The following is a 72,089-nucleotide window of genomic DNA, read 5'->3' as shown; positions in this document are numbered from 1 at the left end:
ACAAAGAAAATTAAGAGTGATCTGGGTAAGGAGGAAGCCGGAAACCCAACAATAGAGAACCAAATGATGTTGAAGTCTTAAATCCATGATGATGTTGTAACGAAGAGGGTTACAAATGGCCAAGTACCGGTCATAAGCCATGACAGTGAGGAGGTGACATTCTGTGCACCCTATGGCACAATACACATAGGTTTGGGTTATGCATCCAATAATGGAGATGGTAGCTCCTTCAAACCATACGACATGAAGCATTTTAGGGACAATTACAGTCAGGAACATGGATTCAACAAATGATAACTGCTGAAGGAAAAAGTACATGGGAGAATGGAGCTGAGGCTTGATGGACACCAACACAATGACCATAATATTTGTCATGAGTGTGAGGATATAAACAATCAGGATTATGATAAAGAAAGCAATGGCCTTGCAGCCAGTAGCATTTGGGAACCCAAGTAGCAAGAGCTCAGTGACTGATGACCCGTTCCCTTTATCCATAGCCAGGTTTTTGTAATTCTCCAAAAATATAAGATTATAAACTGTTATAGGTTTTGTCTCTGATGATGGATCTATGTACTCCTGTTAAGTCTTTCTTTTCTGTTCTAACAGATTCAGAATATCATTGATATGTTGTAATGCTGATATCATTTTAAAGAATTATAAAAAGTATTCATACATCTCAACATTTTACACATGTTTTATGCTTAAATAGGGTAGACCATAAGCTATTCATAACTCTGAGGTCAGGCAGAAGATATCATAGCTTGACAACAAAAACAGAGAAGTTTCTAAAGATTTTTTTTCCGCAGGTGGTAAGAATGCTTAATGATGCATTACTTAACAATCCATTATTAAGTAAATTGAGGTCCAAATAGCAACATGGCTTAGATTCTCTTTATCCAGAGCCGATAGAATATCCCTAGTTAAGATGATGAGTTTACCCCAGTTCCTACATTCTTAGGAATTCCCCAATATGGATTCAGGATAAAAAAATATAAAAAAATTTACTAATGGAGAGAATTTTTAATGACCTACTCTGTGGCAGGAAGCGTGTAAGTCTCAAAGTGCAACATCTCTATAAGCCCGTAGGGCAGGGAGGGCTGAATCTTCCATATTTTAAGGGCCATTTTATATCTGCACAGTTATGGCTCTACTGCGAATGGAAGAAAAGTCCACAATGTAGCACCTTGGTTAGTAAATCTCCATATGATAGCATGTTTACCTTATTGGAATCTGGGCAATTATCTAATATAAAACAGGATTATAGAGAGGCTGTGAAATTGTTGAGTAAGTCCCGATGTACTATTAGAGGATGGTTGGGAATAAGGGGATCTTTATTTTGTACCCCTCTTTGGCATAATTATTATTTTCAAGTGTTAGATGAACTGGTAGGGGATCAGTATTGGCAAAAAAAGAATATTGTATATGTTGCACCGGTGGTGAGGAATGGAGATGTACTTTAGTTTTTGGAGTTAGCACAGAGAGAGAATATAACTAATCTATCTTGGTTTAGATATCTTCAGGTGCGGTCGGCACTTTCTAGTGTTAAAGAAAAAGATCTACTAGAGGTAGACACTTCTGCACCTTTAAATGAATTAATGGGGAATTTAGGTCACAAATTTAAGATTGCTCAACTTTTATACATTTTTAATTATTCCCCAATATACGCTCCCCTGGACAAAGAGCTTGGGGAGCTGATTGTCCAATGATACAAGTAGATGACTGGGAAAGTATATTGTCTAATTTAAGTTAGTCTCTTACAATTTTAATCATATTTTGGTTCAATTTAAAATTCTACATAGAGTTTATGTCACTCCAGTATGGCTCAATAAATGTGGGTTAAGAAATACTTCTAATTGTCCACAGTGAGCCGCACCTAGGGCTGATTCTTTGCATACGGTATGTTCTGGTTCTGTACAGAACTATAAGAATACTGGGGTGCAGTTGATAACTTTATTACCCAAAAACTGAAAGTAGCGATTCCTTTTAGGGTGGAATATTGGATTTTGGGTCACCTCTCCAAGATAAATTGCCATAAATATAAAAAGATTCTTTTGATAAAAATAATGTTTTTGGGAAGACTCTTGGTTACACAGGTCTAGTTTTAACAAAATATTCCAAATCTGGTTATATGGTTAAACTTGATCAATAAGACTAAAAGATATGAGAAGGTACTATACAAACAAAGAAATATAGAGGAAAAATGGACTAGGATATAGGGTGTGTGGAAATTCTAATATTCCTGGCCTTAACTCCTCCTCTTTAGGGAGACTCATCGCAAAAGGAGAGAGGGAAGGGAGGGTACAACGGGGTTGGGTTTAAATGAAAGAAAAGTAATAATGATTTTGATATGGATTTGTATGGAAAATAATAGTTTGATTCTCAATAAAAATAAATGCCTAATGATGTATAATGAGCTGGATGGGAGAACACTAGAAATTAAAAGGCTGGTACCCCCATAAAATTGATATGTATATTGTATGATCTATATCTGCTCAATATTTCTGCTGGATAAGGGAAATGGTGGGGGGGGGGGGGGGGGGGCAGAAAAACAGTTCACTGCCTTTGTTTATTGTACATTGTCTAGTGTGATGAATAATAACTTGTCTTTAACTTAACAAAACAGTGGTTGTTTGTTGTATGTTGTTTGTTAAAACAGTGAGAAACACACACACTGTTAGTTTGCTACTTGGCATCCTATAATATTTTATGAAATAATTTATAAACTGTGATCCTACAGTACTCGCGGTGTACGGCTTGGTTGGCCTGGACCCATGAGCTTGCAGATAACATGGACATGTTTGGTGGACAGAGGTCTATAAAAAGTACAATACTTGCAATAGAACGTGGGGCTCTCAAAAGCTGTTATACATACAATGAGTCATCAGACCATGATCTGTAACATGATGCCTAAACAATGCCCAGTAGGTAAACAACCTCAATTTTTCATAAGTCCGTGGCCTGCATGCATGTGACGAGTACCACAAGCTGTTATGAACACCAAGCCAAACAACCAGAGACTTTTCAGATTGCAACCAGTTTCAGATTATTGAGATCTTCAAGACAAGACTGAATTTCTGCTGATATGAGGGCAGAGAAAGGAAAAGGAGACATTATAGGACAGGACAGTTTCAGTCATGTACAGTCCAACAATGCCAAACCAACCTTTTTACCCAAACAGTTTGGGAGAGGACAGACTGGCTACCTTCATAAGTATCTTACTGTTGCCTGATCGACTCCAGAAGGAACTGCTGACAATGATCTAACCTTTGTGTTTAGCTAAACTTACATTATCCCTACATTTTTGATGCTGCTAGTGAGAACCATGACACATTTATTTATTCTGGGGTCTCTGCCAATGCACCTATACGCCTATGCGTCTTTCACTCCAGACATAAAGATCAATATCTAGTAGATAGTTTCAAACCTAATGTGGCTGATGCAATCAAATAGATCTCCTTACAATGAAAATAATAGATCAAACCTTAAAGGTTGAGTTTAGAGTTGAGCGGACACCTTGATATTTGGGTTCGACGGGTTCGGCCGAACTTTAGAAAAAAGTTTGAGTTTGGGACCCGAACTTGACCCCAAACCCTATTGAAGTCAATGGGGACCTGAACTTTTGAGCACTAAAATGGCTGTAAAAAGGTAATGGAAAGGGCTAGAGGGCTGCAAATGGCATCAAAATGTGGTTAAGAGCATGGCAAGTGCTCTGCAAACAAATGTGGATAGGGAAATGACTTTATATAACATAAAATATGTTTAAAAAAATAATAATAATAATCTTGATCTACCGTAGGAGGACGAGGTCCATATGGAGTAGGGGGTTGAGGAGGCGGTGGATGTGGTGGTGTAGGTGGAAGCGGCGGTGGAGGAGGAGGAGGTATCCTACACTGCTTTTTTGGTTTTAAATTTTTTTAATTTTTTTTAAATTAAGGTACACCCCAAAATATTGGGAAATATAACCTGTGATAACCCCCTCCAGTCGTGCTTAACACACGTTCAGACAATACACTGGCTGCAGGGCGGGCCAGCACCTCAAAGGGCAAGCTCAGGCCATGAACCCAATTTGGAGACCCAGAAATTGCAGGGGCTGACCCCTGTCAGTCAGTTCCTGTAGGTGTGTGCACACTTACTGCCCCACCATGTCACACGTCCCCGTGATGTTCACAATCAAATTTGATATATGCTCTATCAACTTTCGATGTTCTTTTATGCGCCTACCATGGTGATCACGGGTGGCGGGGAATCAGGGTTCCAGGCCGGAGAGGGAGCCTGGGAAAGGGATACCACATGCAAGGGAGGTGAATGGATGAAATTAAATGTAATCGAGCGGAAATGTGGGCCAAAGTATTGAAACATAAGCTTCAAAGTTAAGGAGGGGGCGAGCGGCAATTACCCACTCCCAACTCGGGTCAGTATTGACGATAAATAACAATACAGGACTCTTAAGATGCCCTGTTATTGGAATGATGATTAAACAATTTCTTGGGAATGTCTCTGTGGTATTTTAGATTTAGATAACCCTGCTGCCGCTTTGTTGACTCTTCTGACCTAACTTCTGCCTGATCACACGTCCACGTGACGTCCACCATCCATTTGGATATCTTCTCTCTTTCAATGTTCTTTTCTGAGCCTACCATGCTGATCACGGTTATCGGCGAATCAGGGTTCCACGCCAGAGAGAGAGCGCAAGAAAGAGAGATCACATCCTAGGGAGGATTATTTATTTTTTTATTTAATATTATAGAGCGGAAATATGGGACAAAGTATTAAAGCGTAAAAGTGGGCCAACTTTTTAAAGTTTAAGCATTGAATAAAAGATTGTGGCGTGCATCAATTAATGAAGAATTTCTTAAATTTTATTCCCTGTCAACTATGCAGAGCAGGGGTTTCTATCCGGCAAAATTTGAAAAATGTCACCTGACAACGTAATTGACGATTTTTTTTCAATTTATGTTCCTGTCACATATGTAGACGTGCCCCAGTGACATCCACCATCCATTTGGATATCCTCTCTAACAACTTTTGATGCTCTTTTCTGAACCTAACATGTTGATCACGGTTATCAGCGAATCAGGGTTCCAAGCCGGAGGGGGAGCTTGAGAAAGAAAGACCACATTTAAGAGAGATAAATTTATTTAAAAAATTCGGGATCAAGCAGAAAAATGGGAAAAGTTATTGAGGCGCAAATGTGGGACAAATTAGTAAAGCACAAATGTGGGACAATTTTTTAAAGTTTAAGCATTGAATGAAAGGAGGTGGCGCGCATCAATTAAATAAAAATTTCTGAAATTTCATTCCCTGTCACCTATGCAGAGCAGGGGTTTATTCATGTCTAAAATTGTAAAATGTCAACCCAAGAATGTAACAGAAAAATTACAGAAATGTATTATCCTGTCTACTTGGTAGAGCAGGGGTCTATGACAGAAAAAAATGTGTTTATTGTCACCGTTGTAAAAGAAAAATTATTGAAATTTATTAAGTTGTCAACTAGGTATAGGAGGGGTATATTACACCCCAAAATTTTTGAATTTCACCCAAAAATGTAACAGACAAATATATATATTTTTTTTTACAGGTCTAATAGGTATAGCACTGGTACATCACACCCAAAAATTGTTGAATTTCACCAGAAAATCTAACTGACAATTTTTTTACCTGTCTACTAGGTACCGTATAGCAGTGGCACTTATAAATAAAATGTAACTGACAAAGTAGTGAAATTACATAAGATGAAATACGTGCAAATAAAAAAATAAAAATTTGATTTATGAGGTGGAGTTCCATATGGAGTAGGAGTTTGAGGAGGCGGTGGACGTAGCGGTGTAGGTGGAAGCGGCGGTGGAGGAGGACGAGGTAGCCAACACTGTTTTTTGGCTTAATTATATTTTTTTTTATTAGGGTACACGCCAAAAGAGTGTGAAATATCCAAAATACATGAATGAGCAATTGCGCTGCAGTATAACAATGGCTGGTTAAGGCCGGTATACATGTCTATTCTGCACAAGGTACGGACTAGTCCTGTGGGATCCATGCCTGGTTCATTTTAATAAACGTGAGCTTGTCCACATTGGCTGTGGACAGGCGGCTGCGCTTGTCTGTGATAACGCCCCCTGCTGTGCTAAACACATGTACAGATAATACACTGGCTGCAGGGCAGGCCAGCACCTCCAAGGCGAAAAGGGCAATGTGCCAAATTTAGACACCCAGAAGTTGAAGGGGCAGACCCCTCATTCAGTACTTGTAGGCATGTGCACACATACTGTTCCACCATGTTGGTGAAATGCTGCCTCCTGCTAAAACGTTCCATATCAGCTGGTGGTGCTGTTTGTTGTGGCGTGCTGACAAAGCTTTTCCACATTTCGGCCGTGCTAACCCAGCCTTCTGAGGTGCTGGCAGTTCCCCAGCTGTGTTCGCGACATCTTCTTCCTCCTCTGCCTTGGCCTTGTACTTCCACTGAGCCCCCGCTGTTAGGTGGGAATGCCACCAGCAGCACTTCTACCAGCGTGCGCTTGTACTTGCGCATCTTACGATCACGCTCCAGTGAGGGAATTAAGGACGGTACGTTGTCCTTGTAACGGGGGGTCAGCAGCGTGGCCACCCAGTAATCAGCACAAGTTAGAATGTGGGCAACTCGGTGGTTTTTGCGGAGACACTGCAGAATGTAATCGCTCATGTGTGCCAGGCAACGAAAAGCTGTCCTCTGTGGGAAGTGTATCATCTGTGTCCTCTGTATCCCCCCAGCCATGCACCAGTGATGGCCATGAGCTGGTCTGGGTGCCACCCTGCTGTGAAAATGGTTTCTCCTCCTCCATCTCCTCCTCCTAATCCTCCACCTCGTCATCCTACAGAACTGTGCCCTGGCTGGACAACTGTGTACCTGGCGTTTGTGGGTGCAAGAACTCACCCTCGGAGCCACTTGTAAATGACTGGCCGGAAACCCTACAAAATGAATCCTCTTCCTCCTCCTCCTCCTGTGCAACATCCTCTTCCATCATTGCCAGCAGTTTTTTTTTTTTTAAGGAGGCATAGAAGTGAGATAGTTACACTGAGAACGCCATTATCGGCACTGGCCATGTTGGTGGAGTACTCAAAACAGTGCAACAAGGACCACAGGTCTCGCATGGAGGCCCAGTCATTGGTGGTGAAGTGGTGCTGTTCCGCAGTGCGACTGACCCGTGCGTGCTGCAGCTGAAACTCCACTATCGCCTGCTGCTGCTCGCACAGTTTGGCCAGCATGTGCAAGGTGAAGTTCCACCTTGTGGGGACGTTGCATATGAGGCGGTGCGCGGGAAGGTTGAAGTTACACTGCAGTGCTGACATGCGAGCAGCAGCAGGGTGAGAACGCCGAAAGCGCGAACAGACGGCCCGCACTTTATGCAGCAGCTCTAACATATCGGGGGAATTTTTAAGGAATCTCTGCACTACCAAATTCAGCACATGCACCAGTCAAGGGATGTGCATCAAACCGGCTAGTCCCAGAGCTCCTACAAGATATCGCCCATTATCGCACACCACCAGGCCGGGCATGAGGCTCACAGGCACCAACCACTCATTGGTCTGTTGTTCAAGGCCCGTCCATAGCTCCTGCACGGTGTGGAGTTTGTCCCCCAAACAGATAAGTTTTAAAACTGCCTGCTGTCGTTTACCCCTGGCTGTGCTGAAGTTGGTGGTGAAGGTGTTAAAACTGAAGCGCCCTGCAATCCTCTGTGGTGGAAGGACATGCGCCAAACTGCTATCCACTTCTGGCCCAGCCGCCATTGCATTTACCCAGTGTGCTGTTATGAAGATATAACGTGTTCACTGGTCCACGTCTCCGTAGTGAGGTGCACCTTGCCACAGATGGCGTTGTGCAGTGCACTCATGATTTTGTCCCCTACTTGGTTGTGCAGGGAACCGATGGCTCGTGTGGAAAAGTAGTGGTTGCTGGGCACAATGTACTGTGGGACAGCCACCGCCATAAGGCTTTTAAAACTCTCCGTCTCTACCAGACGGAATGACAGCATTTCAAAGGCCAGTAAATTAGAATTGCTGGCATTCAGGGCTAGGGATGACGGGTGGGTCGGGGGGTACTTCCTCTTCCTCTCAAGTGTTTGGGAGATAGAGATCTGAATGCTTCCGTGGGACATTGTGGAGATGCTTGGTGACCAGGTGGTGGTGTTGCTGGAAGATCCTCTGTTTGCGGGGTGGCAGGTGGCACTGTCATTCCAGAGGTGGATGAAGAGGCCGAGACTGCAGCAGAAGAGGAAGCAGGAGGAGCCAGAGACCTTTCTTGGTTTTTGAGGTGTCTACTCCACTGCAGCTCGTGCTCAGCACTTAAATGCCTGGTCATACAGGTTGTGCTCAGGTTGAGAATGTTTACGCTTTACTTCAGGCTCTGATTGCACAGCTTGCAAACCACTTGTGTCTTGCCGTCAGCACATTGTCTGAAGAACTGTCACGCCAGGGAACTCCTTGGAGCTGGCTTTGGTGTGCTCGGTCACTTGCTGCGTTGGGCAGTAGCAGGCATACTGTCTAGAGGATGGCCACTCCGCTTTTGCACCCTGCTCCCTCTTCTGCTGTGCTGGTGGCTCTGTGCGACCACCACCTCTTCCTCCAAACTACATAGGTCACTCGCATGACCTTGATTCCATGTGGGGTCGAGGACATCATCGTCCTCCACATCATATTCCACCCAGTCTTCACCCCTGCCCTCCTTGTCGGTCTGCACACTTTCGAAAGCCCCAGCAGTTGACACCTGTTTTTCATCATCATCCGAGACGTGCTGCGATGGTCCTCCCATGTACTCATCTTGAAAGATAAGTGGTTGGGCATCGGTGCACTCAATCTCTTTCACTTCTGGGACATGGCTAGGTGGATGTCCCTGGTAAACTCTGCTAACAGAGTAATTAAAAAGCAGAAGAGACTGCTCCATGACTTGGGGCTCAGACTGCTCGGCTGATTTGCAAGGGGGTGAGGTGAAAGACTGATGGACATCGGCTGCAGGTGCCAACTCTGATCTTTTCAGCAGGAGACTGGGTAGTAGACAATTTGAAGGAACTGGAGACACTGTCAGCTACCCAATCTACTATTGACTGTACTTGTTCAGGCCTCACCATTTTTAGAGCCGCATTAGGCCCGACCAAATACCGCTGCAGGTTCTGTCGCCTACTCGCACCTGAGGAAGGTGTTTCACTTGTGCGTGTAGCTGGCACAGATCGACCACGTCCTCTCCCTGCAACAGGAGCTCCACCAGCAGCACCACAACTAGGGCCACATCTTTTATTTGACGCTCTCCTCATATTTCTCAAATTTAGGATCTTGCCCTAAATGGGTGTTTATTTAATAGCAGAATAGAACAACAGTATGTACAGGGTGAATCTCACACGTACAGATGCAGACAAGGCCTTAATAAAATTTGTTTGCCCAAAATGGCTGCATTTCAAATACCTGAATATAACCCCTGTATATAAAGGCTGTATCTCACAATGACATCTGCAGCAAAGGCTGCTAAATATATATATTTTTTTCCCAAATGGGTGTTTGTTTAACCACTTCAACCCTGCTAGCTAAAACCCACTTCATGACCAGGCCACTTTTTACACTTCTGCACTACACTACTTTCACCGTTTATCGCTCGGTCATGCAACTTACCACCCAAATGAATTTTACCTCCTTTTCTTCTCACTAATAGAGCTTTCATTTGGTAGTATTTTATTGCTGCTGACATTTTTACTTTTTTTGTTATTAATCAAAATGTAACGATTTTTTTGCAAAAAAATGACATTTTTCACCTTCAACTGTAAAATTTTGAAAAACAAAACGACATCCATATATACATTTTTCGCTAAATTTATTGTTCTACATGTCTTTGATAAAAAAAAAATAATTGGGCAAAAAAAAATGGTTTGGGTAAAAGTTATAGCGTTTACAAACTATGGTACAAAAATGTGAATTTCCGCTTTTTGAAGCAGCTCTGACTTTCTGAGCACCTGTCATGTTTCCTGAGGTTCTACAATGCCCAGACAGTAGAAAAACCCCACAAATGACCCCATTTCGGAAAGTAGACACCCAAAGGTATTCACTGATGGGCATAGTGAGTTAATAGAACTTTTTATTTTTTGTCACAAGTTAGCGGAAAATTATGATTTTTATTTTAATTTTTTTTTTTCTTACAAAGTCTCATATTCCACTAACTTGCGACAAAAAATAAAAAATTCTAGGAACTTGCCATGCCCCTCACGGAATACCTTGGGGTGTCTTCTTTCCAAAATGGGGTCACTTGTGGGGTAGTTATACTGCCCTGGCAATTTAGGGGCCCAAATGTGTGAGAAGAACTTTGCAATAAAAATGTGTAAAAAATGGCCTGAGAAATCCGAAAGGTGCACTTTGGAATATGTGCCCCTTTGCCCACCTTGGCTGCAAAAAAGTGTCACACATCTGGTATCGCCGTACTCAGGAGAAGTTGGGGGATGTGTTTTGGGGTGTCATTTTACATATACCCATGCTAGGTGAGAGAAATATCTTGCCAAAAGACAACTTTTCCAATTTATTTTATACAAAGTTGGCATTTGACCAAGATATTTTTCTCACCCAGCATTGGTATATGTAAAATGACACCCAAAAACACATTCCCCAACTTCTCCCGAGTACGGCGATACCAGATGTGTCACACTTTTTTGCAGTCTAGGTGGGCAAAGGGGCACACATTCCAAAGAGCACCTTTCGGATTTCGCAGGCCATTTTTTACACATTTTGATTGCAAAGTTCTTCTCACACATTTGGGCCCCTAAATTGCCAGGGCAGTATAACTACCCCACAAGTGACCCCATTTTGGAAAGAAGACACCCCAAGGTATTCCGTGAGGGGCATGGCGAGTTCCTAGAATTTTTTATTTTTTGTCGCAAGTTAGTGGAATATGAGACTTTGTAAGGAAAAAAGAAAAAAAAAGAAAAATCATCATTTTCCGCTAACTTGTGACAAAAAATAAAAAATTCTAGGGACTTGCCATGCCCCTCACGGAATACCTTGCGGTGTCTTCTTTCCAAAATGGGGTCACTTGTGGGGTAGTTATACTGCCCTGGCAATTTAGGGGCCCAAATGTGTGAGAAGAACTTTGCAATCAAAATGTGTAAAAAATGGCCTGAGAAATCCGAAAGGTGCACTTTGGAATATGTGCCCCTTTGCCCACCTTGGCTGCAAAAAAGTGTCACACATCTGGTATTGCCGTACTCAGGAGAAGTTGGGGAATGTGTTTTGGGGTGTCATTTTACATATACCCATGCTGGGTGAGAGAAATATCTTGGCAAAAGATAACTTTTCCCATTTTTTTATACAAAGTTGGCATTTGACCAAGATATTTATCTCACCCAGCATGGGTATATGTAAAATGACACCCCAAAACACATTCCCCAACTTCTCCTGAGTACGGCGATACCAGATGTGTGACACTTTTTTGCAGCCAAGGTAGGCAAAGGGGCACATATTCCAAAGTGCACTTTTCGGATTTCGCAGGCCATTTTTTACACATTTTGATTGCAAAGTTCTTCTCACACATTTGGGCCCCTAAATTGCCAGGGCAGTATAACTACCCCACAAGTGACCCCATTTTGGAAAGAAGACACCCCAAGGTATTCCGTGAGGGGCACGGCGAGTTCCTAGAATGTTTTATTTTTTGTCACAAGTTAGCGGAAAATGATGATTTTTCTTTTTTTTTCTTTTTTCCTTACAAAGTCTCATATTCCACTCACTTGCGACAAAAAATAAAAAATTCTAGGAACTCGCCATGCCCCTCACGGAATACCTTGGGGTGTCTTCTTTCCAAAATGGGGTCACTTGTGGGGTAGTTATACTGCGCAAAGATGCCCAAATTCCTTTTAGGAGGGCATTTTTAGACATTTGGATCCCAGACTTCTTCTCACACTTTCGGGCCCCTAAAAAGCCAGGGCAGTATAAATACCTCACATGTGACCCCACTTTGGAAAGAAGACACCCCAAGGTATTCAATGAGGGGCCTGGCGAGTTCATAGAAATTTTTTTTTTTTGCATAAGTTAGCGGAAATTGATTTTTTGTTTGTTTTTTTCTCACAAAGTCTCACTTTCCGCTAACTTAGGACAAAAATTTCAATCTTTCATGTTCTCAATATACCCCTCACGGAATACCTTGGGGTGTCTTCTTTCCGAAATGGGGTCACATGTGGGGTATTTATACTGCCCTGGCTTTTTAGGGGCCCTAAAGCGTGAGAAGAAGTCTGGAATATAAATGTCTAAAAATGTTACGCATTTGGATTCCGTGTTGGGGTATGGCGAGTTCATGTGAGATTTTATTTTTTGACACAAGTTAGTGGAATATGAGACTTTGTAAGAAAAAACTAACAAAAATTATATATTTCCGCTAACTTGGGCCAAAAAAATGTCTGAATGGAGCCTTACAGGGGGGTGATCACCCATATAGATTCCCTGATCACCCCCTGTCATTGATCACCCCCCTGTAAGGCTCCATTCAGACGTCCGCATGTGTTTTGCGGATCCGATCCATGCATCCGTAAAAATCATACGGACGTCTGAATGGAGCCTTACAGGGGGGGGTGATCAATGACAGGGGGGTGGTCAATGACAGGGGGGTGATCAATGACAGGGGGTGATCAGGGAATCTATATGGGTGATCACCCCCCTGTCATTGATCACCCCCCTGTAAGGCTCAATTCAGACGTCCGTATGATTTTTACGGATCCATGGATACATGGATCGGATCCGCAAAACACATGCGGACGTCTGAATGGAGCCTTACAGGGGGGTGATCAATGACAGGGGGGTGATCAATAACAGGGGGTGATCAGGGAGTGTATATGGGTGATCACCCCCCTGTCATTGATCACCCCCCCTGTAAGGCTCCATTCAGACGTCCGCATGTGTTTTGCGGAGCCGATCCATGTATCCATGGATCCGTAAAAATCATACGGACGTCTGAATGGAGCCTTACAGGGGGGTGATCAATGACACGGGGGTGATCAATGACAGAGAAGTGATCAGGGAATCTATATGGGTGATCACCCGCCTGTCATTGATCACCCCCCTGTAAGGCTCCATTCAGACGTCCGCATGTGTTTTGCGGATCCGATCCATGTATCCGTGGATCCGTAAAAATCATACGGACGTCTGAACTGAGCCTGACAGTAGGGTGATCAATGACAGGGGGGTGATCAATGACAGGGGGGTGATCAGAGAGTTTATATGGGGTGATCATGGGTGATCAGGGTTTCATAAGGGGTTAATAAGTGACGGGGGGGGTGTAGTGTAGTGTGATGGTGTTTGGTGCTACTTACTGACCTACCTGTGTCCTCTGGTGGTCGATCCAAGCAAAAGGGACCACCAGAGGACCAGGTAGCAGGTATATTAGACGCTGTTATCAAAACAGCGTCTAATATACCTGTTAGGGGTTAAAAAAATCAGATCTCCAGCCTGCCAGCGAACGATCGCCGCTGGCAGGCTGGAGATCCACTCGCTTACCTTCTGTTCCTGTGTGCGCGCGTTCACAGGAAATCTCGGCCCTTGCGAGATGACGCGTATATGCGTCATTCTGCGCAGGGCTGCCGCCTCCGGACCGCACATCTGCGTTAGGCAGTCCGGAGGCGGTTAATAATTGAATATGACTGAAGTATATAACCATGGAATTTCACACGTGCTGTTGCTGCAAGGGCTGTAAAATGGTGTATTTTGCACAAAAAGGGTGTTTTAAAAAACCCAGAAAACAGAATATGAAAGCTGTATACAGGTCCTTCTAAAACAATTAGCATATTGTGATAAAGTTCATTATTTTCTGTAATGTACTGATAAACATTAGACTTTCATATATTTTAGATTCATTACACACCAACTGAAGTAGTTTAAGCCTTTTATTGTTTTAATATTGATGATTTTGGCATACAGCTCATGAAAACCCAAATTTCCTATCTAAAAAAATTAGCATATTTCATCCGACCAATAAAAGAAAAGTGTTTTTAATACAAAAAAAAGTCAACCTTCAAATAATTATGTTCAGTTCTGCACTCAATACTTGGTCGGGAATCCTTTTGCAGAAATGACTGCTTCAATGAGGCGTGGCATGGAGGCAATCAGCCTGTGGCACTGCTGAGGTGTTATGGAGGCCCAGGATGCTTCGATAGCGGCCTTAAGCTCATCCAGAGTGCTGGGTCTTGCGTCTCTCAACTTTCTCTTCCCAATATCCCACAGATTCTCTATGGGGTTCAGGTCAGGAGAGTCGGCAGGCCAATTGAGCACAGTAATACCATGGTCAGTAAACCATTTACCAGTGGTTTTGGCACTGTGAGCAGGTGCCAGGTCGTGCTGAAAAATGAAATCTTCATCTCCATAAAGCTTTTCAGCAGATGGAAGCATGAAGTGCTCCAAAATCTCCTGATTGCTAGCTGCATTGACCCTGCGCTTGATAAAACACAGTGGACCAACACCAGCAGCTGACATGGCACCCCAGACCATCACTGACTGTGGGTACTTGACACTGGACTTCAGGCTTTTTGGCATTTCCCTCTCCCCAGTCTTCCTCCAGACTCTGGCACCTTGATTTCCGAATGACATGCAACAGTCCAGTGCTGCTTCTCTGTAGCCCAGGTCAAGCGCTTCTGCCGCTGTTTCTGGTTCAAAAGTGGCTTGACCTGGGGAATGCGGCACCTGTAGCCCATTTCCTGCACACGCCTGTACACGGTGGCTCTGGATGTTTCTACTCCAGACTCAGTCCACTGCTTCCGCAGGTCCCCAAGGTCTGGAATCAGTCCTTCTCCACAATCTTCCTCAGGGTCCAGTCACCTCTTCTCGTTGTGCAGCATTTTCTGCCACACTTTTTCCTTCCCACAGACTTCCCACTGAGGGGCCTTGATACAGCACTCTGGGAACAGCCTATTCGTTCAGAAATTTCTTTCTGTGTCTTACCCTCTTGCTTGAGGGGTCAATGATGGCCTTCTGGACAGCAGTCAGGTCGGCAGTCTTACCCATGTTTGCGGTTTTGAGTAATGAACCAGGCTGGGAGTTTTTAAAAGCCTCAGGAATCTTTTGCAGTTGTTTAGAGTTAATTAGTTGATTCGGATGATTAGGTTAATAGCTCGTTTAGAGAACCTTTTCATGATATGCTAATTTTTTTAGATAGGAATTTGGGGTTTTCATGAGCTGTATGCCAAAATCATCAATATTAAAACAATAAAAGGCTTGAACTACTTCAGTTGTGTGTAATGAATCTAAAATATATGAAAGTCTAATGTTTATCAGTACATTACAGAAAATAATGAACTTTATCACAATATGCTAATTTTTTTAGAAGGACCTGTATATTAAACTTGAATTTTACACTTGCAGATCTGTAAAATAGTGGATTTTGGCAAAACAAAAGTGTGTTTTTAAAAACCCAGAAAATTATGGTTGTATTTCTAGCTTAAATTGCACACTGACTAATTCAAATGTTGTAAATTGCCAAAAAAAGGTAATTTTTTACAACCAGATTATTAGTGCAGTTTTCCAAGATTGGATTTCAATGTCACAAAAGCTCAGATGCTGTGCTGGTGCACTGAACTTGCATAACATGGCCACCGCCGCCCACCTAACTAACAGATGGATAAAAGTATTTATTTTTTTCGGTCACTGAGCTCAGGGCAGGGTAAAAAGATTGTGCACTGCACCCACACAACTAAATGTATGTTGATCGCTGAGTTAGATTCACGTTCTGAACCAAACTTTCTCTCTTATTCTCTCCCTGAAATCACCAGCTGCAACCTCTCCCTACACTGGTAACAGCAGAGTGACGTGCAGCGCTACGTGACTGCAGCTTATATAGAGCCTGGGTCACATGCTGCACTGGCCAATCACATCCATGCCATTAGTAGGCATGGCTGTGATGGCTTCTAAGGTCAGACAGTTAACCGCTTGTTGATTGGCTGCTCTGCAGACTTTCAAAAAGCTCTAAGAAATCGCCGAACACTGAACCCGAACTTTTACTGAAATGTTCGGGTTCGGGTCCGGAGTCCAAAAATCCTAAAGTTCGTTACGAACCTAAACTTTACAGTCCGGGTCCGCTCAACCCTAGTTGAGTTATTTTGACTTCCAGTTTGGGCACTGAAAGCTCTTTGACTGCAGGATCTTTCATCCCGATGGGTCTTTTCAGTTATAGTGGTATCTGCTTGGGAAGCTAACAGGAAATGAATGGACAACATGAGACCTCTGAGCTTTTTATGTGTTGCAGGTGGTTATCTGGGGACACTTACAATTTCAAATAATTTCTGTGTATGCTAAACATAGAACAGCAAATGACCTCTTGAGAATTGTAATTGTATCTTAATATTCCGGATAATTATTATTTCAGTAAGATAAAAAAACACATGAAAGTGGATTTGCTTTTTTAGATGCTTAAAAGATTGAAGTAGGGAAAAAGAGTATATTAAAACAAAGTTTGATGATAATCAGTTTTTATAAGGGTTCACACAAGGCTGAAATGTGCGAATAGAGCCTAAATAACTGCTCCAGTAAAAAGTTGTATGGACCTCCAGGCCCTGCCATGGCATCTAGTGGAGAACATCACACAAAGATTTAGATGCAACAAGTCAAAACTTCTGTTAAATGTATGTGAAATTGGAAAGAAAATTCCTAAGAAAGGGATGAAATGGATGCAACAGAGATGCTTGGACATGAATGGGTGTGAAGGTGTGTGGGCTGGTGGCATGAGGAAAGCTGTTTGGCTGGGCATAGAAAGGCATGGGGGTTGGGGACATCTGAGTCTTACTTCAGTCCTGGAGGGAAGCTGTTGAGGTGCATAGTATGGCCTGGCTGCATGAACTGCTTCGTCTCCCACTGGTCCTTTTAACTCACCTGCTTGGTGTGGCAGACCTTTGGAGCAGCTTAGCTCAAAATCTGCTAAATAGGTCTTGAGTGGTTGTTGGAGCCATAACATGCACAAAACCTTAGCCGGTATTCGCATGTTGTTGTTTTTTTGCCATTTTATCATACTGAAAATGTATGAAAATAGTGAAAGAATCAATGAACAAAATGCAAAGTGACATATGAACACTTGGCAGGAACAAACGGCAAGACCCAGTGTCTGATCAGACCACACCTGTAATCATTTACCCATCTGCTATTCAATCATTTACAAAATTGCATGACGAGTTTTGCAGAAAAAATAGTCCTGTTGACAGGACTTTTTGTTCTGTCATGTATAACGGAAACAAACAGAACCATTATTTGGCCCCATAGATATGTATTAGAATTGAGCAAAATGGAATGCCTCTTAAAGTCTTCTGTTTTGCTTGCCGTCCTAATATTGAAACGTCCGGGTTCGTTGGGTTTGTCCGAACTTCAGGTCAAAGTTCAGGTTCGGGACCCAAACACCGAATCTGAACCCAGACCCCATTAAAGTCAATGGGGACCTGAACTTTATTATTTTCCATTATAACATGGTTATAATAGGAAAAAAAATACATTCTTAAGATAGAATGCTAAATGAAATGGCCATTGAGGGGTTAAAAATAATTTAAAAAAACTCTCCTCAGCCACTTGAGGTTAAAAATAATTTAAAAAAAACTCTCCTCAGCCACTTGATCGTGCAGACCATATCTTCGTCTTTCTTCAGGACCAGAAAAAAGGACCACGCTCATCGTAGGTCCTTTTTCAGGTCCTAAAGAAAGAAAAGGATACCGGCTGCACAATCAAGTGAATGAGGTGAGAATTTTTTTATTATATTTAACCCCTCAATGGCTATTTCCAATGGCCACGCTCAACCATGGTTACAACTGTTATAATGGAACCTGTAACAGAATTCTGTAACACCAATGCGAACCCACCCTTAGAAATCGAGTTGGGAATAATTGCGGGTAAAACCTGCTTTTACTTTCACTGCATCCTGATTTCTAACAGTGATATCTTCTCATGTAGTGAAGATAATGCTATCATTCTGGAATTGTTTGAAAGCTTGGAATGTCATATCTCTAGCTGCTACCAAACCAGAGATATGAACAGTGGAAGCAACCACCCACCCTCCCTCCCTGCCAGTCTGGAGCAGTTGTAGAGCTGACAGCCTGCAGAAGGAAAGGAAAAATAGTAAAAAATATATAGAAACGTGTCATTTTCATCACTGTACACACCCACATAACTAGGATATGTTATTTTTATCACACAGCGATTGCCATAAATAAATTCCACAAAATGAATGTTAAAATTGCAGTTTTTTTTAAATTTATTTATCTTTCACTCTAAAAATAAAATAATTATAGTTATTTACTACACTATATACAGTTGCAAGAAAAAGTATGTGAACCCTTTGGAATGATATGGATTTCTGCACAAATTGGCCATAAAATGTTATATATTCTTCATCTAAGTCACAACAATAGACAATCACAGTCTGCTTAAACAAATAACACACAAAGAATTAAATATTACCATATTTTTATTGAACACACCATGTAAACAATCACAGTGCAGGTGGAAAAAGTATGTGAACCCCTAGACTAATGACATCTCCAAGAGCTAATTGGAGTGAGGTGTCAGCCAACTGGATTCCAATCAATGAGATGAGATTGGAGGTGTTCTTTACAGATACACTGCCCTATAAAAAAACACACACCAGTTCTGGGTTTGCTTTTCACAAGAAGCATTGCCTGATGTAAATGATGCCTCGCACAAAAGAGTTCTCAGAAGACCTACGATTAAGAATTGTTGACTTGCATAAAGCTGGAAAGGGTTATAAAAGTATCTCTAAAACCTTGCTGTTCATCAGTCCACGGTAAGACAAATTGTCTATAAATGGAGTAAGTTCAGCACTGCTGCTACTCTCCCTAGGAGTGGCCGTCCTGTAAAGATGACTGCAAGAGCACAGCGCAGACTGCTCAATGAGGTGAAGAAGAATCCTAGAGTGTCAGCTAAAGACTTACAAAAGTCTCTGGGATATGCTAACATCCCTGTTAGCGAATCTATGATACGTAAAACACTAAACAAGAATGAATTTCATGGGAGGATACCATAGAGGAAGCCACTGCTGTTGAAAAAAACATTGCTCCATGTTTACAGTTTGCACAAGAGCACCTGAATGTTCCACAGCAGTACTAGCAAAATATTCTGTCGACAGATGAAACCAAAGTTGAGTTGTTTGGAAGAAACACACAACACTATGTGTGGAGAAAAAGAGGCACAGCACACCAACATCAAAACTTCACCCCAACTGTGAAGTATGGTGGTGGGGGCATCATGGTTTGGGGCTGCTTTGCTGCATCAGGGCCTGGACGGATTGCTATCATCGAAGGAAAAATGAATTCCCAAGTTTATCAAGACATTTTGCAGGAAAACTTAAGGCCATCTGTCCACCAGCTGAAGCTCAACAGAAGATGAGTGTTGCAACAGGACAACGATCCAAAACATAGAAGTAAATCAACAACAGAATGGCTTAAAAGAAGAAAATACACCTTCTGGAGTGGCCCAGTCAGAGTCCTGACCTCAACCCGATTAAGATGCTGTGGCATGACCTCAATAAAGCAATTCTCACCAGACATCCCAAGAATATTGCTGAACTGAAACAGTTCTGTAAAGAGGAATGGTCAAGAATTACTCCTGGCCGTTGTGCACGTCTGATCTGCAACTACAGGAAATGTTTGGTTGACGTTATTGCTGCCAAAGAAGGTTCAACCATTTATTAAATCCAAGAGTTCACATACTTTTTCCACCTGCACTGTGAATGTTTACATGATGTGTTCAATAAAAACATGGTAACATTTAGCTCTTTGTGTGTTATTAGTTTAAGCAGACTGTGATTGTCTATTGTTGTGACTTAGATGAAGATCAGATCACATTTTATGACCAATTTGTGCAGAAATCCATATAATTCCAAAGGGTTCACATACTTTTTCTTGCAACTGTATACTCCAGAATGGTTCCCAAAAAAATCTACAACAAATCCTGCAAAAAAATAATAATAATTTAGAAATAAAAATGAAAAAATGTATGACTGCTAGAACACAAAGAGGGGTAAATATTATTGGTCCTTAAGGCTAAAATGTATTATGTCACTAAGGGTTTAAAAATGCAATTGAGTTCCCTGAATCATGCGCCAACAAGATTTACTACAGACACATATTAAAAATCTGCAATAAAAAAGTGATTTGGGTTTTTCCAATTTTAATGTGACTGTTAGAAGGTTAACCACTTCCCGAGCGCCAATTGACTATAAACGTCTGGGTTTATCTCTGATCTGATGTTTTAGAACATCCTTTTATAAATGACAGCTGCACGCTAATCATGCAGCTGTCAAGCGGGGGGCCCACTGTCAGTGACAGCAGGGCACCCCAGGGAGAAGGCAGGGGACAATTCCTGGGTGCCCCTGCCTTCTACGTTGCTGTATACACAGTGCTGAATGAGCACTGTGGATACAGATGAGGAAGCAATGTGCTGCTTCCTGCCCTGGCCCGGTGATCATGTGACTGTCAGGGCCATGGGCGTGCAGGAGCTGCCAGGTCTTCCACAGAGCTTGAATAGCCCTGCACTGAGGCTGTACAGCGCTGTGTTATGCTGTACAGCCTCTCTGTGGGGGGTGTATTTCCCCTGTAACTGGGGCTACTATGTCAGCCCCAGTTACAGGAGAAATCAATAGTGAAAAAAAAAAAAAGTGAAGTTAAATGTCCCCCAGAGGTCTTGTATGCCCTTATGGGGGACACAAGGTGCAAAATAAAAAAAAAATACAAATAAAAAAATGTTTTATAAAAAAAAAAAAGTTTCACATCTAAAAAAAATACACTAATTAAGTAATTTAAAAAATACAAAAAAATTATAAAATAGACATGTTTGCGGTTTATCAATCGAAAAGACATTTGTACCCCAAAATGGTAGCAATAAAAATATCACCTCATCCCGCAAAACATAAGCCCCCACACAAGACCATAGCCAGAAAAATGTAAAAAAAAAATGGCTCTAAGAAAATTACAAGAAAAAAAAAGAACAATGCAGCAGCACTCTGCAAACACAAATAAAGTACAGTAATGCCCTAATTATAGAAACATTGTGGTGTAAAGGCTACGCTTATTTTGCAAAGTAGAGATTCACGGCAAATACATTTTGTACAAAATTATTTGAGCTCATCTGTCAAACAATCAATCCCTCTAAAGGAGATTCCTCTGGGATTACAATTGTGGGTCTCCCTGAAATATTCCGCCACCGGTTTCAACTTCTTAAGTTTCAGTGATCACCTGCTACCCTGATGTCTCGGATATGTTCTAGTACTCTAATTTTGAATACCCTCATGGTCATCCCTATTTATATCAAGCCACAAGGGCACTCCGCATAGTAGACGACCGCCTCTGTTTTGAAGGAGATATGATGTACAATTTTATATTCTCTATCCCTACTAGAATTGGCAAACTTATCTATCTTAAGCAGACAAGTCACGACGCCGGGGTCTCGTGGTCGAAATATATCAATTACGTGTTATTTATCTGGCAGGGCTCAATGTCGCACTTGGAGGCGTTTTTACATGGTCTAAACAATAATAATTATAACATCAAGCTTACTTGGAATTATAATGTGGACCATGTGGAGTTTTTGGATCTTGCGATCGTGGTTGAGGACGGAGGCTTCCTGGGCTTTGACATGCACAGAAAGCCTACCGCCACCAACTCCCTGCTGCATTCCTCCTCCTCTCACCACCCACAGGTTTCTCAGGTGATACCCGTCGGTCAGTTCTGTAGAGCTAGGAGGATCTGCTCCAATGAGGTCAAGTTTGAGCGACAGGCAGCGGACTTATAACGAAGATTTCAAGAGAGGGGTTATAGTAAAAAAAGTGATCAATAAGGGTTATGTTAAGGCCAAAAACCTCTCTAGGGAAAATCTGTCGGGTCATGTTAAACATAAGGAGGAGATTATGGGTTCCCTAGATTCAGAACTAACTTTAATGCTCAATGGAGACAATTGCAGGCTATCCTCCAGAAACATTGGCAAAGAATTTAAGAGACAAGGTGACCAAGAGCCACTATGTGGCCACGATGAGAAGTGGCCTTTTTGGCGACACGGCCCACAATGGGGATTTTTCCCATGTGGTAGATGCACTGCATGTCGCTATATGGTTAAGATAGATACGTTTGCCAGTGGTGAAACATTTCAGGGAGGCCCACAATTATAATCCCAGAGGAATCTCCTTTAGAGGGCTTGATTGCGTAAGATTGGGACTTAGGGGAGGAGACATAAAACGCTGTCTCCTCCAGAAAGAGACAATATGGATGGTTCTGCTCAATACTGTGACTCCTCATGGATTGAATGAGGCTTTGAGTTTCAAATCTTTTCTTTAGGTATTTTTTTAATAGATTTTTAGTGATTGTAATATTTTTTTAATAAATATTTTGTATTATGTATTATTATATTATGGCCTTATGATTATCTGAACCACTATCTTTATGATGTTACGAGAAGGAGGGACTGCATGAAATGGGATGAAGATGGATCATTGCTGCGATACTATAATGGGACATTTTTATAGTTTTGTCAATTTTTTTTATTTATTTTTTTCGATTATTGCACTTTTTCACTTTATATCTATTAGATTATTGGTACTGGTGCCATTGATATGATCACTAGCAATTGGTTGTCGTTGCACAATGTCACTTTAATTATTATGGTGCCAGCATTTTTGACACCATTATTAAGAGTTGTCATCTGTATATGTGTCATTTATTATAACACTCTTTATATGTTTGCTTTATTTATTTTTTACTTTATATATGAATTAGCATTATTACTATTAATTATGTGTGATTTATTGTAGGATATGACACTATGTTATGCACTATGGTCTAATCATGTAATTTTGATATCTGGTTTTCATATCCAATGATGCGTCCCATGCTATGTTGAGACCGCCTGGTAAAATCTAGGTGGATATCATTACTTCTCTTTTTATTTAGAGCATATTTGAGTGGTTTGTATCTCCCATATGTTGGATGTCATATCTTATGGTATATGTGCCGGGTGTATTATTATTTATTTTGGTATCCTAGTTACCTGATCAGCTGCTGCAGCGCTCTGCCATGGTGCGCTGTGCGCCGGGTCACGCGGGGACGCCGCTACGTGTCCTTTGAAGGCGGGCTGGAAAGCATGGCTTGCGTTTCACCCCTCCTTCTGATGAATGTGGCGTCTCCATTGCTGGCTCGGGGTGCATCACCAGGTATGAAGCGCCTTCTACTTAGTTAGAAGTGACATGAGACACCCCCAGCCAGGAGTCGGTTGGTTCCTTTGACACAACCCTTAGTTGGTATGGCCTGGGAAAAAGCTCTGTATCCCCTTTTGTCCTCAACCTGCCTATGTTGTTTTCTGTTCCCTCAGCTCGAGAAGTATTGTATGCCATCGGCTCAGCTCCACTTTTTAATGAGGACAATATTCTAGAGGACAGTCAGCAGCTACTGCCCAGCCAAGATCTAGAGAAGAGATCTGCTGCTTAGTGATGATGAGAGTCACGTGGGAGATGGTGTTGCAAGTATTCACACAAGTGGCTCTGAGATTGGTTAGGGTGACATCAGTGACATGCAGACAGTAGTGGACCATGATATACCTGATTACACGTGGAGCCGGGTGAATGGGGGGCTTCATCATCATCATAAGGAGAAAAGAGTGGTAGCTTGCATGTGAGGCAGTGGCTGAGCAAGCAGGGTGGTAGCGTGGCCATGAGTCAGCAGGGTGGCAGCAGAGGGAGGTTGGGAGCCAAACATGCCCAGGATAGACTGCCCACTATGCTGGAGCCTACCTATCTTGAAAGAAGTAGCAGTGCAGGGGTTCATTACAGAGTAGTGGGGGGAAGATGCCATACTCGGATGCGTGGCAATTTTTGATAAAGCCTCCGTAGGACGTCAGCATGGCCATTTGCAGAATCTGTGGTCAGAAGTTGAAGCGTGGCAAGTGGCTTGGGAAAACCATGGTTCTAATGTATTAGTACAGCCTGAGGCAGCAACCACCCAGTTCTGCAAGTCAAAGCTCCACCACCTCATCAGAAGGGAGCCGTGTTTCCTTACCATCATCTACTGGTCCTGATGCTCCTGCTCCTCCTTCTACTTCTACTCCCCATCACTCATTTCACCAGCAATCAATCAAAGAGGTGATTGCAATAAGACAACAGTATGCATGCACTCAACCAACAGGGCAGAAGCTAAATGTGCTCCTGGCCATGTTGCTGGTGCTGCAGTCCCTTCCTTTGTATGTGGTGGGATCTGAACCTTTCAGAGAACTGATGGATTGTGCTGATCCAAGGTGGAGAGTCCCAAGCCACCATTACTTTTCCAAAAAGGCAGTACCAGACGTACACATATGTCGAACAGAAGGTGGGCCAGTCCTTGAGCCTGTTAGTGTCTGCTAAAGTTAATGGCAGCACCAACTTTTGGAGCTGTAACTACGGTCAGGGACAATACACGTCCTTTACTGCCCACTGGGTAAATGTGGTTCCTTTCCAGCCACACCAGCAACTTGGCCAGGAGACGACACGGTCTCAATCCAATGTCCTCCATGGCCTCCTCATTCTCCATCTTGTCATCAGCCTCCACTGCAGGCACAATTCACAGTGCCCCTCCAGCATACCTCATGTTTAGGGCACAGAGGAGTCACGTTGTTCTGCACATAGGTTGCCTGGGCAAACAGAGTCACGCAGAGGAGGAACTGCTCTGGTCCTTCATCAAGAAATCAAATCTTGTCTGTCTCTTCGCCAACTTAAGATCGGAACCATGGTCACTGACAACGGAAAGAACATTGTGTAGGCGCTGTGTCAAGGAAGGCTGAGCCATGCGCTCTGCATGGTGGATGTCTTTAACCCTTTCAACCCTGGTCCAATTTTCTCCTTCCTGCCCAGGTTATTTTTTCCAAATCTGACATGTGTCACTTTATGTGGCAATAACTTTAAAACCTTTTACTTATCCAGGTCATTCTGAGATTGTTTTCTCGTCACATATTTTACTTCATGACAGTTGTAAATTTAAATCAAAAAATGTTATTTTTATTTATTAAAATTCACAACTTTCCAAATTTCTATTTCTCTGCTTTTAAAACAGATAATAATCAACGAGTGAAGTCGGCGGGATGACGTGAACACAGCACGTCTCGCTCTCCCGCGCCGGCCTCCTCCCCCCAGGCTCCCGGCTTACCCGATCAGCTGACTAGCCGATGCTGTGCAGCTGACGCTGAAGCGTTGATGCGCTGAGCGGCGTCTCTGTGCTGGACGTGGCTCCTGGATCCTGGATCACCTTACCTGCCGCTCATCGGTGCTTGGCTGCTGGACGCGCTGCACGGGACCCTCCGCTGCTCTTCTCTTGCTGTTGGTTCTCCCCCCCCGCTTGTGCTTGACTTCGACTGCTTCACTGCTCCAGGGACTTCCTTTCTCCTTTCCTTGTCAGCTGGCTCTTGTCTCTTGTCTTCTCCCTGTTTTGGATCCGGTGACCTCGCTGTTCTGCCTGCGGCTTCTCCTCTGCTGTCTCCCTGCAACTTGGACTGCTGGCCATCCCTGGACATTCCTGGACACGTGAGAACACAGCCTTGGTTGACCCTGTCTTTGTATAGTGCTGGTTTCTGTGTTGCTGAGTTGCTGGGAGGACGTATATTTAGTGCCTTGCCTCTTTCCGCTTTCCTTTTGCGGTGTCAGGTAGGGGGGGAGGAAGCGGCGGTTAAAAGGGGGAGAAGAAGGCGAGAGAGAAGCTATAAGGAGGTTTTAAAGGAGAGCATAAGCTGGCAAAAAGAAAGAAGCAGTGAGGTGTGAAATCAACAGGGATAAAAGGAAGGAAGAAAAAAGAGAGAAAAAAAGGAAAGAAAGGAAAAAAAAAAAAAAAGGGGGGGGGGATATAAAGAAACTGGAAAATTTATAAAAAAGGGAGAGTACCAGCCAGAAAAAAAAAAAAAAGGGGAAGAGAATGGCCCCAAAGCGACGATCAGTGGACTCCTCGGCAACCAAACTGGGGTCTAAAACACCAGAAAACAAGATTGATAAGTTTTTGAAATCACCCTTCCTTATTGAAAAAAATCCACCTAAAATTAAACCCTCTGCTAACGTGAAGAAAAATGCTAAAACGCCCCAGTTTGAGGAACCCTCTGAGGACGGATCAATGGAGGCAGATCAGGAGACGGTAGAGGAGGGTTTCCCTGTACAAACGCGAACAGAATATGATCCATCGGTATTAGATAAGATCCTTTCTGCCGTGGAAAACAACGGCTCCCTGGTGCAGGGGATGTCCACTCAATTGGGCTCAGTGCAGAGCGATATCACCCTAATCAGGGAAGATTTAGTAAAGATCCGTGACCGAGTTCTCAATGTGGAAAAAACTGTTGTTTCACTGCAAACCGATATAGCCACATTAAAATCTCAAACTTTGCTTCTCGCCTCAGAAAACAAAGTGCTACAACACAAGCTGGAAGACCTTGAGAATAAGTCAAGGCGGAACAATGTCCGTATAATTGGTTTCCCAGAAGGGGCTGAGGGTCGGCAGCTAGAGGAGCAACTCAAAGATGTCGTCACACACAATCTAGGCAGCGAGAATTTTTCTTCTATGTTCCAAATAGAAAGAGCTCATCGAATACCAGGAGGAAAATCTATTCCAGGGAGGCCGCCGCGCACAATTTTAATGAAACTTTTATTGTCCGCTGATAGGGATATGATATTAAGAAGAGCTAGAGAATGTACTCCCATTGAATATCAGGGCTCTAGGTTGCTCTTTTTTCCTGACTTTGCTCGCCAGACTCAGGAAAAGAGACGCAATTTTATAGAGATAAAGAAGCGCTTGGCGCTAAAGGATATTAAATATTCTTTACAGTATCCAGCGAAATTAAGAGTGATCTACAATGGGACTTCCTTGTTTTTTGAGACACCACAACAAGCGTCAGACTGGATCGATCAAACAGGCATTTGAAATTGCGTAATATTATGCTTGAAGGGATGCTGGGGGGCGGGGCTTGGCTGGGGGAGAGTGGCCGGGGGTTAGAGGTTCGCTGAGTAGTTCGGGCGGATCAATGGAGAGGGGGTTGGGAGGGTGGGGGGGGGGCTGGGAACACACCTTGCAGGCTGGGTTTTTTCTTTTTTTTTTTTTTTTGTTTTGATTGATGTCTATCAGAATTGTATCTTGGAATGTTAGAGGGCTTGGGGAAAGGGTTAAAAGGCAAGCTATTATGGATGCAGTAAAAAGATACCTTCCAGCAATTATATGTATAGTAGAAACTCACCTTACTAAAGAAACCCTGCGCCGTCTGACAACGGGATGGCACTCCCAGTCTTATCACTCCACTTTTAGTGGATCCTCCAGGGGCGTTTCAGTCCTGATTCATAATTCTGTAGACTTCATCCTTATAAAATCCTATATAGATGATCAGGGCAGATTCATTTTCCTACATGGCAAGCTGTATGGCCACAGTTACATTCTGGCTTTCTTTTATATACCCCCTCCATTCTCAATGTACCCTCTGACTCAGCTATTGCTTTTTGCTGAAAATAGACCAGAATGCCGGCTAATCCTGATGGGGGACTTCAATGCGGTTATGGACCCCAACAAGGATAGATTTACTTTAGATGCAGATCGGGGGAGGAACCCCTGTAACTCCTTGTTGCCCCAGTTCTGTTTAGAGGTAGGAGTGGTAGATATATGGGAACATCTCGGCGGAGGAAAGAGAGTATACTCCTGCGTTAGCAGGGGGGGGAGAGCAATGTCTCGGATTGATCTAGCACTCACTAATGAGAGCAATTTGAGTAATATCAGCAAGATTCGATACGGAGTACGAACCGTTTCGGACCACTCACCCGTACTAATTGAGGTTCGCACTGGGGAGAATAAGGCCATAAGGGGGCTAGGATTCAAGTTGAACCCATATTGGCTTGCCGTTATGGAGAATCCTCAGTCTATTACATTATTGATATCCTCCTTTTGGGAGGTAAACTTTCCCTCTGCTAATATCAATGTAGTATGGGATGCCTTGAAAGCGTATCTAAGAGGGGTCTTTATCAGTGAGATCGCTGCAGCAAGGAGAATATTTAGGTGTAAAGAGGAGGAATTGGTTAAGATCGCTGTCTCTACCAATGAGTGTTTTACCAGTCAACCCACGGAACACAACAGGGAAGAGATGCAGAAGGCTAGCTGCTGCTTGGAAAGGTATTAGTAGAGAAAGCAAATCATAGAGTATTCTTTAAGGGGCTTAAATATTTTTCGGAGTCCGGACGTCCTGGTAAGCTCCTAGCAAGAATAATTACTCAACAAGATAGGAAAAATCAATCCATCACTTTAATTCGTAATTTAGAGGGGGAAACCATAACAAATTTAGAGGGGATTAGGGATACCTTCTTACAATATTTTGCTCAGATATATAGACCCCCTCCCGATACGACACCCGAACTGGCGATGCGATTCTTGGAGAGGATTCCACTTTCTACCTTGAATGAAGCTCAGGTGGAATTTTTGGAGGAGGAGCTGTCCCTTTCTGAGTTGAAGGAGGCTCTGGGGTCTATCTCGGGGAGCTCATCGCCAGGATTGGATGGCCTCCCATATGAAGTTTACCGTAGGTATGGTGAGACGCTCCTCCCCCAGTTACTTGAGGTGTTTTCCCAAGCGATCCAGGGAGGGGCTTACCATGCTCCATGATGGAGGCTCTTATTGTTTTAATTCCGAAAAAGGATAAAGACCCGGCAGAATTGAGCTCCTATAGACCAATTTCCTTATTAAATACCGATGTTAAGCTACTATCAAAAATTTTGGCTAGGAGGCTCTCGCGGGTTATATCCACTATTATCCATCCAGATCAAAATGGTTTTATGCCAAGAAGGGGCACCCATCATAACTTGCATAGGCTATTTATGAACATCCAGTCCCCGGGGAGCGGCGCCCGCTCCATCCTGTCGTTGGATGCTACTAAAGCCTTCGACAGGGTCGAGTGGACCTTTCTCTGGGAAGTGATGAAGAAAATGGGCTTTGGCCCAAGATTCTTGGCGATGGTACAGCTCCTATATAACTCCCCAGTTGCTAGGATAAGGATCAATGATATGATAACAGAGAGTTTTATATTAGGAAGAGGTACCCGTCAGGGCTGTCCTCTCTCCCCCCTGTTATTTAATATTTACATTGAACCCTTAGCGGCTAGTATTAGGCAGGATCCGAGGGTGGCTGGTTTTGGCACAATGGGGAATCACGATCGAGTATCACTTTATGCAGACGATATCTTGATTTTTATACATCAGACAGACACTACTCTTCCTCGCATAATGGACCTGGTTGGTCTCTTTTCCGGTTCTTCCGGTCTCGAGATCAACTGGGAGAAGACCGTTCTCCTCCCTATAGATGAATTGCGGGGCGAACGGTACAACCAGCTAACGATCTCAGATTCAATAAAGTACCTGGGGATAACAGTTTCTGCCAAACCACAGGAATATCTACAACTTAATCTGCTCCCTCTGTTGACAAAGCTGAGGGTTAAAATAAAGATATGGCAAAAAATCCTGTCGGCAAGAGCCGACAGAATTTCATTAATAAAAATGGTGGTGCTGCCCCAGGTTCTATATATCTTGCGCAACTCGCCTGTATGGATCGTAGATAAGTATTTTAGATTGATAGAGCGGATGCTTAATGATTTAATATGGGGGAGGAAGCGTGTGAGATTGAAGGTACTCTATTTTTCTATGCCCTATAGTCGGGGAGGCCTTAACCTCCCCTACTTTAGGGGGTACTTTGTGGCCTCTCAACTCTGCTTGTTTAATGAATGGGAAAATAGCCAGTTCTGCAGCAGGGTGGTGAAAGACTCAGGCTTCGCAGATTTTTTTACAGTACTTGAGTCTGACTATTTACTAAATGCATTAAATGGGTATACACTCTTCTGCAGAATGGCTATAAAGTCCTGGCGAAATATAAGGAACTGGTGTGGAGCTGGGGCATCACTTATTTGTACTCCACTGTGGCATAACCCAAAGCTCTTGAATTTAAATGACCTTAGTTGCAGCCAGTATTGGAGGACCAAGAATATTCAGTACCTGCATCAAGTTGTCAGTGGTGGACACATTTTGCCCCTTGCGGATTTAAAGCAAGGGGCAAATCTAGGTGAGGTGGCTTGGTATGCATATTTTCAATTAAGGTCAGCACTTTCTAGCACTGCGAATCGCTATCTTCTTATTATAGAAACTCCTGAATTTTTACATGATTTAATTTCCAAGAAAATTGGCACGAGAATTAAAGTATCTCACTGTTATAGACACTTAATGAAAAAGTTTTTTTCTGATGTTCTTTCACCAGGACAGAGAGCCTGGTCATCTTCGCTTTCAGCGACGGGCTCTCCAAACTGGGAGAATATAGGGGAAAGTTTAAAATTGGTTTCGCATAACTTTAATCACATTGTGGTACAATTTAATATTTTGCACAAAATATATGTGACACCCACATGGTTATATAGGAGAGGACTTAGAACCTCCTCTGACTGCCCACGCTGTGGTAAATCCGAGGCAGATTATTTACATCTGTTCTGGGACTGCCCAATGGTGAGCAGGTACTGGAGATCGGTTCAAACCAATCTGGCTCGTAAACTCAACATTGCTGTTCCCTTCACTCCCAGGATATGGGTTCTGGGAGACCTATCGGAGGTCAATTACCAACCCGCAAATGGTCGATTGTTGATTAAGGTGATGTTTCTGGCTAGGCTTCTCATTTCTAGAGTATGGTTTTGCTCCTCCGCTCCAGATTGTAATAATTGGCTGGGTTTGGTTGAGAAGGTGAAAAGCTACGAGAAGATCTTGTATAAACAACGAGGATCATACTTAAAGTGGGATAAATTGTGGAAAGACTGGGATATGACCAACTAATTTAAATATTTTACCTTTTTTTTTTTTTTTTTTGTCTGCAAGGTGGGGGGTGGGGGGGGGTAAGGTGGGGGATTCTTTGGGGAAGATCCAATTTGTCCGGCTTCTTTTTTGTATGCAATGTATTAATGCAGAATGTGAAGCCATAATAGAGCATTGGAGCATCTTTAGAAATGCCGGGGGCTGGCAGGACTCACCGGTATTAGATATTGGTTAATTTTTGATTAATCTAAAATATTGACTAATATTCTGGTGAGGGTTCGGGGCTCGGAATCTTGGGTGGTCCGGGCATCGGGTGCGACCCGGGATGCGGCCCTTCCTCTTGGACGTGAGTTTTTACTACGGGCAGCGATTTGACACGGGTGTGGTCTGGGTCCCGTAATTGTCCCTTCTTAAATGAACTGGAGTTGATGCCGGGCTCTGCTCTCTTAATGAGACAGTGCTGGCTGGCTACGTTTTTTTTTTTTTTTTCTTCCCTCTCCCCAAGTGCTGGAGATTGCTGAGCGACACTGCGATTTGTGTCCCCTCTCCATGACCATGGTGAACCCATGCGAGTTATGTTTAAACAAGCTATTAACATTTAATCCAACTATATGGGGATGAGGCAGGAAATCCTGGGAGTGGGTTTTATACCACTGGGATAGAAGACTGCTGGACCCCCCTCCCCTCTCCTTCGGCTCTACGGAAGGGTGCGATCAAAGATCGCTGTGAGCTTGCCCCATACGGGATAGGTGAGCACCAGAGATTCGCCCCACGGGTGTTGGTCCTGCCCGTGGTGCTTGCTTGCGTCTGAGGGAGGCCGTGGGGGGTGCGTGTTCGCTGCTCGGTGAGCCGCCCGGGCCTCGGGCCTATGCTCCCTCCCAGTATGGAGATAATAATATTAAATAAGATCTCGTTTTCTATCTGTAATGCTAAACCCTTTGATGCCGGGTTGGTCCTGCTTCCCCCCCCAGGCAGTGAGACCTCTATTTGATATTTGATTTGATTTTAGTCAATATCTATATAATTATGGGTATTTGCATGAAATCATATTTAATTATGCTTTAAGGACTAGAACTGACGGACTTTTGGATTTTATAGCATTGTAAATGGTATATTGTTATGTATCTTTTTGTATGATAACTAAAAAATAAAAGTTTATAAAGGAAAAAAAAAAAACAGATAATAATACCTCATATAATAGTTAATACTTTACATTTCCCATATGTCTACTTCATGTTTGGATTATTTTGTGAATGCCATTTTATTTTTTGGAGACATTAGAAGGCTTAGAAGGTTAGAAGCAAATCTTGAAATTTTTCAGAAAATTTCCAAAAACCCACTTTTTGAGAACAAGTTCAGGTCTGAAGTCACTTTGCGAGGCCTACATAATAGAAATAACCCCAAAATGACTCTATTTTAGAAACTACACCCCTCAAGGTATTCAAAACAGATTTTACAAACCCTTTAGTAGTGATGTCCCGAACTATTCGCTGGCGAATAGTTCCCGGCGAACATAGCTTGTTCGCGTTCGCCGCGGCGGGCGAACATATGCGATGTTCGATCCGCTCCCTATACATCATCATTGAGTAAACTTTGACCCTGTACCTCACAGTCAGCAGACACATTCCAGCCAATCAGCAGCAGACCCTTCCTCCCAGACCCTCCCACCTCCTGGACAGCATCCATTTTAGATTCATTCGGAAGCTGCATTCTTAGTGTGAGGAGGGAGAGTGTAGCTGCTGCTGATTCAATAGGGAAAGCGTTTGCTAGGGCAGTGTTCTGTGTCCACAGACTCATCTGCTGTAAGGACAGCGTCCAGACAGCACCCCAAAAAGCCCTTTTCAGGGCTGGTACATCAGTGTGATTTATATATATATATATATATATATATATATTGCTGTTGACTGGTTTCCCGTGTGTGAGAGGCTGCAGGCTCAGTCATAGACAGCACTGTGTGCACACCATTCATACAGGGTGTGACAGAAAATACCTTGCAGATAAAAAAAAAAATCTATTTAATATTTTTCTGTGACATAATCACATTTGCAAGCCTGTGTGTGTCAGGCCCACACAGACTGTATTGTGTCCACTGGCTAGGCCTCCACTCATACCGTTACAGGGTGTCATTCACCCAAATACCTTGCAGATAAAAAAATTCTATTTAATATTTTTCTGTGATATAATCACATTTGCAAATTGCAAGCCTGTGTGTGTGTCAGGCCCACACAGACTGTATTGTGCTCACTGCCCACAACTTATATAGGGTGGCACAGTACCTTGCACGCATAGTACCACTTATCTAAAAAAATATGTCAGGCAGAGGCAGGCCACCCCGCAGGAGCCGTCATGGTCGTGGTGCTGTGATTTCCACTGGCCCTGGAATAATGCCCAGTGTTCAGAGGACACTTACCCTGAACCAAAAAAATTCTGAGAAAATAGTTGACTGGCTTACACAGGACACCCAATCTTCAACAGCTTCCGCTAAGAACCTTGACGCACCATCCTCCTCCAGCTCAGCTTTGGTCACCTGCTCTCAAGTTACCACTCTCCCGCCCGCCGCCACCACCACCACCACTACCACCACAGCCACCACAGCCGCTTCACTTGATCTGTCAGAGGAGTTATTTACACATCAGTTGGATGAAATTAGTGATGCACAACCATTATTGCCAGGGGATGTAGATAACTGGGATATGTCTCAGTCAGGCAGCATTACACACATTGACGTACAGTGTGATGATGATGATGATGATTATGTTGTACCCGCTGCTGCTTCCTTTGCTGAGGTGTCAGATACAAGTGAAGTGGTTGATGATGATGATGTGTCCGTGGATGCCACGTGGGTGCCTGCTTGAAGAGAAGAAGAAGAGGGGGAAAGTTCAGAAGGGGAGACAGAGAGAAGGAGGAGACGAGTTGGAAGCAGGGGGAGGTCGTCGCAAGGAGCTAGTGGCACAGTCAGACAGCATGTATCGGCACACGGGGTCAGCCAGACAGCACGTCAATTAACGCATGCTGTTGCCACCACCAGAATGCCGTCATTGCAAAGCTCAGCAGTGTGGCATTTTTTTTGTGTGTCTGCCTCTGACAACAGCGATGCCATTTGCAACCTGTGCCAAAAGAAACCGAGTCGTGGGAAATCCAACACCCACCTAGGTACAACTGCTTTGCGAAGGTACATGATCGCACATCACAAACGCCTATGGGATCAACACATGATGACGAGTAGAAGCAGCACACAAGCTCAAAGCCACCATCCTCCTCCTGGTCCAGCATCTTTAGCCATGTCAACCACTGCTGTCCTCCTTGCCCCTTCTCAACCACCCGCCGCTCCGCCTCTTACCTTCAGCAATTCCATCTCATCTCCCCACAGTCAGGTGTCTGTAAAGGAAATGTTTGACAGCTGGATTGACGGAACTCTTAGCCCGCCAGATTTTACCATACCAGCTGGTGGAGTCTGAGGCCTTCAAAAAATTTGTCGCTATTGGGACACCACAGTTGAAGGTACCCGAACAATTTTTTTTTTCAAATAACGCAATCCCAAACCTCTACTCAGTGATTGAAAATGAAGTCATGGCATCTCTGGCATACAGTGTTGGGGCAAGGGTCTATCTGACCACTGATACCTGGTCTGCAAAGCACGGTCAGGGCAGGTATATCACCTACACTGCACATTGGGTCAACCTGCTGACGGCTGACAAGCATGGAATGCGTGGCTCTGCAGCGGAGTTGGTGACACCGCCACAACTTGCAGGCAGGCCTACTGCCACCTCCTCTACTCCTCCTACTCCATCCTCTTCCATAACCTCCTCGGCTGAGTCCTCTTCTGCTGCGGCGTCTGGCTGCACATCAACTGAATCCCCCCAGCTCCCCAGGGGCTATTCCACATCCCGGATACAACAGTGTCACGCTGTCTTGGGGTGGACTTGCCTGAAAGCAGAGAGCCACACCGGACCAGCACTCCGGACCGCCCTGAACGGACAAGTGGATCAGTGGCTGACCCCGCACCAACTGGAGATCGGCAAAGTGGTGTGTAACAATGGAAGCAATTTGTTGGCGGCATTGAATTTGGGCAAGTTGTCACATGTGTTGAATCTCATCGTACAACGCTTTGTGTCTAGGTACCCAGGCTTACAGGACGTCCTCAAGCAGGCCAGGAAGGTATGTGGCCATTTCAGGTGTTCCTACATGGCCATGGCGCACTTCTCAGACATTCAGCGCCGAAACAACATGCCAGTGAGGCGCTTGATTTGCGACAGCCCGACACGTTGGAATTCAGCACTCCTAATTTTCGACCGCTTGCTCCAACAAGAAAAAGCCATCAACGAGTATTTGTATAACCGGGGTGCTAGGACAGCCTCTGCGAAGGTGGGAATTTTTTTGCCACGTTACTGGACGCTCATGCGCAATGCATGTAGGCTCATGCGTCCTTTTGAGGAGGTGACAAACCTAGTCAGTTGCACCGAAGGCACCATCAGCGACCTCATCCCATTTGTTTTCTTCCTGGAGCGTGCCCTGCGAAGAGTGCTGGATCAGGCTGTAGATGAGCGTGAAGAGGAAGAGGAAGAGTTGTGGTCACCATCACCACCAGAAACAGCCTTGTCATCATCGCTTGCCGGACCTGCGGCAACGCTGCAAGAGGAGTATGAGGAAGAGGAGTCAGAGGAGGAATGTGGCTTTGAGGAGGAGGAGGAAGACCAACCACAGCAGGCATCCCAGCGTGCTCGTTGTTGTCACCTATCTGGGACCCGTGGTGTTGTACGTGGCTGGGGGGAAGAACAGACCGTCAATGACATCAGTGAGGACGAGGAACGGGACATGAGTAGCTCGGCATCCAACCTTGTGCAAATGGGGTCTTTCATGCTGTCATGTCTGTTGAGGAAAAAAGGATGAAGGAGAACGACCTGTACTGGGTGGCCACGCTACTAGACCCCCGATATAAGCAGAAAGTGGCGGAAATGTTACCGAATTACCGGAAGTCAGAAAGGATGCAGCAGTTCAAAACCAAACTAAAAAATATGCTTTACACAGCTTATAAGGGGAATGTCACAGCACAACGGGAATCTAACAGGGGAAGAGGTGAAAGTAATCCTCCTCCTACCACGACCACGGCGGAAAGGACAGGACGCTTTACAGATGTGTTGTTGATGGAGGACATGCAGAGCTTTTTCAGTCCTACACATCGCCACAGCCCTTCGGGATCCAGCCTTAGAGAACGACTCGACCGACAGGTAGCAGACTACCTCGCCTTAACTGCAGATATCGACACTCTGAGGAGCGATGAACCCCTTGACTACTGGGTGTGCAGGCTTGACCTGTGGCCTGAACTATCCCAGTTTGCGATAGAACTTCAGGCCTGCCCCATTTTGGAAACTATAAGATAAGGTGACAGTTTTTTTTTGCACTATTTTAGGGTACATATGATTTTTGGTTTCTCTATATTACAGTTTTTGTGCGGCAAGGTAACAAAGAATAGCTGTTTTGGCACAGTTTTTAATTTTTGTTATTTGAAATGTTCATCTGACAGGTTAGATCATGTGGTATTTTTAAAGAACAGGTTGTTACGGACACGATGATACCAAATATGACAAAAATAATTGTTTGCGTCTCCATAATCTGAAAACCATATATATTTTTTTCTTTTTTGAGTGACTGTCTTATGTAGGGGCTCATTTATTTCGGCATGAGATGACGGTTTTATTTGTACTATTTTAGGATGCTTATGACTTTTTAATTGCTTGGTATTACACTTTTTGTGACGTAATAGTCATGTGACTTTTTTTTACGGTGTTCACCTGACGTATGGTCATGTGATATTTTTATACAGCAGGTTGTTATGGACGTGGCAATACCTAATATCTATACTTTTTTAAATTAATTTTACACAATGATATCATTTTTGAAACAAAAAAAATTATGTTTTAGTGTCTCCATAGTCTGAGAGCATAGTTTATTTTTATTTTTTGGGCGATTGTCTTAGGTAGGGGCTCATTTTTTTGCAGGATAAGGTAATGGTTAGATTGGTACTATTTTGGGGGGCATACGTCTTTTTGATTGCTTGGTGTTGCACTTTTAGTGATGTAAGGTGAACAAAAAAGGTTTTTTTTGCATAGTTTTTATTTTATTTTTTTGACGGTGTTGACCTGAGGTGTTTGGTCATGTGATATTTTTATAGAATCGGTCGATATTGACGCGGCGATACCTAATATGTCTACTGTTCTTTTTTTCCCTATTTGAAAAAAATAATACTTTATTTTGGGAAAAGGACGCTTTTTTGTTTTTACTTGAAACTTTAAATTTTTTTGTAAAACATATTTTTTTAAACTATTTTTCACTTTATTTTTTGTCCCACTCTGGGATTTCAACTTTTGGGGGTCTGATCCCCTTTACAATGCATCACAATACTTCTATATTGCGATGCATTGGCTGTAAGTGTATTACCAGTGTAACTGTAACTAGGTGCAGAAGGCGCACTCGGTCTCCCATCAGCCACAGACCTGCTGCTTAGCTTCGGGAGCGAGGATCTGTGTTTGACCTCGTTCCCAGGGCGGCTTTGCTAGCTGGTAGGCTCCCTGCTCCTAGGTCTGCCTTGAGCGCCGAGCTGATCACTCGGTGCTCGACTGCTCGGTCTGCCGGTCATGTGACGCTGGCCATGTCACATGACCCTCACTCCCCACTATAAATACAGGCAGCCTGCTGGACGCAGGTTGCCTATTCATTTAGGCTCCTGGCATTTGTTGGATACCTCTATACTTACCTGATCCTGTTCCCTGACGATCCTTTGCCTGCTCCTCCTGTACTGTGCATCCCTCCTGGTATTTTGACTTCGGCTTCCACCTGACTATTCTTGCGGGCTCCTTTGGTACTTCTCGACTCTCCTGGTATTTATGACCCCGGCTTCTCCTGACAATTCATTGCTTATCCCTCTGTACTGCATTGTCCTTTTGGTTTTGACCCGGTCCATTCACTATCCGTTATTTGTCTTGTCTGTCCTTCCCACACGTATCCTAAGTTAGGGACTGCCGTCCAGTTGTCCCCTTTCATCAGGACTCGTGTGGCAGGTAGGCAGGGCCAGGGGTGAGGATGGAGCGCAGTGGTCACTATCCTCCCCCCTGTGTGTGTGTGTACGTGATCATTACAGATTAACAGGCCCAATTACCACTGTATAATGAATCCTCTAGTGACCCTGACTGACCATGTCTCTAATCTGACGCAGATGGTGCAGGAACTAGGGGAAAAAACTCAGTTCTTTTGAGTTAGGGCAAGGTTCTTTCAATCCTCGTGCCTCCAGTCTGCATTTTTAGCCTCAGATTAAGCCCCCAGAAACCTTTTCTGGAGATCTGAAGAAGTCTCTCTCTATTAAAGAGGGTTGCATACTTTACTTCCGTTTGCGCCCCGTGTCCTCTGGCCCCGAGAGTCAACGCGTGGGCATTATCATTTCCCAACTACAGGGTGATCCCCAGAACTGGGCGTTCTCTTTATCTGCTGGCGCCAGTTGTTTAACTTCTGTGGAGGTTTTTTCAGGCCCTGGGTACCCTTTATGATGAACCAGACAGGGCTCTGATAGCTGAGACGGCTCTAAAGGCACTGGTTCAGGGCAATCTACCTGTAGAGGATTATTGCACCCAATTCAGTAGGTGGTGTGTCAGGATGGAACTAACCAGCCCTGAAGAGTCAGTTCAGTTCAGGTCTGTCTGATAATTTAAAGGATCTTCTGGTCAGTTGTCAACTTCCAGAGACCTTAGAGGAGATGATGGCCCTTGTTGTTCGACTTGACCGACGGGTTAAAGAGAGACAATAATGTGGAAAAACCAACCTCGCCACTGGGTTTTGGAGGGGCCTGGCTACCAGCCTCTTGCCCCAGGATTATGGCCCATACTAACTTTGAAGGAGAAGACAGACCGGCCGCACAGCTTAAATCTGTGGAACTGTTTTGGGCAGGAAAGCCATGCTTGCGGCCGGCCAAATGTGACTTCCATGGAATTCAGGAACCCCTGCCCGTATCTGGGTGATTTTTGGATATGTTGTTCACCCAGATCAGAGCTATCCATGGATGTATACATTATGGGGATGTGTGGGGTATTGAGGTGTTTTCTGTGTGTTGGGAAAAATGTGTGGTTTCTGTCTGTGAGTGATTAAGTTAGCCCATTACGTTTGGTAATTGTATTTTGTTGATTGCATCTCAGACAATGCCAGTGTGATAGTTAATTGTGTCTCTGACAATGCTCATTGTATTTTGTTGATTGCATCTCAGACAATGCCAGTGTGATAGTTAATTGTGTCTCTGACAATGCTCATTGTATTTTGTTGATTGCGTTACAGACAGAGGGAAGGGGTTTTTGTGTAGAATTGCTGGGAAGGTGCAAATACTGTAAACTATTTCATAAACAAAAGTCCCTTTTAGAGACCCTCGGGATATTTATATATATATGGCAATGGTCTAATGAGACCTTGAATCCCTGTAGGGGTCCCTAACTGATATTAAAACTTATATCTTTAATGGTTATTAATTAAAAATTTGAAACGAAAAAGAAAAAACACGCTCAGAAGAACAGTTATTTAAAATTATCAGTGTCTGATATTGGCTAGGGTTAATTCGGAGTGGTGTGGTCGCGTTCCCTTTAAATCAACGGGATGTTTTGATGGATGTGAATACGTCCCACCTAGTGTTGTGGGATAATATTGGAACCAGCAATTGGATTGAGGGTGATTTGCTTTATTCAGAGTGATTCTTAGTCACATTACATGTGCTGGCTGAAATGTCACTCCTACTATAGGTTCACTGTGACCTTTAGTAACACTCTGCTAACAATGTTGCCGTTTCCACTCCTGCAGATGTAGGATTCAAGGTCTCATTAGACCATTGCCATATAAATACTGTAAACTGTCACAGTCTTCTACAAGGGCCCCAGGGGGAGTGTCCCTTGCTAGGAGACCTGCATAAAAGGCTGAAAAATAACCCATTAAAGTGTTGCTGTTTTACATTCAACATAGAGCCTCGTCTCATGTGTATGGGGATTGCTATACGTGTATACTCCCCTGGCTATTACTTCTAGCTCTTGTAAAAGCTGTTCCTGTTCCTGGCTCCTGTGGTGGTATTGGTGTAGAGCGGGCAAAATAAACAGTGAGGTCAATGCAAACTTACTGCTGACACCCTCTCCACTCTGTGAGGGGGGCTCTACTTGTCTCAGTGTGTAACAGAACAGGTTCTATAGAAAGCTATGTGGATTCAGCTGATGACGGTGAAAAAGAAGTGCGCTCTTTCACTCTATAATAGAATCTTGGGCCACTGCACAGTTGTTTATTCCTGGCGCTAACATTGACCTATAAGGCTGAGTTCACACTTGAGTTAATTGGTCAGTTTTGGCCCCTTAAATGACCAAATAAGTGAAGTGTGCAGTGATTCTAAGAGCGACGCCTGTCATCTGCGTGTTATACTGACTCACAGTATTATTTCACTACCACAGTGGACTCCCCATGCATGTTTCTGCAATGCACAGTGTTCTACACCAGTATACAGGGTCTCAACAGCCAGGAAATAGCAGTTTTTAACGCGATTTGTTGTGAAAAATTTGGAACAAATCTTTTTGGGAAATTCAGCAAACCGTTCAAATCAAATTTTTGAGAAATTCGCTCATCTCTAGTCAAAACTATAACATCAGAGGCAAAGTCATCAAACATAGGTGAGGTCACAAATATGCAGCAGGTGAATGATCCAGGACCCTGAGCGCCTACAAACACAACTTGTGAGGCAGGAAGACCAAACACAGGCAACCGTGGTCAGCTGTTGCCTGTTTAAAAACCATATAGACAGGAAACACAGGAAGATGTTACTGAGTCTAATTGGCCGGTAGTCCCTGCTCCAGGATAGGCCGATCATCCCCACTGTCTGTTGGACTGGTTAACAAGGTAATGAAGTTATGACGGCAGGGCCACATTATGGAGGCTGGACTCACTGCAGGATTGTGGATGACAGTAAAAAAAAACAAAAAAACAGTAATGGTTTGCTACACGCAGACAGCACATAAAAATCACATATATCTCAAATCAACAAACTTTCTTCCAATTTCTAACCAAACATATTATTCATTGTTTAGTTTTATACTGTCTTATTTTCAGTTATAAGAAGCCTCTCCCAGTGAGCCACTTAACTATCAGTTAATCTAAATGACTGGTCCCATCTGTCTACCTCAGTCACTTGAGTGTGATTATCGTGCCCGGATCCTGTGGGAATCTCTGTTTATATGACAATATAAAATCCATCAGCATGAAAGGATTTTTTTCATTGCCATCAAAAGACCCCACAAGGCTTATACAGTATATCACAGTTATAAATACCCCAGACCCCTTCTCAGCCTCCTCTGAGGGGGATCATTAGTAAGTAGAATATAGTACCTAATATTATTTTTAGGACTATACAATTCAGGTCTTCTCAGATATGTAACGGCTTACATTTTCTCAATTTATAGGAGAAAATATGTGTGAGGAGAATCAGACACAAATCACTCAGATACGTCTTCTTGGATTCCGAGGTCTACACAAGTACAAGACTCTTCTATTCATTGGTCTTTTCCTGACTTATGCATTTATCATTGTTGGAAACCTTCTAATCATCCTTTTAGTGACCACTTTTGACCACCTCAAAACCCCAATGTTCATCTTTCTGAAACACTTATCCATAGCTGATGTTTTAGTAACCACCAGCATTGTGCCCATGATGCTGGGCATAATATTTGACGAGGAGGGAATTTTGCCCTTTTGGGCCTGTCTCATGCAGTTGTATTCCTTTGGTATATGTGGATTTATTCAATGTTTCCTCATTGCTCTCATGTCGTATGATCGATACTTGGCCATTTGCCATCCATTACGTTATTCTTCACTGATGAGTCCAGATCTTTGTCTCCAGCTCATTATTGGGTCATGGTTTTTAGTCACTGTGTTGATATCAAGTGAGTTCTTTATTTTAATACAGTTTAAGTTCTGTGGTTTGAATTACATTGACCATTTTTTCTGTGACATTGGTCCCTTGGTGGAATTGACCACTTCAGACATTTCAATTTTCATTTTACAAGACTTTGTTTTCTGTATCTTTGGGAAACTTTTCCCATTTACGTTTATCATTATGACCTACATTTTTATTTTTTTCACCATCCTTAAAATTTCTTCAGCTTATGGTAGAAGAAAAACCTTCTCCACTTGTAGCTCTCACCTGACCACAGTATGTGTATATTATGGAACCCTAATCACAGTTTACATGGCTCCATCTGAAGAAACCACATCCAATACCAATAAATACAGATCTCTCTTGTACATAGTAGTGACACCAGTGATGAACCCCATCATCTACAGCCTGAGTAACAGTGAGATCAAGAAAGCTATCCAGAAGATGATGAATTACATCTTTCAGAATGGATGGAAAAGATGAAACATTTGCTTCAAATGTGCAGTGCTACATGATGACCCTATTTAATATTGGTTTATAGAAGCACCAGCATTGTCTTGACCTGCAACATGCGCTATGGCCTAGACATAGAACACCTACATTTTTTTCATGGCTGCTTATGTATTTTGTATTACAGTGGCTGCTTTACACAAATTTCACATGACTGTTCATTGTGACGGACAAATATTTGTGGTCACTGGTAAATATATGCCTTAGAAAAATAATTTAGGCATATGCAATTTCCAACTTTTGGCAGTAGGTGATAAAAGCTGGTTTCTGTTCCAGCATGACTGTGCTCCTTTGCACAACTTGAGCTTTATAAAAGGTATGGTTTATATGTCTCATGGCCTAGCCAGTTTACATTGTTTTCATTCTCATTTTTCCTTCCCTTTTTTCCAAGAGTCATAACTTTTAACTTTTTGAATTCTGCAGGACGAGTTCTACTTTTTAATAGTACCATTTAATTTACAATAAAAATAAATAAATCTTTGTGTGACACAGTGAAAGGTTTGGTGTGGAGAGGAAGGTATGTGCTGCTGGACTGATGGACACCCAAGTGAGTTCAAGCACTGGACCGGATCTCATATGCCGGTCCAGGCTTTGCTGACAGCTGACTGTCTTAAAAGGCCAGCGGGATGGCAGTAGGTGGTATGTGAGGCCTGTGGCTGGGTGTTGGCTTGCGGCCTGACGGGGAGGACAGGTCAGCAAACACCTGGACTTGTTCGTCTTCCATGGTACCAGCAGCACAGTGTGAATTAATCACCAGGACTGGACCTTCTTAAGCGGTACCTGCGGCTGTATTGAGCAACATGACTTAAAACCTAAGGTGACTTTTGTTTTTGTTAACCTGCTTCTGTGAATAAACCCTGAACTTTAAGAACTGTTTTGTGCCTCTGTACTGCGTTCATTTACCCTGCCTACCAGATCAAATCCCCACAATTGGTGGTGATGATGTGTGCATACGCAGCGAGGCTGACGTAAAACTGGAATAATTAGTTTTTTTCATTTTTTTCCGGGCACGGTTTTATGTCCTGGATTAAGCCCTTTAAATTGCAACCAGTGTCAGTGGACAAGATGGAGGGTGTAATCAAGGCCCTCTTGGAGGCTAACCAGTGACAGCAAGAAACGAACCAGCTTCTGCTGCAACACGTGATGGCCTTACAGACGGCAGGAGCATCACAGGGGGTCCACAATGCCCGGATAGCCGTCCGCAGGGTGATCCCCAAAATGGCTCTAATGGATGACGTCAAGACCTACCTGGTGGTGTTCAAGAAGGTTGCCGTGAGGGAGAGTCTACCCCGAGACCAGTGGGCTGAGGACATCACTCCGTTCCTGGCATCAGGACCCCAACAGGTTTACTTTGATTTACCAGACGAGCAAGAGCTGGACTACAATAAAGTCAAGGGTGAGATCCAGGCACGACTGGGGGTGAATGTGTTGGTCCAGGCCCAGCGCGTGCATCAGTGGGCGTTTAATCCTGCCGAGCCAGCGAGACCACAATATTATGATTTGCTGCACCTGTTGCAAAAACGGCTTCAGCCCAAGCTTCTAAATCCTACTGCTATGCTAGACCCTATTGTGACTGACAAGTTCTGGGGGGCTTTGCCACACCCTCTTCAGCACTGGTTTGGCCAGGTGTCTCCTGCTAGTGCCCTTGAGATGTTGGACCTGGTAGAGCGGTATGAGGCTACCAAGAACCTACAGGGGGGCTCTCTGTGGAGAAGGTCAATAAAATCCAGAAAATCTCCGCCCCAGACCCGGCAGCCAGAGCCGAGAAAGACCGCTCAGGATGTACCCACTAGGGATCCGGCCCCGATAATCTGTTGGCGGTGTCATGATCCTGTCCATGTAAGGGCTGACTGTCCACACCTTGCTGAGCCCATGCACACAAACTTTGGATACTGACAGTCGCTGTATGCTAGAAAGGTCAGTGTGTCAGGCACCCCAGAGACTCTTGATAACAAACATTTGCGTAGAAGTAGGAGTCACTCCTGCAGTGGCTGTGCTGGACTAGGGGAGTCTGGTGCGACCCACTGAGTTTACTGGCCAGAAAGTCGGCGTGTTATATATACATGGAGACTTAAAAGACTACCCCACCACTCTGGTGTCTCTAAACACAGTTGCCGCCAGGAGTATCTATGAGATGGCAGTGGCCACGAACCTGCACTTTGAGTTATTACTAGGAAGAGACTTCCCATTGTTCCCAGCCCTGTGGCCAGCAGTAATACCTCCCTATCCCCAAGAGTCAGGGACAGCCCCAGTGGATTGGCCTTGCTCAGACAGGGTGCCAGAACCCTGGGAACCTTAAGCAGAAGGGCCAGTGGTAGGGGTGACCGCCACTCTGTGGATGAGGAGGAGACCACCCTGCAAAATGTGATGGTTGGGGAGGTGGAGAACTAGCCCACCAACATGTTCTCAATGGACACCTGGGGCTACAGAAAACCCAGAACTATATACTGCAGCGGTTTTACTGGCCCAGTGTGTTCAGAGAGGTGGAAGAATTTTGTATGTCTTGCCCGACCTGCCAGATAACTAGCCCCAAGCTATACCTCCGTAGTCCCCTAGTACCTCTTCCGATTATCGAGGTACCCTTCGAGAGAATTGCCATGGACCTCAATAGGACCAGTACCTAAGTCCACTGCACATAAAATAGTTCCGGACGTCTGTTTACCATCCGCAAACGGATGGTCTAATGGAGAGATTTACCTAAATGTTAAAAAATATGCTAAAAAGATTGGTATCCAAAGATGGGAGGGACTGGGACCTCTTTCTGTCCTATCTAATGTTTGCAGTGCGAAAAGTGCCCCAGGCCTCTACCGAGTTCTCGCCCTTCGAACTGCTATATGGCAGACACCCCCGAAGGGTGCTGGATGTAGCCAAGGAGGCATGGGAACAACAGCCCACTCCAACCACTCCATTGAATATATCAGCAAAATGCAAGAATGGATAGAGACAGTGTTGCCACTGGTTAGGAAGCATATGGAGGCAGCTCAGCGAGCCCAGAGTTGGGTCTATAATCGAGTGGCTTGGGTCTACAACTTTCTCCCTGGAAATTGGGTCTTGATTCTTGTACTGACCATAGGCATTAAGTTCCTCACTAAGTGACAGGAGCCCTACGAGATACTATAGAAAGTAGGCAACGTAAACTAAGGTACGCCAGCCAGGTCGGCGGAAGCTGGAGCAGGTCTTCCATGTCAATTTACTGAAACCTTGGAAGGATAGGGAGACCTGTACTGAGAACAACCTGCGGCCTGTTTGTCTTGCGGAAGAGGTTCCAGTACCTCTTTCTTTTGCAGTTGAAGCAGCTGCCACATACATATTGCTGACAGCCTTTCCTCTAAGCGGGCTCAGGAGGCCAGGTTGTTTTTTTTGTCAGAACACGGATGTGCTCTCTGACCTCCCTGGACGTACTTCCGTAATCCACTATTATATTGTCATGAAGCCCCAGGCAAAAGTCTGAGTAAAGCTGTGTCGGGTGCCCGAGGCTCGGCGACAAGCCATCTCGAAGGGCAGAAAAAAGGGCAATGCACCAGCACTCTGCAAACCAAATAAAGTACAATAATGCCATAGTCACAAAAAATATTCAAGTGCTAATGCTACGCTTATTTTATAAATTGAGATGCTGGGCAAATGCATTTTGTACAAAACCATTTGGGCCCGTCTGCCATACGTCAAGGCAATCTCTGTAAGACGGGAACCTAACACTAAATACTACCTGTTATGCACAATAATGGCTGCCATAAAGTTCAGGAAGTGTTAGTTCCACATGCATGCTGGGTCCACTCTGCCTTTTATCATTTTTGGTGCCATAATGGCCTCCATTACTTCCAGGGGATGCAGGTACCAACATGCATGCCGAGCCCACTCCATACCTCTCCTGGTGCCAGACGGCTTCTTTTGAATGCAGTGAGAGCAGGCCACAGCTTTATACTGAAACTAATTAAAATCAGCCTATGGGGCAGACAGGCTAGTCTGGAGTGCTCGACTCGCTGGAGTGTCACATCTCCAGTGCTGTAAATCTGCAAAAAAAAAGGGGCCTTGACGTTTGACCGATGAGCCCAAATGGTTTTGTACAAAATGCATTTGCCAAGCATCTCACTTTATAAAATAAGCGTAGCATTAGCACTTGAATATTTTTTGTGACTATGGCATTATTGTACTTTATTTTGTTTGCAGAGTGTTGCTGCATTGCCTTTTTTCTCTGTTTCTAGCCATGGCAGCGTGCACCTGCACATTGGGATGTGCTGACTAACTCCCTTTTTTTGCAGATTCAGACCTGAACCGGTCCTTAAAAATTGGGTTTTGGAAAGTTTCTGAAAAATTTCAAGATTTGCTTCTAAACTTCTATGCCTTATAGCATCCCAAAAAAAGAAAATGTAACTACAAAATGATCCAAACATGAAGTAGACATATGGGAAATGTAAAGTAATAACAATTTTATGAGGTATCACTATCTGTTTTAAAAGCAGAGAAATTGAAATTTTGAAATTGCTAATTCTTCCAAATTGTTGGTAAATTTGGTATTTAAAAAAAAATAAAGAAATATTTTGACTCAAATTTACCACTATCATGTAGTACAATATGTTATGAGAAAACATTCTCAGAATGTCTTGGATAAGTAAAAGTGTTTTAAAGTTATCACCACATAAAGTGACACATAAGATTTGCAAAAAATGGCCTGGTCCTTAAGGTGAAAAATGGCAGGGTCCTGAAGGGGTTACATGTTCAGTGCATGCGCTGTACGTCCCTGCCTCCTGGCCTGCCAGATGACGTCATTACGCCAATGCCACAATGGAGCATACGCAAAGAGAGTAGATGAGGACAGAAAGGGGGGTGTTTGTGGAGAACGATAAAAAGAGTCTCTACCATAGCAACCTAAAAGCGTCATCATGTCAGGTACAGGGGAAGGAGCCTAGCCACAGTGTGTGACACAACATAGAGCTTGCTATATAGTCACAACCTATATCCCCTATAGTTCAACTCATCATGATATCAAGGTATATATAACAAAAGCTGTAACTGTCTATTTTCATACACATACGCTGGGCATATAATAGACATTTCTGGCTGAAAATAAATAAAAAGAGGTACTGAACACAACCAAGGGATAATAAATTACAGAAAGCAACCAAAATGAAATTGTTCATTCAGGCCATGGGGACTTAGTGTGTTTAATAAAAAAAAAACACCATATTTCTCTCTGCAAAATACGCTTCTCCCAGTCACTCCCTCTGGGCGGCCTAAACACGCGTTAAATTCCTTTGTAACTGATGGCAGTTGTCTTTCTGCAACATTCCCCGCGACCTAGGGCTCTGTAATATGCTTGATGTTGGTGGTACCCAGGTGTAGGAATGGCCGAGTGGTATAGGGTGGCCTACAATGTCCCTTGAAGTGTATTTGTGTCATGGTGCTCCTACCTGGATACGCTGGGCTCCAGGCCTCAGCTCTGAAGCAGACAAATAGGGGGTAGTAATTGAGGGATGAAAAAATAACTTGAGTGCAAACCTTGCGGTGAAGTTGAATAGCGGCTTAACTATACATAAACGTTTACAGACTTTATCTTGGCTCCAGCAGGCTTTGGCATTAAAACTCTGCCATGCAAACTAGTCCCTGCTACATCTGTTGCTCTCTGGCTCTGCTGTACTGACAGGCTGACTGGATAACTGAGCTTTTCTCTGTATGCTGCAACTTCTTCTCTGTAGTCTGTTTCTTAAGGTAGGCCAAGGAATTTTTCCTCCTGGCTCCTGAGGCTGTAAGCTTTGGCCTTGATATCCAGCAGAGCTGAAGGTGCTCTAGCTGGCTTGGCTTAGGCATAGGGACATCTAACAGCGACGTGCCCAGCACTTGCTTCCTTCCCCTAGCAGGGGGTAAGCTAGACTGCTCCTAACTAAGACCCACCCTTCCTGTAGGAAGTGGCACTCGCCCACTCCTCCACAGAGGGGGTATAGAATGGAATGGAAGGCTCCATCCTAGATAACTGTAGCTCTGCTGTGTTTGCTGGTGAACCAGGCACATTACATTTAAACGTAACAGTTGCAAAATAGGAAATGCAAAGTGTTTGGACCTGACCAAATACAATACACAATGACATGAGGTTAACCAATAAAGACAGTAGCAAGGCGCAAAGGTGGTATTGCCACTTTGGGGCGTTACACTTCCATCATGCGCCTCCTTCATGTGTATTGCATCATTAAGGTGCTCGCCCATGTGGCGGCGGAGTTCCCTGCGTGTCTTACCTACATATTGTAGCCCACACTCACAGGTGATCTACTTGTATCAGCGTATAACAGGTTCTGTCAAAATGTGTGAAATCGTCTAATGGCGATGTAAAAGGAGTGCGCTCTTTCACGCTACAGTAGGATCTTGGGCCTCTGCATGGTTCTTTATACAGTACCTGGCGCTGACATTGACCTGTAAGGCTGAGTTCACATTTGAGTTATTTGGTCAGTTTGGGCCCGTAACTGCCAAAATAAGTGAAGTGTGCAGTGATTCTAAGAGCGACGCCTGTCATCTGCATGTCATACTGACTCACAGTACTGACCCCAATACAAGAAAGGGCTCCCTAGAAAATGATATAACGCGGTGCTACACAAGTATCAAAATATCTATCATCTTTATTAATTTAAATAAATATTAAACAGTAGATGGCGGTGGCGGACACACACAGATACAAAAAACACACAATCGGCAAATAACTATACGTTATCCGCTGGATCGGTCTTAGAGGTAACTAGACGCTGCATCTAATATGCGTTACCGACCAATGATCAATTACCTCGACGTTTGTTTCCCATCTCGCTTCTTGAGGGGATCCCCTGAAGAAGCGAGATGCGAAACGCGCGTAGAGGAAATTTATCATTGGTCGGTATTCATTCTCATTACTTATTGCTGGTGTTTAGGTCAATGTGTTAACTGTATTACCTTCTTTCTGTGATCCTGTGTCGCCTTGGGGTTAGTAGATCTGGCGCTATGCACTTTACTATTACGTATATTAGATGCAGGGTCTAGTTACCTCTAAAACCAATCCAGTGGATTACGTATAATTATTTGCTGGCTGTGTGTTTTTTGTATCTGTGTGTGTTCGCCAACCGCCATCTACTGTTTTAATATTTATGTAAATGATTAAAGATGATATATATTTTGATACTTGTGTAGCACTGCGTTATATAATTTTATAATATAGGAGTTGTAAGTGACTCACAGTACTGTTTCACTACTGCAGCCGACTTCCTATGCGTGTTTCTGCAAGACACAGTACCCTATACAGGTGTACAGATTGAATCGAATCTTTTTGAAAAATTTGTCGAACTGACCAAATAGAAATTTTTGTGCTGCCGTGAACTGTACCAGACACATGACAGGCTCAACGATTGACCCACCTTCTACTGTACGAATGTATGCAGAGCTGGTACAGCTGTTTTAAAAATGTAGTGACGACATGGGACCCTCCACCTTGACCTGACACAAGTCATAAGTTCTCAGAAATGTGCAGAATCAACCAAATAGAAAGGGAGGGACTGTAGTACCAGCAACTTGGCCAGGATCACATTCATCTTCTGCGCTGTTGGATGAATGCACGCATATTGTTGTCTTTTTTCAATCACCTCAGTGATCGACTGCTGGCAAAAAGCGTGATGAGGAGTAGGAGGAGGAGAAGCATCAGGACCAGTAGATGATGGGAAGAAAACACATCTCCCCTCTGCTGAGGTAGTGGAGCCCTGACTGCTTGGGAAGAATTTGTGGCGGTTGGGAGATACATCAGGCTGTACCACTACATTAGCTTTCCCAGGCCACTTTATGGTGACGCTCCATGTGTTGATGCAGACCAGTGGTACCAACATTGGCACCCTAACCCTGCTTCACCTTCTGCCCACAGATGCTACATATGGCCATGCTGACATACTCTGGCGACTTGATGAAGATTTCTCACACCAGCGAAAATGGCATTTTACCCTCACCACTGCATGATAAATGCCTGCTGGTGCCTCTGTGAAGCTGTGCCCCGCTAGTTGTTTCCAGACAGGTAGGCTCTTGAGTAGCAGATGGTATACCCCAAGCATGTTTGGCTCCAGATTTTAGATTGCTGTCTCTTTGCTGGGTCATGGCCACAATTGCACCCTTCTGGCTCATCAAAACGCTGCAAAGTTGTCGCGGACTCACGGGCAAGATTCCACGCTCACCCCCTCATGATGATGATGAAGCCCCCTCTTCACCTGGTTCCAACATGTGATCGGCTACATCATCATCCACTACTGTCTGCTCATCACTTATGTCACCCTCACCAGTCTCATGGCTGTGTCCCTGACCATTCGCAACACCAGCTCCCACACGACTCTCGTCATCGCTAAGTACATGCCTACAGGAAGAAGAAGCAGACCTCTCCACCATATGTAGGCTGGGCAGCAGCGGCTGACTGTCCTCAGTAATATCTTCCTCGCTGAAATGCGGAGCAGAGCCGATGGCATACATCACTTTCCTGGCAGAAGGAGCAGAAAAGGAAAGAGGCAGGTTCAGGACAGATGAGGGCACAGAGCTTGTTCCTGGGCCATGCTAACAAAGTGTGGTGTCACAGGAACCCACAGACTTCTGGCTGTGGGTGTCTGATGTCAGAGATGATGTTGAAGACCAAGTCAACCATTCCAGGACAGTGGGATTGATCGTCAAAACACAACTGCTGGATGACACTGGCAGCTCTGGCCTGTTGCTGTGTCTGCTGCTACCACCACCCCTTCATCTGCTGCTATTTCTGCCAGCTCCAGCAACATTTTTGCCACTGCCCATCCTTTTGGTGGGCCCTGGCACCTCTTTGTTGGACATACTGTAACTATGTATGTAACATATGTCATTTAATGTCAATATGGACACCCTAATAACAGTTATATTACACTGTTTATTCCTCCCAATATGAGAATCAAGGCCTAATTGTTATGAGCAGCGGGTGAGAACCTACATGACAAACTCCCTCTGAGGGCGATGTCTAAGCACACCCCTTGTCCTTCACACAATACCTCTGATAGTGAGGAGAGACTTTCCCGAGAGGTGTACCAGGTGCTACCTCAGAGGGGAATTAGAACACGAGGGAATCGGGACCAGAGTGGGAACCCACTGGACTAACCTCCAGATGACACAATACACACAGTGGATGATGGGAGTCCAGAGGCTGATCAGACGGAAGCATAGTCAGGGTACAAAGGCAGAAGGACATGCGGCAAACAGGCAAAGTCCGTAATATTTAATTCAAAATTTGTTACACAGAATGACAAAAACCAACAGAACACCTTCGCTCAAACAAGAAACTAGACAAGCTAGGAACCTAAAAGTTTCTTAGGCGCCTTCCTGGTGCAAGAAGTGCATTTAAATACTTCCTGCAATCCAACCATAGGTTGAGGAGATAGAGGGCTTGTACATGCTGCCTCACAGGAGATGACACACCCATGCAAGCCCTAACAACCAGTACAGAACTAAATCAGGAAGTAAGCTCTGGCATGGAGCACAGATACAACTGTTAAGCGACCTGCTGCCCACAGTTGTCAGTACGGCACATGACAGCAGGAGGGAAAAAGAGAGACTGGTGCCTGTGCCCGCAGGAGGACCAACACGGACCACTGGGCTAACAGTAATGGAATTGCTTATTTACGAAATAAGGTCGACAACCCAATAACACTTATTATTCACCCCAATTTCCGAATAAAGGCGTAATAGAATTGCTTATCTATTAAACAAGATGGACACCCCAATAACAGTTATATTAGCTTAATCACCCCAATTTGAAAATCAAGGCTGAATGGCATTGCTTATCTGTTTAACAAAGTAGGCACCCCAGTAACAGTTATATTACCAGGTTATTCACCCCATTTTGAGAATCAAGACATAGTCACTTTTTTTAATTTTTTTATTTATTTTTTGGGTCCCATAAAGCAGTGTCTCTTGATTTACTCTTGCTGTCATTGTGTTTGAGAGCTTGGAGGGGGGGGGGGGTTCGATCATAAAAAATGGACAAAAAGATATACTCCTAGGAGAATAGAGATTGTTATATACCAATTTTCAGTTTGGAGTCACTTTGGTTCAACCTGAATTGATTTATGCCTGATCAAAAATGTGGCTAACACGAACCCAACTGAATCACTAGTGGTTCGCGAATCTCTAGTCTGGAGTTCAAGTATCACGAAAACCTGTAAAATATTCTTTATAGTAAAAATTATGGCAGAAAAATTGAATGTTTGCTTTGCTAGCCATTTTGGTAAAAGTTACAATTTTCTTCAAAGTTATTGTTACTAAGAAAATAAAGCAAAAACTATTAAAGTTTGTTTAGTTTAATAAAGTTAAAAACTGTACAATATAGTGAATATATTATTTATGGTGATTGGTAAATGGCCCAATTTTCCCACTCATTTCAGTAATATTCTATTTGTTTGGCATTACACCTTTGAAATAAATTGCTTTTGTAGCACAAAAAATCCAGCCCTTCCAACAGAGCAGCATAGTAGTGTAATGGTAATACTTCTGCCTGATATACAGAAGGTATGGCGTTCAAATCCTGATGAAGACCTGTTAAATAATTACTTTAATAAACATATTTTTGCTGGAAGGGGACCCATTCCCTAAACCCTTATCCAACAAAACTTCCTTATCATTCACTGTATTAGGGCTCATGCAAACAATGTTTTTGTGGACCTGTTCACTTCAATGGGAACGCAAAAGATGTGGACAGGAGACCGGAATGCCTGTTCCCCGACTCCGCAAAAAAATGTCCTATTCGTGTCCGTTTTAAAGACAAGGATAGGACAGTTCTTTAGAGGGTAGGATGCTCCTTTCCGCAAAATGCACATCACACACATGGCCAGTGACCATGTCTTGTGGGTCCAGACCACAAAAACGGCAATGAGACTGCTTACTTGGTTTGTATCTATGATGTTCGAGCTGGAAGGGGAACTGGCAGAGACCTGATAATACAGACACTCCTCATTAGTCTTTCACTGGAATGCAAACACAGGGTGCAGGTCAAAAATTGCAATAATGCTGGGGGAGTCAAAATGCACTTGGAACTTGATCATCCTCCTTATATAATGCAGTAATGTTGAAAGTTTTAGTTTTTTTAATGTAACTGGAAAATTCATTTAATAAATATGTCTAAATAACAGGTTCCACATTTTTGTACATATTATTGTTTATCTTTCCTAAATATCCTCTCCATGATCACTCTCATCTCTTGATTCCTCAAGCAATATATAATCGGATTGAACAGGGGAGTCACTACAATGTACAAAAATGAAATTAATTTGTTTATAGGCAAGGTGTATCCATTAGCTGGAACTGTGTAGATAGTCATTAGGGTTCCATAGTACATGGTGACCACAGAAAGATGGGAACTACAGGTGGAGAAGGTTTTCTTCCTCCCTTTTGCAGAGGAGATGCCACAAATTGTTAAACAGACACAGGTGTAGCTGATAATAACTAAAATAAAAGGTATGACAATGATAGGAACAGAGATGATCATGATCTCCAACTTTAAGGCAAACTTGTATGAGCAGGAAAGGTCAACAAAAGGAATAGGATCACAGAAAAAATGGTCAATTACATGGGGGCCGCAGAAATCAAGCTGACAAAGAAAATTAAGAGTGATCTGGGTAAGGAGGAAGCCGGAAACCCAACAATAGAGAACCAAATGATGTTGAAGTCTTAAATCCATGATGATGTTGTAACGAAGAGGGTTACAAATGGCCAAGTACCGGTCATAAGCCATGACAGTGAGGAGGTGACATTCTGTGCACCCTATGGCACAATACACATAGGTTTGGGTTATGCATCCAATAATGGAGATGGTAGCTCCTTCAAACCATACGACATGAAGCATTTTAGGGACAATTACAGTCAGGAACATGGATTCAACAAATGATAACTGCTGAAGGAAAAAGTACATGGGAGAATGGAGCTGAGGCTTGATGGACACCAACACAATGACCATAATATTTGTCATGAGTGTGAGGATATAAACAATCAGGATTATGATAAAGAAAGCAATGGCCTTGCAGCCAGTAGCATTCGGGAACCCAAGTAGCAAGAGCTCGGTGACTGATGACCCGTTCCCTTTATCCATAGCCAGGTTTTTGTAATTCTCCAAAAATATAAGATTATAAACTGTTATAGGTTTTGTCTCTGATGATGGATCTATGTACTCCTGTTAAGTCTTTTCTGTTCTAACAGATTCAGAATATCATTGATATATTGTAATGCTGATATCATTTTATAGAATTATAAAAAGTATTCATACATCTCAACATTTTACACATGTTTTATACTTAAATAGCATAGACCATAACCTATTCATAACTGAGGTCAGGCAGAAGATATCATAGCTTGACAACAAAAACAGAGAAGTTTCTAAAGAGTTTCTTTCCGCAGGTGTTAAGAATGCTTAATGATGCATTACTTAACAATCCTCTGTAAAGTAAATTGAGGTCCAAATAGTAACATGGCTTAGACTCCTTTTATCCAGAGCCGATAGAATATCCTTAGTTAAGATGGTGATTTTACCCCAACTCCTCTATATTCTTAGGAATTCCCCAATATGGATTCAGGATACATTTTTTAAACTAATGGTGAGAATTATTAATGACCTTCTCTGTGGTGTGCAGGAAGCGTGTAAGGCTAGGTCTACACGACGACATTTTGTTGCACCAATGTCGCGCGACAATTTTTATAATGGCAGTCTATGGTGTCGCACTGCAACATGCGACATGCTGCGACTGCGACGCGACAGTCGCAGAAAATCCATTCAAGATGGATTTTTCTGCGACTGTCGCATCGCAGTCGCAACATGTCGCATGTTGCAGTGCGACACCATAGACTGCCATTATAAAAATTGTCGCGCGACATTTGTGCAACAAAATGTCGCGCGACAACTGTTGCGCCCTATCTGTCGCGCGACTTTTTGTAGCGCGACAAATGTCGTCGTGTAGACCTAGCCTAAGTCTCAATGTGCAACATCTCTTTAAGCCGATAGGGCAGGGAGGGCTAAATCCTCCATATTTTAAGGGCCATTTTATATCTGCACAGTTATGGCTCTACTGCGAATGGAAGAAAAGGCCACTATGTAGTACCTTGGTTAGTAGATCTCCATATGACAGCATGTTTACCTTATTAGAATCTGGGCAATTATCTAATATAAAACAGAATTATAGAGAGGCTGTGAAATTGTTTACTAAGTCCCGGTGTACTATTAGAGGATGGTTGGGAATAAGGGGATCTTTATTTTGTACCCCTCTTTGGCATAATTATTATTTTCAAGTGTTAGATGAACTGGTTGGGGATCAGTATTGGCAAAAAAAGAATATTGTATATGTTGCACAGGTGGTGAGGAATGGAGATGTACTTTTGTTTTTGAAGTTAGCACAGAGAGAGAATATAACTAATCTATCTTGGTTTAGATATCTTCAGGTGCGGTCGGCACTTTCTAGTGTTAAAGAAAAAGATCTACTAGAGGTAGACACTTCTGCACCTTTAAATGAATTAATGGGGAATTTAGGTCACAAATTTAAGATTGCTCAACTTTATACATTTTTTATTATTCCCCAATATACGCTCCCCTGGACAAAGAGCTTGGGGAGCTGATTGTCCAATGATACAAGTAGATGACTGGGAAAGTATATTGTCTAATTTAAGTTTAGTCTCTCACAATTTTAATCACATTTTGGTTCAATTTAAAATTCTACATAGAGTTTATGTCACTCCAGTATGGCTCAATAAATGTGGGTTAAGAAATACTTCTAATTGTCCACAGTGTGCCTCACCTAGGGCTGATTATTTGCATATGGTATGTTCTGGTTCTGTACAGAACTACAAGAATACTGGGGTGCAGTTGATAACTTTATTACCCAAAAACTGAAAGTAGTGATTCCTTTTAGGGTGGAATATTGGATTTTGGGTCACCTCTCCAAGATAAATTGCCATAAATATAAAAAGATTCTTTTGATAAAATAATGTTTTTGGCAAGACTCTTGGTTACACAGGTGTGGTTTTCACGAAATATTCCAAATCTGGTTATATGGTTAAACTTGATCAATAAGACTAAAAGATATGAGAAGGTACTATACAAACAAAGAAATATAGAGGAAAAATGGACTAGAATATAAGGTGTGTGGAAATTCTAATATTCCTGGCCTTAACTCCTCCTCTTTAGGGAGACTCATCGCAAAAGGAGGGAGGGTTGGGAGGGTACTACGGGGTTGGGTTTAAAAGCAAGAAAAATAATAATGATTTTGATATGGATTTGTATGGAAAATAATTGTTTGATTCTCATAAAAAAAAAGAAAAAAAAAAGAATGCTTAATGATGTATAATTAGCTGGTGGGAGAACACTAGAAATTAAGAGGCTGGTACCCCCATCATATTGATATGTATGTTGTATGATCTATATCTGCTTAATATTTCTGCTGATAGTTTGCTACTTGGCCTCCTATAATATTTTATGAAATCATTTATAAGCAATGATCCTACAGTACTTGAAGTGTATGGATTGGTTTGCCTGGACCCATGAGCTTGCAGATAACATGGACACAATGTTTGGTGGACAGAGGTCTATAAAATGTACAATACTTGCAATAGAACGGGTGGCCCTCAAAAGCTGTTATACAAACAATCAGTCATCAGACCATGATCTGTAACATGATGCCTAAACAATGTCCAGTAGGTAAATAACCTCAATATCTCATAAGTCTGTGGCCTGCATGCATGTGACGAGTACCACCAGCTGTTAGGAACACCGAGCCAAACAAACAGAGACTTGTCAGATTGCAACCAGTTTCAGATTATTGAGGTCTTCAAGACAATGCTGAATTTCTGCTGATATGAGGGCAGAAAAAGGACAAGGAGACATCATAGGACAGGATAGTTTCAGTCATGTTACAGTCCAACAATGCCAACCCAACCTTACTAAAAACAGCTTACATGGGAGAGGACAGAATGGCTACCTTCATAAGTATCTTACTGTTGCCTGATCGACTCCAGAAGGAACTGCTGACAATGATCTAACCTTTGTGTTTAGCTAAACTTACATTATCCCTACATTTGTGATGCTGCTAGTGAGAACCATGACACATTTATTTATTCTGGGGTCTCTGCCAATGCACCTATACGTCTATGCGTCTTTCATTCCATACATAAAGATCAATATCTAGTAGATAGTTTCAAACCAAATGTGGCTAATACAATCAAATAGATCTCCTTACCATAAGAATAATAGATCACACCTTAAAGGTTGAGTTCTTTTGACCTCCAGTTTTGGCACTGAAAGCTCTTTGACTGCAGGATCTTTCATCCCGATGGGTCTATTCAGTTATAGTGGTATCTGCTTGGGAAGCATAACAGGATATGAATGGACAACATGAGACCTCTGAGCTTTTTATGTGTTGCAAGTGGTTATCTGGGGACACTTACAATTTCAAATAATTTCTGTGTATGCTAAACATAGAACAGCAAATGACCTCTTGAGAATTGTAATTGTATCTTAATATTTTGTATAATTATTATTTCAGTAAGATAAAAAAACACATAAAAAGTGGGTTTGCTTTTTTAGATGCTTAAAAGATAGAAATAGGGAAAAAGAGTATATTAAAACAAAGTTTGATGATAATCAGTTTTTATAAGGGTTCACACAAGGCTGAAATGTGCGCATAGAGCCTAAATAACTGCTCCAGTAAAAAGTTGTATGGACCTCCAGGCCCTGCCATGACATCTAGTGGAGAACACCACACAAAGATTCAGATGCAACAAGTCAAAACTTGAGTTAAATGTATGTGAAATTGGAAAGAAAATACCTAAGAAAGGGATGAAATGGATGCAACAGAGATGCTTGGACATGAATGGGTTTGAAGGTGTGTGGGCTAGTGGCATGAGGAAAGCTGTTTGGCTGGTCATAGAAAGGCATAGGGGTTGGGGACATCTGGGTCTTACTTCAGTCCTGGAGGGAAGCTGTTGAGGTGCATAGTATGGCCTGGCTGTATGAACTGCTTCATCTCCCACTGGTCCTTTTCACTCACCTGCTTGGTGTGGCAGACCTTTGGAGCAGCTTAACTCAAAATCTGCTAATTGGGTCCTCAGTGGTTGCTTGGAGTCATAACATGCACAAAACCTTAGCCGGTATTCACATGTTGTTGTTTTTTTGTCATTTTATCATAGTTTTTTTTCTCTGAAAATGTATGAAAATAGTGAAAGAATCAATGAATAAAATGCAAAGTGACATATGTAAACTTGGCAGGAACAAACGGCAAGACCCAGTGTCTGATCAGACCACACCTGTAATCATTTACCCATCTGCTATTCAATCATTTACAGAATTGCATAACGAGTTTTGCAGAAAAAATAGTCCTGTTGACAGGACTTTTTGTTCTGTCATGTATAACGGAAACAAACAGAACCATTATTTGGCCCGATAGATATGTATTAGAATGGAGCAAAATGGAATGCCTCTTAAAGTCTTCTGTTTTGCTTGCCGTCCTTATATTGAAACGTCCAGGTTCGGGTTTGGCAGATTCGGCCAAACTTCAGGTCAAAGTTCGGGTTTGGGACCCGATTTTGACCCGAACACTGAACCCAAACCCCATTAAAGTAAATAGGGAACCGAACTTCTCTTTATTATTTTCCGTTATAACGTGGTGACATCATCGCAGGTCCTTTTGCAGGTCCTGAAGAAAAAAGAGGAAACCGGCTGCGCGATCAAGTGGATGACGTGAGTTTTTTTAAAATTGAACATTCTGTCTTAAGAATGCTTTTATTTTCTGTTATAACGATGTTATAATGGAAAATAATAAAATCACCCGAACACCGAACCCAAACTTCAGTGTAAAAGTCCAGGTACCCAAACTTTGCAGTTAGAGTACGCTCAGCGCTAATTATAATTGTTATAACGGAACCTGTAACAGAATTCCGTAACACCAATGCAAACCTGCCCTTAGAAATATAGTTGGGAATAATTGCGGGTAAAACCTGCTTTTACTTTTACCTCATCCCGATTTCTAACAGTGATATCTTCACGTGTAGTGAAGATAATGCTGTCATTCTGGAATTGTTTTAAAGCTTGGAGTGTCATATCTCTAGCTGCTACCAAACCAGAGATATGAGCAGTTAAAGCAGCCACCCACCCTCCCTCCCTGTCAGTCTGGAGCAGTTGCAGAGCTGACAGCCTTCAGAAAGAAAGCAAAAATAGTAAAAAATATATAGAAATGTGGCATTATCATCACTGTACTGACATAACTAAGTCATGCTATTTTTATCACTAAGTGAATGCCGTAATTAAATTCCACAAAATAATGTTAAAATTGCAGTTTTTTTAATCTTTATTTCTAAAAATAAAAGTTATTTAGTACACTATATATACTCCAGAATGGTTCCTAAAAACCTACAACTAATCCTGCAAAATAAAAAAAAATAGAAGAAAAATAAAAAAGTTGTGACTGCTAGAACACGGGAGAAATATTATTGGTTCTTAAGGCTAAAATGAATTATCTAAGTAAGGGGTTAAAAATGCAATTGTGTCCCCTGAGTCGTGGGCCAACAAGATTTACTACAGACAAATATTAAAAATCAGCAATAAAAAAGTGGGAAGGTTTTTCCAATTCTAATGTGACTGTTAGGAAGTTAACCACTTCTCGAGCGCCCTTTGGCTATAAACGTCCTGGACGGTTGGGTTTATCTCTGATCGGACGTTTTAGAATGTCCTTTCATAAATGGCAGCTGCATGCTAATCGTGCAGCTGCCAAGCGGGGACCCCACTGTCAGTGACAGCAGGGCACCCCATAGAGAAGGCATAGATCGTTCCTGGGTGTTCTTGCCTTCCAGATTGCTGTATACACAGCGCTCAAGGAGCACTATGGTTACAGGTGAGGAAGCAATGTGCTACTTCCTGTCCTGGCTCGGTGGTCATGTGACCATCAGGGCCTTGGGCGTGCAGGAGCTGCCAGGTCTTCCACAGACCTTGATCAGCCCTGCACTGAGTCTGTACAGCGCTGTGTTATGCCGTACAGCCTCTCTGGGGGGTATATTTCCCCAGTAACTGGGGCTATTATGTCAGCCCCAGTTACAGGAGAAATCAATAGTGAAAAAAAAGTGAAGTTAAATGTCCCCAAAGTGTCAAATAATAAAATAATAATAATAAAGTGTTTAAAAAAAAAAAAAAGTTTCACATGTAAAAAAAACTAAAAAAAAAGTTAAAGTAATTAAAACATTTTTAAAAATAGATGAAATGTATAAAATAGACATATTTGGTGTTAATCCATCAAAAAGTCGATCAAAAAATAAGCCCCCACACAAGACCATTTAAAAAAAAATAATATGGTTCTAAGAACACAAAAACAAGATTTTTTTTTCTCTAAAAATGTTCTTAAATATATATAGACAAATTTGGTATTGCTGCATCCGTAACAACTGCCTCTACAAAAATATCACATGATCTACCCCATCAAGTGAAAGACGCAAAAAAAAAAAAAAGGATTATGCCAAAACAGCATTTTTTTAAGTCATCTCACCTCTTAAAAAACATTATTTCAATTAAACAAAAAGTCTTATGTAAAATGCCTAAAATGGTAGCAATAAAAACGTCACCATATCCCACAAAAAAACAAGCCCTCACAAAAGACCATGGCCAGAAAAAAATAATAATATGGCTCTATGAAAATGGCAACACAAAAACATGATTTTGTTTCTAAAAATGTTCTAATTGTGTAAAACGTTGCATCCATAACAACGGGATCTATAAAACTATCACATGATCTACCCCATCAAGTGAACTATGTAAAAAAAAAAATAGAAAAATGACAGCAAACTGCTTTTTTGTGTGACTTCACATCCCAAAAAATGAGATAAAAAGTGACCAGAAAGCCAAATGTACCTCAAAATGGTGCCAATAAAAACGACAGCTTGTTCCGCACAAAATATGCCCTCATGCAACTCAGTCAACAAAAAAATTAACAAGTAAGCGCTCTTAAAAACCATGACAGAAAATTCCATGTTAGAAAAACCTTGGGTGGTGAACTTTACTGAATGTGGTCACTTTTTGGGGGTTTTCACTGTGGGGATACCTCAAAGTCTCTTCAAATGCAACATAGCACCCTAAGACCATTCCAGCAAAATCTGTCCACCAAAAACCATATGGCGCTTCTTGCCTTCTGTGCTCTGCAGTGTGCCCATACAGCGGTATATGACCACATAAGGGGTGTTTCTGTAAACTTCAGAATCAGGGTAATAAATATTGAGGGTTTTTTTGTTTGACAAAAATGGAAAATCTGCAAAAAAAGTTACATTTTTAAATTTTGCATAAATTTTGCTATAATTCCTGTGGAATACTTAATACATTTTTGCAACCAGTTTTGAATAGCTTGAGGGGTGTAGTTTCTGAAATTGGGTCATTTATGGGTGGTTTCTTATATGTGAGCTCCTCAAAGTGACTTCAGAACTGAAATGGTCCTTAAAAAAGTTGATTAAAAAAGTAACATTACCAAAATGATGCCAAATTAAAGTAGACATATGAGGAATGTTGAATGAGTATTTTATGAGATATCACTATCTGTCTTAAAAGCAGAGAGATTCAAATTTAGAAAACAGTGATTTGTTTTTCAAATTTTTATTAACGTTTGGATTTTTTTATAAATAAAGGTGAAATATATTGACTCAAATTTACCATAAACACGATGTACAATGTGTCATGAAAAAACAGTCTCTGAATGTCTTGGATAAGTAAAAGCGTTCCAAAGTTATTACCACATAAAGATTTGCAAAAAAGCCAGGTCAGGAAGGAGGCAAATGGCCCGGTCTGGAAGTGGTTAATATCAGATCTGTCAGGGCCCGACAACTAGCAACCCTACATATCAGCTATTTCATGCAGCCGTAGTTACCGGAAACCATGCAGTGTCCAGAGCTGAAAGCCAACAGCTCCATATACTGTGCAGTGGTCATGAAAGGGTTCTGCAGCTCAGCTTCCATTCGAGTTATTGGGAGCTGAGCTACAGTATGCTATCATCGGAAACTACGCAGGGTACAGAGTCTTCTGCCTCTGCTTCATACACTTTATAGTTTCTGGCACTATAGCTACTCAGAACAGCTGATCAGTGGAGATCCTAAGGATAGGTCATCCATATCTGTAGCATGGACAGCCCCTTTAACAATGGAAACTATGGAACTGAGAAAAATGTTAAACTTCAATGGTTACACCTCTCTACATTTAAATTTTATGACGTCCTATATGTATGATTGTTACTGTGTCCAGGAAACTAGATACATTATTAATGATCAAACTCTTCACAGACACAACAAGGAGAATGGGCAAATGGATCAAAGCATTATGTATTTTTTTTAAGTAGGGTATAATCTATGAAAAATAACAATTCTTTAGAGAGTTTCACCACCCACTACCTTGTCCATCTTCGTGTATTTTAATTGTTGTAAATTTTAGCAATAAATAATTTTGTGTCCATTACAACAGCCAAAGCGGGTTTATAGTGAGAATATTGTCCAAAGCATGTATTTCTGGACAAGTCATAATCAGATACTTCAGTTTATTGTTAAGATTGTCTGATTTTGTCTCTTCGATATTTTTTTAAATTAGATAACTAGCATATTCATCTGGAGTTGCCTGGGTGTACACCTATCTATATAAATATCTTCTAAAGCTATTTGTTCGTAAAAAATACTTGTTGTCTTTGTCCCAATTAGAAAAGTAAAGAAAACATCCACAATTTTTATAATCATTTATGTAATTTTTTCTTTAAAGCCCGCCATACTTGAGATCAGCACACCTTTTTAAGATTTATTTTGTTTCAGTTTTGTGGAATTTTTCTAAAAGTTCGGTTCAGACCCAAATTGATTTTACCCTAAACAAAGTGTCTCTAATTGCCCTGGAAATGGGTACATAACACCCTCTAGTCTCAAATAATTTTTTAACAAAAAAGGTTATTTATTTTTTATTTTTTACAACTTTTTGCATTTTCTCTCCCCCTCCCCAATCCCTAAGCTCTTGAACACAATAGTAAATGATGTCTAAGTGACAATGACATACATAGATGAGTAAATGCATCTTTGATAGCGTTAACCTACAGTGTGTTTAAAAACACACAGCATCGGCACATGTGTTATGCTTTTTCATGCTCCAGAGCTTCCAAAAATTGTCCTGCTGAATACAGATAGAAGGATCTTCATTCAGCAGGACCTGCGATGACGTCACCGCGCTCAACGCGTGGTGAGCGCAGTGACGTCATCACAGGTCCTTTTGTAGGTCCTGAAGAAATCAGAGGATACAGGCTGCACAATCAAGTGGATGAGGTGAGTTTAATTTTTTAACCCCTCAATGGCCATTTTATTTAGCATTCTATCTTAAGAATGCTATTATTTTCTGTTATAACCATGTTATAATGGAAAATAATAAAGTGAAGTTCGGGTCCCCATTGACATTAATAGGGTCCGGGCTCGGGTTCGATGTTCGGGTCAAGTCCGGGTCCCGAACCCGATCTTTGACCTGAAGTTCGGCCGAACCCGAACTTCACCGGGTTTGCTCATCCCTAGTTAAGACGGATGAAGGGGGTGTTCCTATTTTTTTATTTTTTTATTCATGACTTTCACAGACACACTCCACAAAAGAATTTTCTCTCCCACAACGGTTAAAACGGATGAAGCATTTGTTCCTAAATTTTAAAAAGTCATGAATTTCACAGATACGCTACACAGAATAATGTCCTCTCCCATTTGGATGGATTCAAGGTATGGACAAGTCCTGTGGGATCCATGCCTGGTTCATTTTAATGAAGATGAGATTGTGCACTTTGGCTGTGGACAGGCGGATGCGCCTGTCCATGATCACCCCCCCCCCTCCTCCGTGCTAAACGCATGTTCGGACAATACACCTGCTGCAGGGCAGGCCAGCACTCCCGAGGCATAAAGGGAAAGCTCAGGCCATGTGCCTAATTTGGAGACCTAGAAGTTAAATGGGGCAGACCCATCAGTTAGTACGTGTTGACGTGTGGACACGTACTGTTCCACCATGCTGCTGAAATGCTGCCTCCTGCTAAGACGTTCTGTATCAGATGGTGGTGCTGTATATTGTGGCGTGCTTTTACACATTTCAGCCATGCTAACTCTCACTTCTGAGGTGCTGATGGTGCCCTTGCTGCATTGGAGACTTCCTCCTCCTCCGCCTTCTCTGCTTTGTGCTTCCAATGAGCCCTGCTATCAGGTGGGAATGCCATCAGTAGCGCCTCTACCAGCATTCGCTTGTACTTGCTCATTTTACATTCAGGCTCCGGTGACAGAAGTACGCACGGCACATTGTCCTAGTAGCGGGAATCCAGCACGGTGGCCACCTAGTAATCAGCACCAGTTAGAATGTGCGCAACTCCTATGTCATTGCCCAGGCACTGCAGCATGTAGTTGCTCATGTGTGCCAGGCTGCCCTGGGGGAATAACAAGCTATCCTCACTCCTCAGTGAGAGGTGTATTGTCTGTATCCTCTGTATCCCCCCCATCCATGCTCCATTGATGCCCGGGAGCTGATTTTGTGCCACTCTGCTGTGAAGGGGGATCCTCCTTCTCATCATCATCCTCATCTTCCAAAACCGTGCCCTGGCTGGACAGTTGGTTACCTGACAGCTGTTGGTGCATCAACCCATCCTCGGAGACACCTATGGACAACTGACCTGATAACCGTGGGAATGTTCCTCCTCCTCTTCCTCCAGTGCCACATCCTTATCCATCAGTGCCTGAAGTGTTTTTTCAAGGAGACATAGAAGTGGGATAGTAAGGCTGATGATGGTGTCATCACCGCTGGCCATGTTGGTGGAGTACTCGAAGCAGCGCAACATGGCTCACAAGTCCCGCATGGAGGCCCACTCATTGGTGGTGAAATGTCTCTGTTCCACTGAGCAACTCACCCGTGCCTGTTTCAGCTGAAACTCTATTATCACCTGCTGCTTCTCGCACAACTTCTCCAGCATGTGCAAGGTGGAAATCCAGCTTGCGGACACGTTGCCTATGAGGCGGTGAGTAGGAAGGCCGAAGGTGCTGCACACAGGTGAGCAGTAGCATGGTGAGAACGCCAAAAGTGCTCACAAACGACCCTCACTTCCTGCAACAGCTCTGACATATCTGGGTAATTCTTGAGGAATCTCTGCACTACCAAGTTCAGCACACACTCCAGGCAAGGGATGTGAGTCAAACCGGCTAACCCCAGAGCTGCTACGAGATTTCACCCATTGTCGCACACCACCAGGCCTGGCTTGAGGCTCAGCAGCACCAACCACTCATCGGTCTGTTCTTCCAGGACCACCCACAGCTCCTGCGTAGTGTGGTGTCTTTTCCCCAAACATATGAATTTCAAAACAAGCTGTTGTCATTTCACCCTGGCTGTGCTGAACTTGGTGGTGCAGGTGTTGCACTGACATGATGAGGAGGCAGTAGAGGAGGAACGAGAGGAGGCAACAGGAGGCACCGAGAAACGTCCAGCAATCCAGGGAGATAAAATGTCCCTGCCCATACTTATAGGTCCACGTGTCGGTGGTTATGTGGACCTTGCCACTGATGGCGTTGCGCAGCGCACACATGATTTTTTCCACCACTTGTTCGTGCAGGGCAGGGATAGCATGCTTTAAAAGTAGTGGCGGCTGGGAACCACGTGCCATGGGACAGCTGCCGTCATTACAGTTTTAAAACTGTCCATCTGCACCAGACGTAATGACAGCATTTCTCTCCAGTGTTTGAGGGATGGACAGCTGAACTCTTCCATGTGACATTGTGGACATGCTGGGTGACAGTGACGGTGGTGTTGTGGCTGCCCTGTCACTCCAGAGGGGGAGATAGAGGCCTAGACCGCAGCAGTAGAGGGAGCAGGAGGAGGCTCTGATCCTTCGTGGTTCTTGAGGTGTCTACTCCACTGCAGCTTGTGCTTTGCAGTTAAATGCCAGATCATGCAGGTGGTGCTTAGGTTGAGAACAATTATGCCTCGCTTCAGGCTCTGACTGCACAGCGTGCAAGCCACCCGTGCCCTATCGTCAGCAAATTGCCTGAAGAACTGCCATACCAGGGAACTCCTTTGCGCCGGCTTTGGTTTGCTATATCTCTTGGCGTGTTGGGCAGTAGCAAACATACTGGCTGGTGGCCAACCTCTCAGCTTTTGCACCCTGATGCCTCTTTTGCTGTGCAGCTGGCACTGCATGACCCCCTCTTCTTCCTCCGAACTGCACGCGTCACTGGCATGACTTGCCATGTGAGGTCTAGGAACTCATCATCCTCCACATCATCTTCCACCCACTCCTCACCCCTGCCCTCCTGTCCTGGCCAGTCTTCACACTGCAGAAAGCCCCAGCACTTGACACCTGTGTTTTGTCATCAAAGACATGATGCAGTGGTTCTCCCACATCCTCATCCTAAAACATAAATGGTTGGGCATCATTGCACTCAATCTCTGTCACTTCTGGGGCAGGGCTAGGTGGATGGCCCATGAAAAACCTGCCAGAAGAGTCATCAAAAAGCATAAGTGACTGCTGCATGACTTGGGGCTCCGACTGCTTGGCTGATATGCAAGGCATTGAGGTGGAAGACGGATGCGCGTGGGCCGACAGTGCCAAATCTGTGCTTTCATCGGTGGAACAGGTGGGAGACAATGTGAAGAAATTGGACTCACTGTCAGTCATCCAATCTACTACCGCCTCTACTTGTTCTGGCCTCACCATTCTTAGAGCGGTATTTGGACCTAGAAAGTGTTGCATAATGTTCTGTCGCCTGCGTGCACCTTAGGAAGGTATTTAATTTGGGTGCATCGTGTAACAGCAGCTGCTGTGCGCCGCTGTTCCCCTGCTTACTGCCATGGTTCGGGGCGCAGTGTTCAGCGATGATCTGCTGCAAGTGATTCCCCATTCACTGCTGCAGTACTGGGATCTGTCGTTGTACTGTAGGTACTGTTTGTTCTGGGACCCACTCCACAGTTTACTTTGAGTCCTGGCCACAGCATGCTTGCTGCTTTTTCACTGCAGCACTTCCTTAAGGGTAGGCGCATTTCACTTCCTTTGCTTTATGGGTTGAATCATGTGACCTCGCTGACAAATCCTAGCCCTCCTGCACCTATATAAGTGTCTCAGCCCCCTTCCCAGATGCCTGAGTGTCAAGGTCCTTGTGCCTTGCATAGGTTGCCAAGAGCTCTGCTCGTGTTCCTGTGTACCTGACTTATGGTTGTGTTTCTGGACTCCTCTACCTGTTTGATCCCTGCCTGCTTGACTTGACTCTCCTGTTGCCGATCTGGATTGCCTGACCTGCCCTGACCTATTGCTTGTTTGACTTGAACACTGCCTCATCCTTCGGTCCTGCACTGTTGTTCATGGTTATGACTTGGCGTGCTGACTACGTCTGTTCCTCTGGTACCTCCTGGTCCATATGGACCAGCTGCCTCATGTGCCAATTCCCCTCAAGAGGTAGCAACCTGGTGTTCCCCTCTGGAAAGTCTATCCCCACCATCAGGGGAACTGTGAAGAATTAGGGGTTCATTTAGACAACGCCCTTAGAGGAGGTAGGACATGTGGCACAGTGGTTTCACACCCGCTAGTTTGTGACACGTAGCTTGCACCGATCGACAACATCCTCTCCCTGCAGCAGGAGATCCACCAAAACCAGCTACACCACATCCACGTCCCCCCATTAAGTTAAAACAAATAGGGGAATGGTCTGAGATGCATCTTAGCTCATACGAGACTACCACTGTACTCTGAAGGGTCATCTGATTTCCAAAAACCAGGTCAATCCTAGAAAGAGAGTCATAAGTTTTAGTATAGCAGGAAAACTGTCCTAATTGTGGATTATGTGTCCTCCATATTTCCCCCCATCCAAACTCTTGGGTAACTTCATTAAAGGTGTACACCCCATTTTTTTAACCCTGTCTTTCCATGTTAATCTATACAAATCTTTATTTATCGTACAGTTGAAATCTCCCAGCAATAGTAATGGAGTACAGTGTATTAAAAATAAATAAGTAAATAAATATTTATATATATATATATATATATATGTCACACTGACCCAATTAACCTGCTGAATAACTGTTATATATTTCCTTTGACGATTGCAAGTACAGTGTATTTACAACCACAAATATAGGTAGGTCATACACCAACCAAATTAACTGTCTGAATAACTGTTATATATTCTCTTTGACGGTGGCAAGTACAGTGTATTTTAAGACAAAAAATATAGGTAGGTCACACCGACTCAATTTAACCGGCTGAATAACTGTTATATATATTGTTTAATGGTGGCAAGTATAGTGTATTTAAAAAAATTAATAATCTAGACAGTTCATACAGCAAAAGAGTCACCTGTTATCCTAGGTGTTAGTTCACACCCGATCAGCATTGCACAGGACAGAGTAGACCTCCCAAACTCAGGCCTCCAGCCTAGCACACGGCTCAGATCTGTCAGAGAGATAGGTAATTACCACCAGCTGACATTGCTGGATGTTTTTTTTTGCATAGGCCAGTCAAGACCCGGCCTAGAACGTGGGCAGCACTTTAACTACTCCCAGTTAGAGCCGTCCCGGATCAGCTATTACAGCTATACTAAATAGCAAGGTGTCAAACAGCAACTGCTACTGACACATGAAAACTGTCTCGTTGACACATACCTTACGTCAACGACGGTCCCTTGTGCCTTTCTACAATATATAAATATATATATATATATATATATATATATATACTGTATATATATATATATATATATATAGATCTATATATAGGTAGGTCGCACCGACTCAATTTACCGGCTGAATAACTGTTATATAAGTGTTATATATTTCCTTTGACGATGGGAAGTACAGTGTATTTTATAAACAAAAATATGTAGGTAGGTCACACACCGACCCAAATAACTGGCTGAATAACTATTATATATTCCCTTTGATGTTGACAAGTACAGTGTATTTTAAATAAAATAAAAAATATGCTGCCCTGTCTTTCATTTTATAGATATATGAAAGTAGAGGGGAAATGGCCTTGTGTCTTATAAAGTGGCTACTTCGCTGGCCGCTATGCTGCACAGCGCGGCCAGCAAAGTATCGGTGTCGAGGGAGGAGGCGGGGACACTCATAGGAGGCGGGGACACTCATACACCCTAAATGTATACTGTACTGTTCGGTACTTACTGTAGTACCGTAAGTATAGCATTAAGGCGGCGCAGATCGGCAGCTCCCTCTGTGATGCGCTGCCTGCCCCGCCTGCGCAGCTCCCTCGGTCATGCGCTGCCTGCCATGCCTGCCTGTTCATTCATAAAGTGAGATAAGCAGGCAGGCGGAGCATGAGGAGGGAGCTGCCGGTCTGCGCCGTCTTAATGCTATACTTACAGTACTACAGTAAGTACCAAACAGTAGAATTATAATTATTTTTTTATTTTTTTAAAGTAACTGGCTTTGCAGCTATTGTAGCTGAGTGGTTAAGTGCCTTTCCTCTAATGCTTAAGGTTGTGAGTTCGAATCCCAGCAGAAACTGGTGTTCGGCTGAGCATGCTTGCTCAGCAAGGGTCTCCTTAGGATAGGTCAGCAGTATCTGATCGTGGGGGTACAACACCCAGGTCCCCACCAATCACCTGTTTGAGAAGACACCAACACTCCTGAGAGCGCTGCAGCCTTCATGCAGATTACCAAGCACAAACCCATACATTGTATAGTGGCTGTGCTTGGTATTGTGCTCTATGGCGCTAACCTGTGCCTAGGCCAAGTGACTGATGAACGTGACTGATCACTTGGCCGAAAGAAGGCCAGGCCACTCACAGGAGTGCCCTGTGCTTTCTGCAACAGCTAATTGGCGGAGATCCCAGGTATGGGACCCCAAATGATCAGACACGGTTGACCTATCCAGAGGATAAACCTTTCATTTCACTGGTTTAAAAATTGTGTTATTGCTATAATTTCCTTCTGCTGTAATACGATGAGTTTAATAACTTTAAAAAAAAAATTGTGTAATTTATTTTTGTTTGAAGAAGAATGCTGTTGGGGCACTGTGCTAGCAATAAGCCTATGTAGAAAGTTGAGGTTTTGAAAAAAAATATACAGCTGTCTCTGTGCAACTAAGACGTTTTATTTTTATTTTTTTTCTTGCAAGTGGATGGTTTTTGTTGTTCTTCAGCAGCTTTATGGCAGCCCCTATATGCAGGACTGCAGCCCAGCCCCTCACTCCCTCAAAGCTTTCCCTGATCAAATTCCTCCCATTTCCACGCAATTTTTTTTTTTCCCTACACCATCCCTATTATACTAAAAGATGCTTGCTTGTGCCTTTGCATACTGTATAAGATTGTATAAGAGCTGTTTTTAAGCCTCTGAGCCAATCAGGGTAAGCTCACCGCCCACATCTTCCCAGGGTTCATATGAGCATCTTTTCGCCCTTGCAGTAAAATGACGCTTTACATTGGATTTGTCCGAAGTGGACCTGAAACACTTAAAGAGGACCTTTCACTAGAATAAAACATCTAAATTAACTATACAGACATGGAGAGCGGCGCCCAGGGACCCCCTTGCACTTACTGTTATACCTGGGCGCCGCTCCGTTCTCCCGGTATAGCCTCCGATATCTTCATAGTTAGGCTCCACCCAGTTGAACCTGCCGGTGTCTCATTCTCCCATGCTGTAGCGCTGGCCAATCGGAGCGCTCAGCTCATAGCCTGAGAGGCTTTTTTTTCTCTCTCTCAGGCTATCAGCTGAGCGCTCCGATTGGCCAGCGCTACAGCATGGGAGAATGAGACACCGGCAGGTTCAACTGGGTGGAGCCTAACTATGAAGATATCGGAGGCTATACCGGGAGAACGGAGCGGCACCCAGGTATAACAGTAAGTATCTGTATAGTTAGTCTGTATAGTTAGTTTAGATGTTTTATTCTAGTGAAAGGTCCTCTTTAAGGTTTGTTTTGCGGACACATTTTTGTGAAAATTTTAATGAATTCGGTTGTTTAACAGCCAGTTCATTCATCCTTGGTTTAAATAAATACATTAAAAGTTTTATTGAACTATTTCCCACAAAACTTATATATGAATCTGTTCAGCTCCTCCTTTAACCCATGAATAGTTCAGGAGGACGTGATTTATACCAGCAATCTTTCTGAAATGTAGCCCTTTGGTCCTCTGGACTGCACATATCAAGCAGAGCAAGTGCTCCTTAAAGAAAACGTTTGTGTGTTCACACTAGGTAGCATCTCTCCAGCAGTAATTACCTAATTACATTTACCATCATTACAATCTTCTGTGCTTTACCTCACATTAATTATTCCCCATGGGCTCATCTGATCTGTATCAGTGTGTAGAATTAGTGTATAAATACCACCGCGTACATAGTCCCCACTTATTTCATGAACTCTCTGACGATGAATAAACCCAGATTTTTACCAATTCCAATGTTTACAGCCTCACAGAAAATTCTTCTATATTAATTGCATTGTTAGTATGGATATCAGGAAGGAGGACCTACAGCAATGATGGCTGATTACCAAAATTAGCAACTGATAGATCAGAGCTCCTCTTCACATACAGTAAGTGTCCATAGTATCTCTCTCCCTCTCTATCTTTGTCTCTCTATCTGTCTCTCACCCCTCCTCCCTCTCTCTCTTCCTCCCTATCTCTCTCTGTATCTCCTTCTCTCTCACCATTCTTCTGTCCCTCTCTTTATCTCCCACTCTATACCTCTCTCTCCATTGTTATATCGCTATTTGTATCCTCTCTCTTCCTCTATATCTTTCTCTTTTTCCATCTCTATCTTCTATCATTCTCTATCTTTCTCTCCTCATTGGTACTCCAAAATCAAATCAAACAAAATTCTGGTAGCATCAGAAGAACTTTTTAAAAGATTTGTGCTAAATTTTA

General features: G+C 43.1%; 2 protein-coding genes across 2 annotated transcripts; one reads left to right on the top strand and one right to left on the bottom strand.

The window, feature by feature from the left end:
- The first annotated feature begins 41,258 nt into the window (after positions 1–41,258).
- LOC122925434 (olfactory receptor 11L1-like) lies at positions 41,259–42,206 on the top strand. Its single transcript, XM_044276794.1, has one exon. It carries the CDS (start codon positions 41,259–41,261, stop codon positions 42,204–42,206), a length of 948 nt encoding a protein of 315 aa, XP_044132729.1.
- Positions 42,207–53,385: 11,179 nt separating this feature from the next.
- LOC122925433 (olfactory receptor 6P1-like) lies at positions 53,386–54,321 on the bottom strand. Its single transcript, XM_044276793.1, has one exon. The coding sequence runs from the start codon at positions 54,319–54,321 to the stop codon at positions 53,386–53,388; it is 936 nt and encodes a 311-aa protein (XP_044132728.1).
- Between the last annotated feature and the right edge of the window lie 17,768 nt (positions 54,322–72,089).

This window comes from Bufo gargarizans, chromosome 2 (assembly GCF_014858855.1).
Source record: "Bufo gargarizans isolate SCDJY-AF-19 chromosome 2, ASM1485885v1, whole genome shotgun sequence".
NCBI lineage: Eukaryota > Metazoa > Chordata > Amphibia > Anura > Bufonidae > Bufo > Bufo gargarizans.
This window is presented reverse-complemented; position numbering and strand designations above follow the sequence as displayed.

Coding starts and splice junctions, on each gene's coding strand:
- LOC122925434 (XM_044276794.1), top strand. CDS start 41,259: ATGTGTGAGGAGAATCAGACACAAATCACTCAGATACGTCTTCTTGGA.
- LOC122925433 (XM_044276793.1), bottom strand. CDS start 54,321: ATGGATAAAGGGAACGGGTCATCAGTCACCGAGCTCTTGCTACTTGGG.